Source organism: Hordeum vulgare, chromosome 5H, assembly GCF_904849725.1.
Source record: "Hordeum vulgare subsp. vulgare chromosome 5H, MorexV3_pseudomolecules_assembly, whole genome shotgun sequence".
Taxonomy (NCBI): Eukaryota; Viridiplantae; Streptophyta; class Magnoliopsida; order Poales; family Poaceae; genus Hordeum; species Hordeum vulgare.
In genome coordinates this window covers 558,385,017-558,457,105 of record NC_058522.1, presented here as the reverse complement: position 1 = coordinate 558,457,105, position 72,089 = coordinate 558,385,017, and the positions used below count along the sequence as shown (strand labels likewise).

Here is a 72,089-nt window from a genome sequence, read left to right as displayed (position 1 = left end):
AGATGAAATTGTGATTTCATGCTTGTGCCCTTGTCAAGAGGTATGAGACCTCCAACAAGATTCTTTGTCCACAAAGTAAAGGAGAACGGCTCAATCGTTGAGCGTGTGCTCAGATTGTCTGAGTACGACAATCACTTGAATCAAGTGGGAGTTAATCTTCCAGATGAGATAGTGATGGTTCTCCAAAGTCACTGCCACCAAGCTGTGAGAGCTTCGTGATGAACTATAACATATCAAGGATAGATACAATGATCCTTGAGCGATTCGCGATGTTTGACACTGCGAAAGTAGAAATCAAGAAGGAGCATCAATAGTTGATGGTTTGTAAAACCACTAAGTTTCAAGAAAGGCAAGGGCTAGAAGGGATACTTCGTGAAACGGCAAAACAGTTGTTGCACTAATGAAGAGACCCAAGATTAAACCCAAACCCGAGACTAAGTGCTTCTGTGATGAGGGGAACAGTCACTGAGGCGGAGCAACTCTAGATACTTGGTAGATAAGAAGGCTGGCAAAAGTCGAAAGAAGTATATTCGATATACATGATGTTGATGTGTACTTTACTAGTACTCCTAGTAGCATGAGGGTATTGGATACCGGTTCGGTTGCTAAGTGATTAGTAACACGAAATGAAAGCTACGGCATAAATGGAGACTAGCTAAAGGCGAGGTGACTATATGTGTTGGAAGTGTTTCCAAGGTTGATATGATCAAACGTCGCACGCTCCCTCTACCATCGGGATTGGTGTTAAACCTAAATAATTGTTATTTGGTGCTTGCGTTAAGCATGAACATGATTGGATCGTTTTTATTGCAATACAATTATTCATTTAAAAAATAATAATGGTTACTCTATTTTCTTGAATAATCACCTTCAATGGTTTATTGAATCTCGATCGTAGTGTTACACATGTTCATGATATTGGTGCCAAAAGACACGAGGTAATGATGATAGTACCACTTACTTGTGGCACTGCCGCTTGAGTCATGTTGGTATAAATTGCATGAAGAGGCTCCATGCTGATGGATCTTTGTACTCACCTGATTTCGAATCACTAGTGACATGCAAATCATACCACATGAGAAAGGCCTTGTTTTCATTGAGATGAAATAAGATAGTAACTTGTTGGAAGTGATACATTTTGATGTATGCAGTCCAATGGGTGCTGAGGCACGCAGTGGATATCATTATGTTCCTACTTCACTGACGATTTGAGTAGATACAGGAGTATTTACTTAATGAATCACAAAGTCTGAAATATTGAAAAGTTCAATTCTGTTTCAGAGTGAAGTTTGTCGTAACAAGAGGATAAACTGTCTACGATATGATCATAGAAATGAATATCTGAGTTACGAGTTTTGGTACGCAGTTAAGACAATGTGGAAATTGTTTCGCAGTTCATGCCACCTGGAACATCATAGTGTGATGATGTGTCTAGACGTCATAGCCACACACTATTTGGTATGGTGCATGCTATGATGTATCTTATTGAAATACCACTACCGTTTATGGGTTAAGCATTGGAGACAACCGCATTCACTTTAAATAGGGCACCACATATTTCCGTTGAGATGACACAGTATAGACTGAGGTTTAGAGAAATCTAAACTGTCGTTTCTTGAAAGTTTGGGGCTTCGATACTTATGTGAAAAGGTTTCACTCTGATAAGCTCGAACCCAAAGCGGATAAATGCATCTTCATAGGATATCCAAAACAGTTGGGTACATCTCCTATCTTAGATCCGAAAGCAAAGTGTTTGTTTCTAGAAACGGATCCTTTCTCGAGGAACGGTTTCTCTCGAAAGAATTGAGTGGGAGGGTGGTAGAACTTGATGAGGTTATTGAACCATCACTTCGACCAGTGTGTAGTAGGGCGCAGGAAGTTGTTCCTGTGGCGCCTACACCAATTGAAGTGAAAGCTGATGATGGTGATCATCGAGCATCGGATCAAGTTACCACAAGCCTCGTAGGTTGACAAGGTCGCGTACTACTACAGAGTGGTACGGTAACCCTGTCTTGGAGGTCATGTTGTTCAGCAACAGTGAACCTACGAGTTATGGAGAAAGCAATGGCGGGCCCAGATTCCGACAAATGGCTGGAAGCCAAGAAATCCGAGAAAGGATCCATGTATGAAAACAAAGTGTAGACTTTGGAAGAACTACTTGATGGTCATAGGACTATTGAGTAAGGATGGATCTTTAAAAGGAAGACAGACGATGATAGTGATAAGTCACTGTTAAGAAAAGCTCGACTTGTCGCAAAGATGTTTCCGACAAGATCAAACAGTTGACTATGATGAGACTTTCTCACTCGTAGCGATGCTGAAAGTCTGTTAGAATTATGTTAGTAGTTGCTGCATTATTTATGAAATATTGCATGTAGGATGTCAAAACACTGTTTCCTCGATGGTTTCCTTGAGCAAACATTGTATGAGATACAACCATAAGGTTTTGTCGATCCTAAAGATACTAGCAAGTATGCAAGCTCCAGCGATCCTTAAATGGACTGGTGCAAGCATCTCGGAGTTGGAATATACACTTTGATGAGATGATCAAGGATTTTGGGTTTGTACAAGGTTTATGAGAAACTTGTATTTCCAAAGAAGTGAGTGGGAGCACTATAGAATTTCTGATAAGTATATGTGGTTGACATATTGTGGATCAGAAGTAATGTAGAATTTTTGTAAAGCATACAAGGTTGTTTGAAAGGAGTTTTCAAAGGAATACCTGGATTGAGCTACTTGAACATTGAGCATCAAAGATCTATGGCGATAGATCGAAAGCGCTTGATGGAAGTTTCAACAAGATGCATGCGTTGACAAGTTTTTGAAGGAGTTCAAAATAGATCAGCAAAGAAGGAGTTCTTGGTTGCGTTGTGAGGTGTGAATTTGAGTAAGACTCAAAAACAGACCCCGGCAGAATAAAGAGAATAGACGAAGGTCGTCTTCTATGCCTTGGCCGTAGAATATGAAGTATGCCATGCTGGGTACCGCACCTAATGAGTGCCTTGACTCAAAGTCTGTTGAGAGGTACAGAGAGTGATCCATGATTGAATCACTAGCAGCGGTCAAAATTTATCCTTAGTAACTGATGGACTAAGGAATTTTTCTCGATTATGGAGGTGGTTAAAGAGTTCGTCGTAAAGGGTTATGTCAATGCAAGCTTTGACACTAATCCGAATAACTATGAGTAGTGAAACGGATTCGTATAGTAGAGTAGATATTTGGAGCATTTCCAAATAGCACGTAGTAGCAGCATCTATAAGATGACATAAAGATTTGTAAAGAACGCACGGATCTGAAAGTTTCAGAACCGTTGATTAAAACCTCTCTCACGAGCAAGACGTGATCAGACCCTAGAACTATATGGGTGTTGGATTCGTTGAAATCACATGGTGATGTGAACTAGATTATTGACTCTAGTGCAAGTGGGAGACTGTTGGAAATATGCCCTAGAGGCAATAATAAATTAGTTATTATTATATTTCTTTGTTCATGATAATCGTTTATTATCCATGCTATAATTGTATTGATTGGAAACACAGTGCATGTGTGGATACATAGACAAAACACTGTCCCTAGTAAGCCTCTTGTTGACTAGCTCGTTGATCAAAGATGGTCAAGGTTTCCTGACCATAGGCAAGTGTTATCACTTGATAACGGGATCACATCATTAGGAGAATCATGTGATGGACTAGACCCAAACTAATAGACGTAGCATATTAGCCTGTTGAACTGCTTGGGGATCCTCCCCCACCAAAGGGTGATCCTGTGTTCGAGCTTAAACAGTTTGCGTGATACTCTTAAGTATGCCTATCTTGATGAGAAGGAGATATATCCTGTCATTATTAGTGCTCTCCTCTCAGAGTGCGAAGAGAAGAAGTTACTAAAAACTCTGAGGAAGCACCACGCTGCTATTGGATATACTCTTGATGATCTTAAGGGTATTAGTCCTACTCTATGTCAGCACAAGATTAAAACCGATCCTAACTTTAAACCAGTTGCTGATTATCAAAGGATATTAAATCCTAAGATGAAAGTGGTCGTTAGAAAAGAAATATTAAAGTTTCTGGACGCAAGAATCATTTTTCCTATTGCTCATAGTGATTGGGTAAGTCCAGTACATTGCGTACCTAAGAAGGGAGGTATTGTTGGAAATATGCCCTAGAGGCAATAATAAATTAGTTATTATTATATTTCTTTGTTCATGATAATCGTTTATTATCCATGCTATAATTGTATTGATTGGAAACACAGTGCATGTGTGGATACATAGACAAAACACTGTCCCTAGTAAGCCTCTAGTTGACTAGCTCGTTGATCAAAGATGGTCAAGGTTTCCTGACCATAGGCAAGTGTTGTCACTTGATAACGGGATCACATCATTAGGAGAATCATGTGATGGACTAGACCCAAACTAATAGAGGTAGCATGTTGATCGTGTCATTTTGTTGCTACTGTTTTCTGCGTGTCAAGTATTTGTTCCTATGACCATGAGATCATATAACTCACTGACACCGGAGGAATGCTTTGTGTGTATCAAACGTCGCAACGTAACTGGGTGACTATAAATATGCTCTATAGGTCCGAAGGTGTTAGTTGAGTTAGTATGGATCGAGACTGGGATTTGTCACTCCGTGTGACGGAGAGGTATCTCGGGGCCCACTCGGTAATACAACATCACACACAAGCCTTGCAAGCAATGCGACTTAGTGTAAGTTGCGGGATCTTGTATTACGGAACGAGTAAAGAGACTTGCCAATAAACGAGATTGAAATAGGTATGCGGATACTGACGATCGAATCTTGGGCAAGTAACATACCGAAGGACAAAGGGAATGACATACGGGATTATATGAATCCTTGGCACTGAGGTTCAAATGATAAGATCTTCGTAGAATATGTAGGATCCAATATGGGCATCCAGGTCCCGCTATTGGATATTGACCGAGGAGTCTCTCGGGTCATGTCTACATAGTTCTCGAACCCGCAGGGTCTGCACACTTAAGGTTCTACGTTGTTTTATGCGTATTTGAGTTATATGGTTGGTTACCGAATGTTGTTCGGAGTCCCGGATGAGATCACGGACGTCACGAGGGTTTCCGGAATGGTCCGGAAACGAAGATTGATATATAGGATGACCTCATTTGATTACCGGAAGGTTTTCGGAGTTACCGGGAATGTACCGGGAATGACGAATGGGTTTCGGGAGTTCACCGGGGGGGCAACCCACCCCGGGGAAGCCCATAGGCCTTGGGGGTGGCACACCAGCCCTTAGTGGGCTGGTGGGACAGCCCAAGAAGGCCCTATGCGCCATAGGAAGAAAATCAAAGAGAAAAAAAAGGAGGAGGTGGGAAAGGGAAGAAGGACTCCACCTTCCAAACCAAGTAGGACTCGGTTTGGGAGGGGGAGACCTTCCCCCTTGGTTCGGCCGACCCCCTTGGGGATCCTTGAGCCCCAAGGCAAGGCTCCCCCTCTTCCACCTATATATACGGAGGTTTTAGGGCTGATTTGAGACGACTTTTCCATGGCAGCCCGACCACATACCTCCACGGTTTTTCCTCTAGATCGCGTTTCTGCGGAGCTCGGGCGGAGCCCTGCTGAGACAAGGTCATCACCAACCTCCGGAGCGCCGTCACGCTGCCGGAGAACTCTTCTACCTCTCCGTCTCTCTTGCTGGATCAAGAAGGCCGAGATCATCGTCGAGCTGTACGTGTGCTGAACGCGAAGGTGTCGTCCGTTCGGTACTAGATCGCGGGATTGTTTGCGGGGCGGATCGAGGGACGTGAGGACGTTCCACTACATCAACCGCGTTCACTAACGCTTCTGCTGTACGGTCTACAAGGGTACGTAGATCACTCATCCCCTCTCGTAGATGGACATCACCATGATAGGTCTTCGTGCGCGTAAGAAAATTTTTGTTTCCCATGCGACGTTCCCCAACAGGTATCACCGTCGTTCCTAATGATAAGGATGAACTAATCCCACAAAGGATTATTACTGGCTATAGAATGGTGATAGACTTCCGGAAACTGAACAAGGCAACCAGGAAAGATCATTATCCTTTGTCGTTCATCGACCAAATGCTAGAAAGGCTATCAAAACACACACACTTCTGCTTTCTAGACGGTTATTCAGGTTTCTCGCAGATACCTGTTGCACAATCTGATCAAGAGAAAACCACTTTCACCTGCCCTTTCGGTACCTTTGCCTATAGATGTATGCCTTTTGGCTTATGTAATGCACCTGCCACCTTCCAAAGATGTATGATGGCTATATTCTCTGACTTTTGTGAAACGATTGTCCAGGTTTTCATGGATGACTTCTCCGTTTACGGGTCTTCCTTTGATGATTGCCTCAGCAACCTTGATCGAGTCTTACAGAGATGCGAAGAAACCAACCTCGTCTTGAATTGGGAGAAGTGCCACTTTATGGTTAATGAAGGTATCGTCTTAGGACACAAAATCTCTGAAAGAGGCATTGAAGTTGATAAGGCTAAGGTTGATGCACTTGAGAAAATGCCTTGCCCCACAGATATCAGAGGTATACGAAGTTTCTTAGGTCATGCTGGTTTCTATAGAAGGTTCATTAAAGACTTCTCTAAGATTTCTAGGCCTCTTACCAACCTCTTGTAGAAGGATGTTCCTTTTGTTTTTGATGAGGATTGTGAGGAAGCCTTTGAAATACTTAAGAAGGCTTTGATAACCACACCTATTGTTCAACCACCTGACTGGAACTTGCCCTTTGAAATCATGTGTGACGCTAGTGATTATGCTGTTGGTGCTGTTCTAGGACAAAGAGTTGACAAGAAGTTGAATGTCATTCACTACGCTAGTAAAATTCTAGACATTGCCCAAAGAAACTATGCCACTACGGAGAAGGAATTTTTAGCAGTCGTGTTTGCATGTGAAAAGTTCAGATCTTACATAGTTGACTCCAAAGTCACTATTCACTCTGATCATGCTGCTATTAAATACCTCATGCAGAAGAAGGACGCTAAGCTTAGGCTGATCAGATGGGTTCTCCTGCTACGGGAATTTGATTTGCACTTCGTTGACCGAAAGGGTGCTGACAATCCTGTAGCAGATAACTTGTCTAGGCTAGAGAATGTCCTTGATGACCCACTACCAATTGATGACAGCTTTCCTGATGAGTAATTAAATGTCATCCGCACTTCACTTAGTGCACCGTGGTATGCCGATTATGCAAACTATGTCGTAGCCAAATACATACCACCCAGTTTCACCTATCAGCAAAAGAAGAAATTCTTCTTTGATTTGAGACACTACTTTTGGGATGATCCTCACCTTTATAAGGAAGGAGTAGATGGTGTTATTAGACGTTGTGTGCCTGAACATGAACAGGGACAGATCCTGCAGAAGTGTCATTCCGAATCCTACGGAGGACACCATGCTGGAGATAGAACTGCCCATAAGGTATTGCAATCAGGTTTCTATTGGCCCACTCTCTTCAAGGATGCACGTAAGTTTGTATTGTCTTGCGACGAATGCCAAAGGATAGGGAACATCAGTAAGCGTCAAGAGATGCCTATGAACTATTCACTTGTCATTAAACCATTTGATGTCTGGGGCTTTGATTATATGGGACCCTTCCCGAGTTCTAATGGGTACACTCACATCTTAGTTGCTGTGGATTACGTTACTAAGTGGGTAGAAGCTATCCCCACTAAAAATGCTGATCACCACACCTCTATTAAGATGCTTAAAGAAGTCATATTCCCAAGATTTGGAGTCCCTAGATACTTGATGACTGATGGCGGTTCACACTTCATTCATGGTGTTTTCCGCAAGATGCTAGCTAAGTATGATGTCAACCATAGAGTTGCATCTCCTTATCATCCTCAGTCCAGTGGTCAAGTTGAGTTGAGTAATAGGGAGATCAAGTTGATCCTACAAAAGACCGTCAATAGATCTCGAAAGAACTGGTCTAGGAAACTTGGCGATGCACTATGGGCTTATAGTACTACTTATAAGAATCCCATGGGCATGTCACCGTATAAAATCGTTTACGGTAAGGCCTGCCATTTACCTCTTGAGCTGGAACACAAAGCTTATTGGGCAATCAAAGAGCTCAACTTTGATTTCAAACTTGCCGGTGAGAAGCGGTTGTTTGATATCAGCTCGTTAGATGAATGGAGAGCCCAGGCATATGAGAATGCCAGGTTGTTCAAGGAAAAGGTTAAGAGATGGCACGACAAACGAATACAGAAACGAGAGTTCAATGTAGATGATTATGTCTTGCTATACAATTCTCGTTTTAGATTCTTTGCAGGCAAGCTTCTCTCTAAATGGGAAGGTCCCTATGTTGTCGAGGAAGTATATCATTCCGGTGCCATCAAAATCAAGACCACGGAAGGAAATTTTCCTAGAGTGGTAAATGGGCAAAGAATCAAGCATTACATCTCTAGTACTCCCATAAATGTTGAGACCACTATCATCAATGTCATAACTCCATAGGAGTACATAAGGGATGTTTATCAGCCTGTTTCACACCTTGAAAACGAAGATGTATCTATTTCAAGGAATTGGACTCCGATGCTTTTCCAATAGGAAATTTCCTCAGTTTTGGATTTTTTGGAAAGTTGGAAAAATAAAAAGTAGTCCGGAGAGCAAACGAGGCAGCCACAAGGGCCCACTCCGCCACCACCCCCCTAGTGGCGGTGGGCAAGCTTGTGGGCATCTCGTGTGCCTCCCGGACTCCGTTTTCTTGTGGAGGACTCCTTCTGGCCTAGAAAAAATCAATATATAGTCGCCCGAAGGTTTTGATCTCCGTATCGCGTAGTTTTCCTCTGTTTTCCTTTCGAGCTTGTTTCTGCCGCACATCTAGATCATCATGACTTGCCCAAACGCTCCTAAGGACAAGATCTTCGAGAAGGTCATCAATCCCTACCTCACGGAAGTGCTGAAACACCCTCAATCTATCAAGATGAGCGAGGGGATGTTGCACATCCGTGATGTTGAGGGGCCTAAGAAGACCGGAAGTGTGGAGACAAGGCTCGAAGCAATGGAGCAACAAGTCTTCAAGTGCCAAGGGATGGTTGAGCGTGGACTCAACACCAACCACACGATGATCACGGTGTTCACTAGCAATCACAAGATGGATGCCATTGATATTGGGAAACACCTCTCTAGGCTTTACGATAGGGTTGACCAACTTCAGGGCCAGATCTATGACTTGCAGAATCAAAACTGTGAGTATGAGTACAGATTTAAATCAATAAGGTTGGCTGCAGATTTGAGGATTCCGGCTACTCATTCATCATGCCATGATGGAGCACCTATGCCTTGGAAGACGGAGGATCAGACTACTCCAACAACACCACCATCACCACCAAAGGAAGACAACTAAGCATTGGTATGGGCAATCCCCTTGGCTTTTGCCAAGCTTGGGGGAGTTGCCCTGGTATCGTATCACCTTTATATCTTTTGCTTTTACCTTTGTTTCAGTTCTTTCCTTTTTAGTTTTTATTTCTTCTTTTAGAGGAATAAGTCTTTAGTTCTTAGTTTTAGTCTTTTACTTTTGTCTCTCCCCCGATGTATTCGATCTTACGAGCTATATAATAAAGAGTGTCTTAGTCAAGGGCTTTGCTTTGTGCCATGATCAAAAGTATGAAAAGAACGATAGCATGAAAGATCATGAGATGATCTTATGGAAAGTGATAACTTCACTTATGACAAGTATGATGATTGAAACTTGTTGAGAATAAATCAACATAGACCTCAGTCATTGTTGCAATTAATAAGAAGTAATAAGGAAAGAGAGGTTAACATATAAATATATCATCTTAGACACTTTTTACAATTGTGAGCACTCACCAAACTATTACATGCCTAGGAGTAGATGTTGGACAAGGAAGACAACATAATGAATTGTGTTTGCTTGGTTCCAAACAATGTTATATGATTAGAGATCCCTTAGCATGTGACGATTGCTTCCACCTCATATTAGCCAAAACTCTCGCACCAAGTAGAGATACTACTTGTGCATCCATAAACCTCCAACCCAGTTTTGCCATGAGAGTCCACCGTACCTACCTATGGATTGAATAAGATCCTTCAAGTAAGTTGTCATTGGTGCAAGCAATAAAAATTGCTCTCTAATATGTGTGATCTATTAGTGTGTGGAAAATAAGCTTTGTACGAACCTGTGGTGAGGAAGACATAAAAGCGACAGACTGCATAATAAAGTTATTTATCACAGGAGGCAATATAAAGTGACGTTCCTTCGCACTAAGAGGACACGCATCCAAACCTCAAAAGCGCGTGACAACCTCTGCTTCCCTCTGCGAAGGGCCTATCTTGTACCTTTACTTTTTACCCTTGTAAAGTCATGGTGATCTTCACCAATTCCCTTTTTGCTTTTGTCTTGGCTACCGTCACATGCTTGGGAAAGATCTATATTCATATATCAACTTGGAGTTGAGTACTCATGCTTTATTATTGTTGACTTTACCCTTGAGGTAAACCGTTGGGAGGCAAAACTATAAGCCCCTATCTTCCTCTGTGTCCAGCTGAAACTTTGACACCATGAGTACCATGTGAGTTGTAACAATTGTGGAAAATAAAAGAGATGATTGAGTATGTGGGTTTGCCTTAAAGCTCTTATTTGACTCTTTATGATGTTGTGATAAATTGCAATTGCTTCAATGACTATGGACTATTGTTGGTAACTTATCGGTAAGGTTTTTGCTTCATGCTTTGCTTTGTGAAGGAATTGTTACTTTCCCATAAGAATCTTTATGATGTATTGATGTTCTATGTGTGTTTATGATGCCCTCATGTCCGCATTATGTTTTATTGACACCTTCATCCCCAAACATGTGGACATGTTTATGGAACTTGGTTTTCGCTTGAGGACAAGCGAGGTCTAAGCTTGGGGGAGTTGATACGTCCATTTTGCATCATGCGTTCATGTTGATATTTATTGCTTTTTGGACTGTTATATTACTTGTGGTACCATATTTATGTCTTTTCTCTCTTTTTTTGCAAGGATTATTTGAAGAGGGAGAATTCAGGCAGCTGGAATTCTGGACTAGAAAAGGAGCAAATCCTAGTCCACTATTCTGCACATCTCCAAATGCCCTGAAAATTTACGTGGATTTTTTCTGGAATATATTAAAAATACTGGGCGAAAGAACTACCGGAGGGGGGCCACCAGGGCCCCACAAGCTTGCCCACCGCCACCACCCCCTGGTGGCGCACGGCAAGCTTGTGGGCTGCCTGACGGCCCACTAGCCCCCCTCTTTTGCTATATTAAGGGTTTTGGTCTGGAAAAAATCAATCGGGAGCTTTTTCGTGGTTTCGCCGCCGCCACGAGGTGGAACTTGAGCAGATCCAATCTAGAGCTCCGGCAGGACGATCATGCCGGGGAAACTTCCCTCCCGAAGGGGGAAATCGTCGCCATCGTCATCACCAACACTCCTCTCATCGGAGGGGAGGCATATTCATCAACATCTTCATCAGCACCATCTCCTCTCTAATCCCTAGTTCATCTCTTGTAATCAATCTCCGTCTCACGACTCTGATTGGTACTTGTAAGGTTGCTAGTAGTGTTGATTACTCTTTGTAGTTGATGCTAGTTGGATTATTTGGTGGAAGAGTTTATGTTCAGATCCTTGATGCTATTCATTACACCTCTGGTCATGATTATGATTATGTCTTGTGAGTAGTTACTTTTGTTCCTGAGGACATGGGATAAGTCATGTTAATAATAGTCATGTGAATTTGATATTCGTTCGGTATTTTGATATGATGTATGTTGTTTTTCCTCTAGTGGTGTTATGTGAACGTCGATTACATAACACTTCACCATATTTGGGCCTAGAGGAAGGCATTGGGAAGTAGTAAGTAGATGATGGGTTGCTGGAGTGACAGAAGCTTAAACCCCAGTCTATGCGTTGCTTCGTGAGGGGCTGATTTGGATCCACTAGTTTAATGCTATGGTTAGACTTTGTCTTAATTCTTCTTTTCTAGTTGCGGACGCTTGCGAGAGAGGTTAATCATAAGTGTGATGCTTGTCCAAGTAAGGGCAGTACCCAAGCGCCGTTCCACCAACATATCAAACTATCAAAGTAACGAACGCGAATCATATGAACATGATGAAACTAACATGACAGAAATTCCCGTGTGTCCTCGGGAGCGTTTTTCCTCCTATAAGACTTTGTTCAGGCTTGTCCCTTGCTACAAAAGGGATTGGGCCACTTGCTGCACCATTGCTACTACTTGTTACTTGTTACTCTTTGCTTGCTATGTTTCACCTCGCTACACAATCACCTGTTACCGCTACTTTCAGTGCTTGCAGTTATTACCTTGCTGAAATCTGTTTATCAAGCCTTCTGCTCCTCGTTGGGTTCGACACTGTTACTTATCGAAAGGACTATGATTGATCCCCTATACTTGTGGGTCATCACGCAACGCCTATAATAGCATATGGACGAAATTTATGAAGTGACGTCTTGAATATTTCGTCCACAGCCTTCATGCTCTCCTTATGGTGGCTTTAAAGTGCGAAAATCACCAATGAAAGCTCCATTGTTCTCTTCCACGTGTGCACCTTCCTCTCCATGCTTGATCCCGCTCCAACGGATATCCTTCTTGTCCATGCTAGGTCCTTCATTCATGAGCACAACAAAAGTATCTAACTTAGGCAGCATCATATGTTCATGAACATTAGAAGTATTCCCAAGAAACGAAAGTACCTGGTAATTCAATTGGCGTGTACGAGCTCTAATAACTGGTCCAGTATGTATAGCAGATGGGGCTGTGGGTGTAACAATGGTGTTGATGTCCTCATCATCCTCCCCTTCTTGAACTGAAGTCGTCCTCGACGAAAGCTCATCTTCCTCACCCAAATATGGCTTCAAATCTGCAATGTTAAAAGTGGGACTAACCCCAAAATCTGCAGGTAGCTCAAGCCTATATGCATTATCATTTATTTTCTCTAACACTTTGAAAGGACCATCATCACACGGCATTAGCTTTGACTTGCGCAAATCAGGAAACCTATCCTTACGCAAATGCAACCAAACAAGATCTCCAGGTGCAAAGACAATATGTTTTCTACCCTTATCTCGAGCAAGTTTATATTTAGCATCCATGCGCTCAATGTTTTCCTTAGTTAACTCATGCATCTTTAATATCAAATCAACACGTTCTTTAGCATCAAAATTAACCTTCTCTGAAGATGGAATAGATAACAAATCAATAGGTGCACGAGGTAGGAAACCATACACAACTTCAAAAGGACACATCTTTGTAGTAGAATGTAGCGAACGATTATAAGCAAATTCAATATGAGGCAAGCATTCTTCCCACAGTTTTCCTAATCACTTTTTTTTCTCGAACCGTTTTTGAGAGGCACAACCGTGTCTCTCGTGAAAGCAAAATCGTAGCTCCCGCAAAACGAAAACCAAATTATTATTTTTTTCGTTTTCGAGAGGCACGACCGTGTCTCTCACAAAAAACACGTTATTTTCATTTTCGAAAGGCACGACCATACCTCTCGCGAAAGCAAAACCACATCTCTCACGCCCCCCAAAAGGCATTTATTCATGCATTTTTTATTTTTCCTTCTAAAAGCTAAGAACGACCGATGAAAACCGAAATACCAAAAAACGAAAAAACCAATCTAAAAAGCCGAAAAAGCATGTGGAAAAAGTAAAAAAAAATTCAAAAAGACACTCAGAACGCGACACGTGACGGCGGCTGAAAACGTGCCAATTAACGACACGTGGGAATGACCGCTGGAAGGATTCCGAAGAAGTGCTTGCTAACTAGTTGCTCTCGGTCATTTGACTTTTTCCCCGAAAAATAGCAAAAGCGTGCGAAGAAAAAAGGCAGTACAAACGTTTCATTACCCGGCCCATGCAAGGGGCAAAATTGACAAAAATGACCCCTGGGGCGAAAGAACTCACGGATTGACCCCTCGGGGGAAATAATTCACCGGCTTTTTGTGTGGCGCCCGACACCTAGGCGCCACACTGTACTGTGTGACGCCTAGACGTTCGGCGCCACACCCCCGACCACGTGGCAGGGAGGGGCCCACCCCCCAGGCAGTGTGACGCCTAAGCCTCAGGCGTCACACATTGTAATGTGTGGCGCCTAACGCTTAGGCGCCACACATTGACTTATACAGCCACGGGCCAGCCCCCCTCCCCACCCCCTCCCCACCCCCTCCCTCATTCCCCTCCCCCAGCCCCTCTCCCAGCCACTGCCCCCTCCCTCAAATCCTTCTCTACATTAGCACATCTGAAGGTTTGGACCGGGCATTTGTTGTCCAATCACTCCCCTAAGGTAATCCCCACCTCTCCCCTCATTCTCATCCAAAGGAAAATCTTTTGTGTTCTTTTTTTTTGCAAATTTGAGGAAACCCTAGTTTTTCATGAAATGTGGGATGTATATGATATTGTTTTATTTGTTTGTATGTTAGGATAAGTGGTATGATGGGGTTAGGATTAGGGTTGTTTGGATGTGTGCATTTTAGGGTTAGGCTAGGGTTAGGTTATGGTTAGGCTAGGGTTAGGGATGTTTGGTTGTGTTAGGGTTATGATGGGGTTAGGGTTATTTGGAAGTTAGGCTATGGTTATTGTAATTGTATGATTGCTCATAAAAAAGGTTATATGTTTTGTTGTTTAGGTATGGGAAGAACATGTGTTTATGTTCATCACGTGGACAAGGATGCCTTTTTGAAAGGCAATATTGATCCGGACCCGGATGAGCTTGACATGGTGTTCGATTTGTGTCCTAGCTATGGTGAATTGTTGGAACAAGTCCGAAAGGATTTGAATTGGATGGACCCTAGTGATGTAGTTGAGTTTGATGGTAGGCATAATGTGGGATTCGGAATGCACATTTATTGGAAGACCATGCGTGTCAACTCCGAGCAACGTTGGCTTGCATACAAGGATACGGTGGCCGAATCACTAGACAAGGCTCTAGAGTTATTTGCCATAAAAACAAATGTTCCTAACTTTTTGGATTTGAACCAGGTTGCCTCTTCGATTGTTGAAGCTATTCCTGCAACCATCAACGAAGAGGCCAACATTGAACCTCTTTCTTGTGTCTATGAGGCTAACGAAGAGGTCAACATTGAACATGAACCATTGGTAGAGGCTAATTATGAGCACGATGATGATGGTAATGTTCTTCATGACAACAATCTTGGTGATTTGGACAAATATAATTTGCAAGAGACAATGGACCATTCCATTCCGTACTCACGTGGCTATGCCTCTGAGTCTGACGATGAGGGTCCCGATGAAGAAGTTGATGAAGAAGGGTCCACGGCAAAGGAGGCTGAAGCTTTCACGAATGTATTAAAGCGTGATCACCGGACACCATTGTTCGAGGATCTTAACCTTGCAGATGAAGCCGTGGTTGACGGAGGCGAAGGCATATTGTTTGGAGTTAGGCCACCTTCTCATCGAGACACACATGGGAAGAATATTATTTTGCCGGGGTCAAAGTTCGAAACATTCTTTGAACTGAAGATGTGGTTGGATGAATATTCTGTTACGCATTATAGGCCACACAAAGTTGTTCATTCAAACATGAAGCTGCGTTACACGGTTGCATGTGAGGATAGAGGTTGTCCTTGGATTGTCCGTGCAAGACCATGGAAAGGAGGGCCAGGATGGAACATTGTCAGTTGTATGCCTCACATGTGTCGAGGCAAGAGGGTTGATGGTGCCCTATCGTCGCAAAGCCATAGACAACTAACCTCCGAGTTCATCGCTTATAGGCTTTCCAACTCCATCTCCTCTCTTCCTACAATGAGCATAAAAAGCGTACAAGACCTTGTGAAAGCCCTCTTTCACTACGAGGTGAAATATGGTAAGGCATGGAAAGCAAAGCAAGCCGCATTCAAGATGTTGTATGGTGATTGGGAGGAAGCATACAACCGCATACCTAGGTTGTTGGGAGCTATTGCCCACACTAACCCGGGCATGGTTCATGTGGTCGAGCCGTATGGGAAGAAAACAAGGATTAAGAATGGAAATAGGGTTCGCGTATTTGGCCGTGCATTTTGGGCATTTGAGCAATGTGTGAGGGCTTTCCAGCACTGTCGTCCTGTCATCTCCATCGATGGCACGCATTTGACCGGACAATTCAAGGGCACTTTGTTGGTTGCAATAGCAAGTGATGCCAATAACCGGTTGATGCCTTTGGCTTTTGCTTTGGTTGAGGCAGAGAATAATGTTAACTGGGAATGGTTCTTGCATATTTTGAGAACCAAAGTATTACCGTTTGAGAGGGAAATATGTGTCATATCGGATCGTCATCAAGGCATACTTAACGCGGTTGACATTGTCATTCCCGGCCATGCTCCTTTGCATCATCGATGGTGCATGAGGCATTTCTGTGCATACTTCTACCGGGCATGTGGTAGCAAGGAGTTGGCGGATGATCTTCAAGATTGTTGTCAAGCATTTTCTGACAAACGATTTGCAAGATTGTACAATGCTTTGCTTGTAAACAAAAAACTTGATGCAGGTGGGCTTGAGTTTCTTAACAGGCACATTGAACTTCGGGCCAAGTGGGCATGAGCTTATGACGAAGATGGCCGAAGATATGGTCAAATGACCAGTAACATGGCAGAATGCTTCAACCGGGTGTTGAAGGGTGTCCGTGCGTTGCCGGTGACGACAATAGTTCAATACACATTCGACAAGTTGAGAGCATACTTTCTAAAGTACTCGCAAGAAATAGATGATCAGATTGCGGGAGAGAACAAGAAAAAGTATAAGTACCAGTTTCCACCAAAGGTTGACAAATGGATGGTATTTCAATCACGGAAGGCTGACTCTCAAACGGCTACCCTGTACAACAACGAGGATTGGACATACGAAGTGAATGAGCCTGGAGGAACGACAAACGATGGCCAGCAACACGGAAACAGGGCGTTCAAGGTTTCTTTATCCATGTGTGATTGCTCTTGTGGGAGGCCAAGGTTGCTTCATCTCGCATGCTCGCATTTGTACACGGCAGCTCGCAGTAGGAATGTGGACGTCAACCATCCACTAACCGTGAGGGAGTCCGAGTTCTTGATCATGACCATGAAGCATACATGGGCTCCTAGATTTGAACCATGCTTTGACCAATCACAATGGCCGGAGTATCATGGAGTACAACTATGGCCCGACCCAGAGTGGAAGGTTGTGAAACTGGGAAGACGAAATACAAAGCGTTTTAGAGGAGACATGGATGGATGGGGCCATGGTGGTGGCAGAGAAATGGGGAACAACCAATTCCAAGAGCCTACTGAGAGATCACAATGTGGAGATTGCGGTGTAACAGGGCACAACAGAAGAAGGTGTACGACGCGAAAGAAGAAGTCCAAAAACAATGATTCCAGGTCAAGCCAACCAAGTCCTAGCCAACCAAGTTCAAGCCAACAAGGGACGGGTCAAGGAAGCACGAGCCAACAAGGGACGGGTCAAGCAAGCACGACCCAACAAGTTCCTACTCAACATGTTCCTAGCCGACTTGGGCTTACTAGAGGACGTGGTGCTAGAGGAAGTGGTGGTGGTGGTAGAGGCAGGGGTGGGATAGGTCGTGGTGGTGCTAGAGCCAGGGGTGGGATAGGTGGTGGACTTACTAGGATTGGTATGCGTGGATACCTACGAGGACCATTTCTGTATGTCACATATTTCACTTATCTTTATCATGTTGTTTTTGATGCTCCTTTGTGTGTTATTTTACTAATTATGAGCTTTGATGCCTATTTTGTAGGTATGGCCGCTTCTCAACCGAACAAGGCAAAAGCGGAGTGGGGGGAGGAGAAGGATGCAGCTAGCGAGGAGCAGCTGTTGATGAAGAGGGCTGCAAAGAAGTTGAGAGAGAAGGATGCAGCGGAAGCGCGAAAGAAGAAGGATGAGGAGCATAAGGCAAAGATGGATGAGGACTAGCAAATGTTCCTTGAGCATAAGCGATATGAGGCTAGGATAAAGGAGAATGACAGGAAGACGCTATAGAAACGTAAAAAAGAATATGAAGCTAACTTTAAGAAGATGTGGGCAGAGGCCGCAGCAAAGAGAGAGCGGGAGCATCAACGCTTCACGGAGAGGGTTAAGGAAGAGGCTTCAAAAATGCGCAAAAGGGAAGAGGAAGAGGAAGAAGAGAGGAAGAAGAAGAAGGGTAAGGGGCCTTGCTCGACCCAATAGAGCCGGATGCTTCTATTCTATGTGTTGTTGAACCTTGTTTGGTTCCGCGCTTTATTACTATGAAACTCCACTATGTATGCACTTTTGGACGTATGTTACTCCAAGAACCGTATGTATGTTTGAACTCCACCACCACTACTATGCGCTTTGTGTTGTATGTTTTAAGTATGTATGTTTGAACTCCTCCACCACTACTATGTGTTGTATATTTGTGATGTATATTTGAACTCCTCCACCACTACTATGCAGTTTTCAGCATGACAGAATGTGTGGCGCCTAAGCCTTAGGCACCACACATGTGAGGTGTGGCGCCCTTAGGCTTAGGCGCCACACATGTGAAATAGAGCAACAGAAAGTGTGCATTTTCGAGCCTTAGGGCGCCACACCTCTTAGGCGCCACACAATGGAAAACCTACTGGCATCGAAAATGCACACTTTCTGTTGCTCTATTTCACATGTGTGGCGCCTAAGCCTAGGGGCGCCACACCTCACATGTGTGGTGCCTAAGGCTTAGGCGTCACACATGTGAAACAGAGTAACCTGGCTAGTCTTAGTTTCACTTTGTTCTAATTTTTCTCTTAGTTTCACTATGTTGGTATTAGCTTCACTAAGTTGGTCTTAGTTTCACTATGTTGGTCTTAGTTTCACTATGTTGGTCTTAGTTTCACTTTGTTCTAATTTTTCTCTTAGTTTCACTATGTTGGTATTAGTTTCACTAAGTTGGTCTTAGTTTCACTATCTTGGTCTTAGTTTCACTTTGTTCTCATTTTTCTCTTAGTTTCACTTTGTTCTCTGTTTCATCAAGACTCTGTTTCATCAAGACTCTGTTTCATTATCCTTGCTGAAATTAAGATACAACTTGTTGAAATTAAGATACAACTTCGTGAAATCTACTGAGTCCAACGTGGATGTTTTCCTTGTCCATCACTGGCTTCTTCTGCTGCCTTGGCCGCACGAGCTCTTTCTCTCTTTCTCTCCCTCTCAGCTTCACGGGCTTGTTCCCGCTGTCTGTAAACCTCCTCCAGCCGTAGTTTCTCTTCTTGGTTTTTCCTTATCATCTCATCAAGAAAAGCCCTCTGCTCCACACAGTACTCTTGCCACTCTTTCTTCTGCGCTGCTTTCTCCTCTGCTTCAGCCTTCTCGCGGCGCTCTTCCAAGTCCCAGCTAGCCCATGCATGGCGACCTCTTTCACGAATCTCGGTCACCGCCTAGTCCGGCATTTCCGTGTCAATCCAACGATAGTACATGCAGAGAGGAGGAGGATCATATTCAAGTAAACAAAAATATCACATAAACAATAATCTGGATGACTTGAGCATACCGGAGGCCTGATGTACGCAGAAATACATTCGGGTGGATCAGATTCATAATTGGCGCACATGAAAAACTTCATGCCCAACCAATCTGAAAAATCCTCCACCTCCTTCACCTTGCAGAGATCACCGCACCAACATCAAACTGCTTCCACACCCCGAGGTAAACTCGCACTCTTCATTTTCTTAGGCCTGATGCTTTGATCCGAGCAAGGCAAACTCATATTAACTAAAGCGGTGGTAGTGTTCTCAAGCTAGGGTGGATGACGAAGGAAGGCAGTCCAATGCCTGCTTTTATAGACCGGACGAGGGAAAGGTGACGGGAACGGAGGAGGGAAAGGTGGCGGGAAAGGAAACGTGGAAATTTAGGCGGGAACGGAGGAGGGAAAGGTGGCGGGAAAGGAAACATGGAAATTTTGGTGGGAACGGAGGAGCCGAAGGTGGCGGGAAAGAAGACGTGGAAATTTTGGCGGGAACGGAGGAGGGAAATGTGGCGGGAAATAGTGGGCTTTGAGATTCCAGCAGGTTTTCACATGTGTGGCGCCTAAGCCTCGGGCGTTGCACATGTGTGGCGCCTAAGGCTTAGGCGCCACACATGTGAAAACCTGCTGGAATCTGAATTTAGACAACAATACAGCAATTTTGACAGGATCAAGTGCAACAACATCATCATATATGTACACTACATTTCTGACAGCATCAAGTGCAACAAGTGAAATCATCATATATCAAGGAATCATCAAGTGCAACAATTATGACATCATCATCATAGCCAACAACTAAATGGTTCACAACAAGTGCAACAATAACTAAATGGTTCACAACTCGAAATAGTTCACAACAAAAGTAAATAGTGCACAACACAAGTGCAACACCAACTCCAAATCACTTGGGGCCTCGTCCCCTCTTGGATACTAGCTTCTTCCTTCTCGCAACCACAAATTGCTCCGGGTCATCCGACTCATCGTCATCGTCATCCTCAACCTCATCGTCCATGCTTCTCATCCTTGACAAACGAGAGCCCCCGGCCACCGGATTCTTTCCTTTCGCATAATCATCCGGTGAGTACCGCTTAAATTCCTTCCTGGGCTTCAACATGTAAGCGGAGCGTTGGAAAGCCTTCAACGTCATGTCGTCCGCAGCCTAATACATATGAAGGTTGAAAGTTCAAATTTGAAGGTTCAAAGCTGAAGGTTGAAAGTGCAAATTGTATGGCTATGTCATACCTCAGGAGTGTCAACATCATCCTCTATAGTATTTCTTTGGGTATTAGCCGCCGAGGTAATGTCACCATCATCCATACGAGCGCCCGAAGAAGCTGAATCGTCAAGAGAATTTCTTTCGGATGAACCGGATCTCGAAGGTGAAACATATTCAGGGTCACGACAACCTAAAATGTTGGATAGGCGCCGTAACTTCCGGCCCTGTTCCTGTTAGATTCAAATATGAATGACATATATTAGGTAACCTATAATGTTGCATTCGTGGGCAAAATAATAATAATGACACATCACCTTTATGAATAGACGAAGTGCAGATTCTCCCTTTTTTCCTCCAGCAGTGTTATCTAGAATATCTTCGGACTCATCAGCTTGTATCTTGACCTCTTTGCGCTATGATCACAAGACAATGACAACAAATAAGTGCAAGTGAATAGGTCCACTAGAATTCATAATTTACATAGGGGAGCACACTTACCACAAAGTTCAGGACAGGGGCGAAGGAAGTTTGGTACCCTTCGCGAATCAACTTGTTGTAACGGCCTTGGGCAAGTGCATCGTACTCAGTGGGTTCTTCCAATATGTCCTCCTCGTAAGCCGGCGGACAAATCTTGACACGAGTACTCTTCTGAAACCATCTTAAGTAGTTGCTGAACGCAAGAGGACAATGATGGCAGTACTGGGTTCGTCGTATGCTCGAAGCTGCCTGCACACTTTGCTCGAACATAACGAGATAGCTCTTATGATGCTTCTGCCAATCCTTGATTTTTCGCTGCCTCCTCCTATCCAACCTGCTTTTAACAAAAGACATCAGTAGCTCGCTCAACACTAAGAACAAAACTAATCAGTACTTATTTTTTGTTACCTGTGAAGCTGTGTGTCCGTGTCCACCCACTCCGGCGGGTGTGGCTGAAAGTACCCAAATTGACGCATCACACGATGCGGGAGATGAAACTCAACCGCCCAATTGCATATTAGGGGACAACACATTAGCCAAAGATGTCTTTCCTGCAGGCATAGTGGATTCAGGTCGAACGTGTGTGCATCACCAAAGTTTTGCCCGACACCATATGGCTCCCATTCAACCTACAACACAAGATGAAAAGCACAATTCATTTTACTCACAACATAGAAGCTGTAAGTCAACTCTGAAACAATCTTACCTGCTCGGGGGTAAGCGAATCCATATCGTTGGTGTATTGCTTGTACAATAGGTTAACTTCGCTTGCCACCTCCGATACCAAGTCCCACTTGTAAGCCCATGTAGGTTGCCGTGGTCATCCCAGGTATTCCACTGTGAGCTTTTAGGGCATCCAACAGGTAGGCGTTCCCAGCTCCATACTGAAAGTAGGAGCATACAACCACCAACTCCACCGTCCTTTGTCGTCCTGCGACAAGCATCGTCCAACTACAAGTAACAACAAACATGCATCAGTTTAGCAGAAAAAGATAACAGAGAGTACTTAATACTAACAATTTATTACCTGCCGATACAAGTAAGCCAGTGCGGCCGAGCCCCAGCTGAACTTGTTGTCGAAAATAGTCAACGCCTTCAGCCACATCCATGGAGCATTCTTGCCTGTGCCTTCAGCAAAGATAGTCCTAGAGATGACGTACCACATGTAGATGCGAGCATACCTCTGGATCACCTCGTCATCTGCGTCCTCAGGACAATGATCAAAGTTGGCGGCAATCCAAGTGAAAGTGGCGCCGGCAGGGACTCTATCTTTCTTCCCTCCATCTTCTACCTTCGGCTCCTGCGGCGACATACCAATAAGAGCCTCCATTTGTTGTCGCCATCCCTCAGAATCAGTGCTCATACATAGTGGCTTCCCCTCGATCGGAAGAGCGGTGATCATGGAAACATCTTGAAGAGTAACTGTCATCTCTCCGGTCCGGAGGTGAAAACTATGTGTCTCCGGCCTCCAACGATCAATGAGTGCTGTGACTGCCGCAGCGTTCAGATTGGGAGTTGACCGACTCACAAGCTGCACGAATGGAAGGAGTCCCGTCATCTCGATGTACGGGGTGTACCGCTCATCATAGTGCATTACAGAGGATGCCTCATGAGACCGGATCTTCAAGGGCGTAAGCTCCTGCAAACATATAGGAGAAGAAGATATCAAGTGCTTATTACATTTTCAAAAAATTACTCATCTACTAATCATTTTCTACTTACCATCTTCTTCTCCGAAATGAAATAGGCCCGGTGTTCAACGTCATAAACATTATTCAGAAGCCACACCATCCTACAAATCACAAAAAATTACTCATATACTAACTAATATTCAAATAAGACTCATATTCAAAAAATTACACCATCCTACAATCCTAAGAACTACTACTAATACTAACTATACTCATACTCATATGAACTACTACTAATACTAACTATTATGAACTACTACTAATACTCATATTCAAATAAGACTCATATACTCATATGAACTACTACTACTCATATACTCAACCAAAACCAAAACCTAATACAATTCCTATACCTACTACTACTACTACTTACTACTACTACTACTAACTACTAACTACTCATATACTCAACCAAATCCTAACTAGTCAAATCCTAAGAACCTACTCAAATCAATCTACTAAAATCAATCTACTCAACCAAAATCTAATACAATTGGATAGAAGGATGGGAAAGGGAAGGGATGGGGGATGACATTACCTTGGGGGATCAATCCAAGGAAGAAATCCCCAGATCTGAAGGAGATGGGGGAGGGGATTAGGGAGGGGATGAGAGCCAGCCGCCGCCGCAGTGGCAGTTTCTGTTTGAATGAGGGAGGGGGAGGGGGGCTGGCCCGTGGCTGTATAAGTCAATGTGTGGCGTCTAATCGTTAGGCGCCACACATTACAATGTGTGATGCCTGAGGCTTAGTCGTCACACTGCCTGGGGGGTGGGCCCCTCCCTGCCACGTGGTCGGGGGTGTGGCGCCGAACTTCTAGGCGTCACACAGTACAGTATGACGCCTAGGTGTCGGGCCCACACAAAAGGGTCAGGCCGGTGAATTATTTCCCCCGAAGGGTCAATCGTGAGTTCTTTCGCATCAGGGGTCATTTTTGTCAATTTTGCCCATGCAAGGCCCAGCCTCGCATCATTCACGAGCCCTCCTCGCAGGCCCGAAGAAGCCAGCAAGCACGCACGACGCCTCTGTGTTCTCAAAAAAAAGAAAAAGAAAAAAAAAGAAAACAAAAAAACGCACGACGCCTCTGTCTCTGTGTGTCATCCGGTCGCTGGTTCCATCCATGGCCTTTTCTTTTTCTTTCTTTGCGTCTCCTCCAAGCCGAAGCAAGCAAGGACCAACCAACCAGATCGATCCTTCCGTCCGCCATAAGACCGAACCGGCCACCACCCCTTCCGGCCCCACACCCTGACACTCCACGCCACACAGCCGCAGCCGCAGCCGCGCCCAAATCCCCCAAAACCCTAGCCCCGAGGAGGAGGAGGAGGAGGCGGCGGCGGCGACCATGGCTGCCGCAGCAGCGAACCTGGCGGGCCGCCCGGGCGTGCGCGTCGTCGTCATCGGCGACCCCGGCACCGGCAAGTCCAGCCTCGTCGTCGCCGTCGCCACCGAGCAGTTCCCCGAGAACGTCCCCAAGGTCATGCCCCACACCCGCCTCCCCGCCGACTACTTCCCCGACCGCGTCCCCATCACCATCGTCGACACCTCCTCCAGGTCCCCTCCCCCCTATCCCATTCCGCCCCTTCCCGTCCCGTCCCGCCCCGCCTCAGATTTGACGATTCCGTCGCCGATTGATTCCGTGTCCCCCCCGCCGGTGTTGACCCCGTCCTCCTCCTCTCTCTCTCTGTGTGTGTGCGTGTGCGTGTGTGTGCTGCAGCCCCGAGCAGAAGCCGAAGCTGATCGCCGAGTGCCAGGCGGCGGACGCGGTGGTGCTCACCTACGCCTGCGACAGGCTCTCCACGCTCGACCGGCTCAGCTCCTACTGGCTCCCGGAGCTCAGGCGCATCCAGGTAATCTCGCGCTCCACGGCGTGGTTCGTGGTCAGCGCAGGGCTGCGCTCGCCATGGTTGGTGATTTTACACTGGGTTGCCCGTGTTGATCTCCGCCGTCCAATGTTTCCGTGATTGTGCAGTTGAAGGCGCCTGTCATCGTGGTGGGTTGTAAGCTGGACCTGAGGGACGACCAGCAGAACAGCCTTGAGCAGACGATGGCGCCCATCATGCAGTCGTTCCGCGAGATCGAGACCTGCATCGAGTGCTCCGCGCTTCGCCAGATCCAGGTGAAAAAGACCCCCCTTGTCTCAGTTTATACAGAATGTTGGTAATGCTTCTATTACGTCAAATGGTTGATTGTTCACATTGAATGCAACTAGAATGCTCAAAATGCTGATGCCAGCAGCTGCTCAGCCGCATTTTTCTAAATAATTTGATTGTGTACTAATTCAACTATGCAGTTGATAATTTTGATTGTCACGTTAGAATTCTATGTAGATACTATGCTCGAGTAGGTTTATTAAACGGATCGTTTATGAACCGCAGGTGCCTGAGGTCTTCTACTATGCCCAGAAGGCAGTGCTTCACCCCACAGCTCCTCTATTCGATCAAGAGGCGCAATCTCTAAAGCCACGCTGTGTGAGGGCTTTGAAGCGGATATTCATTCTTTGTGACCACGACAGGGATGGAGCTCTCAGTGATGTGGAGCTCAACGACTTTCAGGTTTGTATTCACTGAGGCCACCATTCTTCCTTTATATTAACATGAGGCTGACTAGTGTTTTGTATTGACATTCTTCTATGTATGGTGATGCTAAAATTCTCTTTCCATTGCTTTGCAGGTCAGATGTTTTAGCGCGCCTCTCCAGCCTACGGAAATTTCAGGCGTGAAGAGAGTTGTTCAAGAGAAGATGCCTGAAGGCGTAAATGATAGCGGCCTTACATTGACTGGGTTCCTTTTCCTTCATGCTCTTTTTATTGAGAAAGGTCGTTTGGAAACTACATGGACAGTATTGAGGAAATTTGGTTATGATAATGAAATCAAGCTTAGAGATGACTTCATTCCAACGTCAGTCAAGCGAGCTCCCGATCAAGTAATGTTCTGTTGATTACTATCAGCTATCCACATTTTGTTGTCAGTTGAAGCTAGACCAATTTTTTAGTGCACATACATCTTAGTGTCAAGTTGTTCTTATAATGGCTTGTGTATGTTGATAGTTGATTTCAATTGTATGCTGGGTATCTGCAATCCTGGCTTCACTAGCCATTTACCTATATGTTTAATATTTGCCATACTTTTGGTCTATAATATTTCTTTGGTACTAAATTCATATCACTATCTTTGTTACAGACGGTGGAATTGACAAATGAAGTGATTGATTACTTGAAAGGAATTTTCAACATGTTTGACATAGATAATGTAAGTCTAATGTATTGATTGTCTCACTTGTTTATGTGTTGAAGGAAATCCTGAAAGTGTGTTTATGACTTTATATATCAAATCCAGGACGAAGCTTTGCTACCTTCTGAGTTGGATGATCTTTTTTCAACTGCACCTGAAAAGTAAGTTGTTACTAAAAGAAAGGGTAATTTTAATCTTAGTTTTACACTATTGGAGACAATTGGTTGTGATTTACATGCTTTACTCATATTGTTTGTAAACCCTGTATTAGTTTGTCTTTGCTTTGATGGAATCTGTTGAACTTTCATTAAATGGTTCTCAAGTTTAGTCTATTTACTCATTTGTCTCTTCATACCATTCACATATCATTATTTTAGCCCATGGACTTCTGATCTATATAAAGACTGCGCTGAAAGGAATGTCTTGGGTGGGCTATCACTTGAAGGATTTCTTTCTAAGGTATTCTCTCACTCCTAGTGTGCTGAAAACTAACACTGCTAATGTATAATAATTTTTAACGCTGTCCGTTGGTTGATTAAGCTGTTTTGTTGGTTGGATTCAATGGCCTAATGCTCTATCCGGAACTCATATCTTTTTATTCATTATTCTGTCTGTCTTGTACTCCCTCCATCCCAAAATAACTGTCTCAACTTTGTACTAGCTCTAATACTAAATTGTACTAAGCTTGAGCCACTTATTTTGGTACGGAGGGAGTACCATTCAATGAGCTCGATTAATCTCTCTGAGAAAGTCCAATAGTTTGTTCTAACTATGTATGAATACTGCACCCTATTATGAGTTTATCATTCTAAATGAATCCACATAAGAGATTATATATACTGTATCGAACACATAAGAAACTTAAAACCAACTAAAAATGGGATAGAAATCTTTTAGTAGTGTTGTGCTTGTTATGATTAAGATGCATCATATTTAGTGGCATGCCTTGAAAAGCATGTGGAATGTTTCCAGGTAAGAAAACCTTTTCGTATTATTAGTGTAGTATTTTTATGTTTACATGCATATCTACACCAGTTTAATCTTGTGGACATGTGCTTAGAAACCTGTAGGCAAAACACCAGTGGGCTCTTATGACACTTCTAGATCCAGCAAATAGTTTACCGGTAGATTTTCATTGCTGACTAGTTTACCGGTAGATTTTCATTGCTGACTAGTCTGCTGAGTCACTTATGGTGATATGCTCTTTTACTAGATTACCGGTAGATTTTCATTGCTGACTAGTATCTCCTACAATTGCAGTGGGCTCTTATGACACTTCTAGATCCAGCAAATAGTTTCGCGAACCTTGTATATGTCGGCTATTCGGGCGATTTTAATTCAGCATTCACAATCACGAGGAAAAGACGAGTGGACCGTAAAAAGCAGCAGACTCAAAGAAATGTGTTCCAGTGCTATGTTTTTGGTCCCAAAGGTGCCGGAAAGACTGCATTGCTACAATCATTCCTCGGAAGGTATTTGATGCATTTCCCTGTATTTACTCCCATGTGCTCCCTCCGTGCCAAAATAAGTGACTCAGCTTTGTACTAAAGGTAAAAGTTGAGTCGCTTATTTTGGGACGGAGGAAGTATTTTAATACCACCTTTGTTCCTTTTGATAACTCCATTTCACTTGTTGTCTTCATTGCAGGCAACCATCTGATGCTCTGCCAACTAACAGCGACCGGTTTGCGGCAAATACTGTTGAGCTATCTGATGTAAGTAGTCAAAAGTGATTTCAGTATTTTGCTTGCACTATAAGCAAACATTCTGATAAATGACAATTCTATTCTTGATGATGCAAGACTTCACGCGAGTATACTGACAGAAATTAAGACAATCCAAATTTTCTCTGCCAATGGCATGTGCAGTAGTTCAATCTTGCCCTTTCCCTCTTGCCATCTTCATTTTTGGTGGACATGGAAGAGGGAGAGAGAGCCTTCCATAAATCATAAGTGATGGTCTAGTGGAGATGATAGGGTGATATTAATTTCAGCAGTTTCTAATTTGACTGCGAGTGCAGCTTTGAGATTTATCATTTTCTAATCCTTGGTGATCTGTAAAGATGCTTCTACTCTGCAATGTTCATATCTGATTCATTATATCTTTGTTTTATTGAAGGGGACTAGAAAAACACTTGTGCTGCGAGAGATTCCTGAAGGTGATGTCAGATCATTGCTAAACAACAAGGAATCCTTGGCACCCTGTGACGCGGCAGTCTTTGTTTATGATAGGTATGCACTCTGCCGAGCTATTTTCTTGTTTATTGTACTGTTTTCTGTTTTGTGGGCAATTTTTGAATTGTTCTCAATGGTTTTGATGGCCCATCTTGGCAAGGAAATTAGGTTTACCATTCAATGCTATTTGCAAAATTTCACGTACTTAGTTCATTCATGTGATTTCTGTTACACAATAGCTTACTGGCCATATCAAATATATCAGTGTAAAGTGATAATTGGTCAGTGAGAAATGAATCTCTTTGATCCTTAATTACCTTTAATTGGTTCAACTATTCATCACTGGTTATGTAAACGGTACAGATGACAGTTGAAAATCTTGCTTATCCCCGTATATCTCACTCTGTGATGTATTAATCAATGTTACATAAATTTCCTTATGTGACACCTGCGAAATGGCAGCTGTGATGAATTTTCTTGGCAAAGAGCAAGAGATTTGCTTGTGCAAGTTGCTTCACATGGAGAAAACACTGGCTATGAAGTCCCTTGTCTGATAGTTGCTGCTAAGGACGATCTTGATCAATCTCCAGTGGCTCTACAGGAATCAACCAGAGTAAGCTCTGATACAATTTCGTTTGACATTTTTAAATTTACAATTGTAGTTGGTGAATGGACAAACATATATTTCAATGGATTAGAAAATGTTCATCCTTGTTTCTAAACTTGTGCACGTGATGTTTTTGCAAGTGGTTCCTGTACTTATTGACCACAGTTCTGTTATTAATACATGTGGCAGACATAGCTGTACATGCATGGATTGTCTAGTTGTTTGTGTTTGTTACAGAGTAATCATAAGTTTATCTAATTTCAGGTGAGCCAAGACATGGGAATTGAAACACCAATTCCCATCAGCGTGAAGTTGAAAGACTTGAACAGCATTTTCTGCAGAATAGTTCATGCGGCACAGCGGCCCCATTTGAGCATTCCAGAGACCGAAGCTGGTAAAACACGCAGGCAATACCGTCAACTTCTCAACCGTTCCCTCATGGTTGTTTCAGGCAAGTCAACTATCTTGTCACAAATATTTTCTTTACTTTTTTGACCTGAAACCTTGTCTTGCTAATCAGTAGCTAAATACGCATTTAAGCAAATATCATCTAGATAAAATACTATCCCGAACGGAAGGAGTAACAAGTCCATAAAAATGTGAATTAATTGGTCGATGTAGAGATACGGTGGGTTCCCTCCGTAGGGAGCTGAGTCAACGGGCAGGATAGCTTGCATTCGACAAAATGCTGCTACTAAATTATGATTTTCATACGCCTTTAGATCTCAACTGTTGAGCATGATATGTGGAACAAAGCCCGTCAAGTACTAACTTATTCTAATACTCTGCAGTTGGAGCTGCTATAGGTGTTGTGGGGGTAGCCGCCTACAGGGTTTATGCGGCTAGGAGGAACTCGTCGTCATGAAGGCCCCCCACCTGGGCAGTCGGGAAATAACGTGCAACAGGCAGGTCCATGGTCGATGAAGTGGATCGTCTAGCTTGATGTTTATGTACAGTTGCTGTCATCATCAAAGATAATTTGTACTACTGCGTGTTTCAGGTACGGATGGTATAATGTACGACAGTCATCAGGCAACGTTAGATTCTTTAGCTGATATAAGACTGTCATGACTTGATTTGCTCTGTTAGAATTTCACCACTGTCCTAAATTTTTGCCCACATTTTTCTTTTTCGTTACCTCTGAATTTATTTATTTTGGTGTTGAGGATGCTGTTGGAACTTCTTGTTTTGTTCCTTTTCATTCATTGTTTTGTATGCTTAGTTATAGTTAACTCTTTCAGAGTGCCAAACTCAATACGGTCTCAAATGGTTCAAGATGCTAACAGTAAAAAGAACACCAAACGCTGACAAATTCTTTTTACTGAAATCCTGGTCGGTCGTTTGTCTCTATATATACGAGTTGGAATAAATAGACGAGTTGTGTGGTTACATTCCTCCCATTCTCCATCGATCGTGGTCTCGCTCGACTAGCCTAGCACGTCGAAAGAAACCCCTAACGCACGGTGGCCGTCACCGTCGGTATCGTCTGGACTCCGGTAAGCGCCAGCCGGATCCGGGCAGCGCCTAGCCATGCTTGATGTCTACAGCCACGCCCTCGTGTCGACGCCAGACAAGGCTCATCTAGTTCGTTTATGCCCGTCGGTCAATCACAGCCACGGGGTCGCTCTCGCCATCCAGAACGATAGATAGAATAAAATGATGATTCCTTCCACTAACTGAACCGGCCCTGTCACGAGGGAAATGGAAATGGCGAATGCGGTGACGTGCGGCGCAGGTTCCTCATCGGTCACCATGATGCGTGTTCGACGGGCACACACACAGTGCCCAGCTCTCGAGTTATCACCATTATTTTTTGTGGCCAAAAGTGCCACCTCGAGTTCACACAACGCAAGCCACGATTTTGGAAGACTAATAGTAACAAAGTCGCTGCAAAACCAAGTAATCCAAGATTGCCTTTCAAAAAAACAAAAAAGAAATCAAGATTGGACACAGCGCACTTCGTTATTGACGGGCAGCAGGTTGTCTACCGCTGATAAACTAATGCCGTTTCGTTGGGATCACATAAGGGTGTTTTTTTTTTTTGAAAAGAAGGATAACCCCGACCTCTGCATTAAGATATGCATACAACCATCACACAAGGGTGGGTTATGTTATCTTATATTCTTATTGCCCGATCCTTGGTGTGCAAGGGTAGGTAACAATCGTCTCCATCAGCCATTGATGCAACTCCTCGGCTCTCTCTTGAATCTTGATAGGCATTAAAAGGGCCACGATGGCTTTCAGCTATACATATAGGAGTAGTACATACAGAACCGAAGAACGTTAAGGATCCACACCGGCGGTGTTACATATGAACAATTGCTCTGAATGTTTGCAGGTTTGTAGCAAACACAAACACGCTATTCGTTCCACACCAGTTTTTCTTCTTGCGCATATACAAGCCAAACAAAAAAAAAAAAGCGCCACCCGGTGCGTGGTCGCCGCGCGCCGGCAAAGTTTCAAATCCTTTTTTACAATTAGGTTCCCGATCGACCGGATGCAGCAGCACACGCCTTACTTACTTACTTACGTACTACCCATTACCCATAGGCAAAAACACATAGGGATTCCATTCCAGAGCTGAGGAGGGAGGGCATGCATGAGGCTGGTGGCTAGAAGAACGAGCGCTTGGTGGGCACCCTGCCGACGGCCTTCATGAAGTTGGCCAGCTCCAGCACCTTGGCCAGCTTCAGCCCCCGCTTGGCCTCCGCCGACGCCCGCTTCTCCTCCGCCTTGTGCCGCGCCTTGGCCACGTCGTTCTGCGTCTTCTCCACCGCCTTGGCGCGCTGCTCGTCCAGCTTCCTCTGCATTTTTTCGTCATTCCGTCCATCCATCACCGGTTAGACATGGATTAGACGCCAATAGCACTTACTCTTGTTCATATCATGATCGAGACGGGCATTCAGATACATGCATGCATGATTTGCAACGTGTGAAAAGGTAAAGGAAACTCTGTCTGAAACGATGGTGCTTCTCCCGGACAAAGACCGCCACTCTCCTAGCCCTATCACCTTGAAATGAACGTGCTAACGGTCCATGATAATCTCACACGTAAACAGTCTTCTTTATGTGCAGAAAGCTGCATGATTGAGCTGAGAAATTCAGAAAGCCGCTCTGATGTAACACCTCTGATTAATTATCTTGGATATTGGTTTGTTTCGTAAACCTTTTCTCATAGCTAGAATAGATAACTATACTAGTACTACTATTCTACTCAAAAGGAGTACTGTATTAGTGTTGCTACGCCTAGAAACTTCCTTTTTCTTTTGGGGAGAAAAAATAAATCAGATTGCTAATCACAAACCATATGTGCTGATTGCACCAACCATCGATGATTTATCTACTCAGTCCCGGAACCGTTCTAATTTGTGCAAGACAAAATTGTTTTGGGCAATTTAGTTGCTGGATTAATTTGTCATGCCCTGTTCTTTTCTGTCTTGAATTGACAGGACTGTCAAGCAAGGAAAGATGATGCCAGACTAGATAGCAGGCAGTCATGAGGAGGCGCAAATTATGCTCAAAGCAAGCAGGATCCCAAAGTGGATTTTTTTCCATACGAAAAAGAAGTGAGTGCAAAAGGAATCTGAAGAATTTTGTTGGTCTTGTAGTAGTAGCAGTGATGATGATTACCTCAATCTTCTTGAGCCAGGCGGATGCCTTGTCGACCTGCTCCGTCTCCCAGCCGTTGATGACCACCTCCTCCCGCTTGAACCGGTTGTTGATCTTGGCGATCTCCGCCGTCTGCCACGCCGACACCTTGGTTTCCACCTCCTCCTTCTTCACCTGGCTCGCCTCCACGGGCGGGCCGGCGGCGGGCACCACCTCAAGGTCGAGCCGCGCTGCCCGGCCGCTGCTGCCGCCGCTCCTGCTGGGCGGCGTGGCGAAGGGGTGGCCGCTGTCCGGCACGATGGCCAGCGGGTTGTGCTCCTCCAGCTCGTCCTCGCCGATGCTGGTCAGCTGGTCGGGGCCGCCGTCGTAGGGCCCGCCGGGGTTGTGGTTGCTGTTATTGGGGTTGTTGTTGTTGTTGTTGTTGGTCGCCCCGGCGCCGGCGCCGGCGGCGACCATGGCGGTGAACTCGCGGCTCATCGTCATGAACTGCTCCTCGGAGGTGACGGAGCGGTGGCTGCTGGCGCTGTCCCAGGCGGTGGAGGCCGCGGAGACGGTGCGCGTGGGCGGGGTGAAGGGCGGGTGCGGCGGCGACAGCGGGTGGACCTCGCGCACCTCGATGACCTCGTCGACGTCGTGGAAGTCGGTGTTGGTGGTGCTGGCGGCGGTGGTGGTCACCAGAGTCAGAGCGCCCTCCTCGTCGTTGTTGGCCCCTGGGGCATCGTCCTCGTCGTCGGACGCGGAGGGTGGTGCGTGCCGCTCATGCAACATGTGCGGCGACTAGCGTCGTCGTCGTCGGCGCCGGCCGGCGGGGACGGGGCACCATGCGCGGGCAGAGGAGGACCAGCAGTGCACGCCTCGCCCTCTTGACTGACCGATCTCGCTGCGTCAGTGCGCGGTGTGGTGGTGCGTGTGTGGGTGTGTGGGTGATGAGGGTGTGGTTATATCAATCTCTTCATCCGTCCATCTGTCCCGGGTGTGGGTGAGGCGACGGCGATGGCAGGTGGGGGCTGCCTTGTCTCCCGTGGCGCGTACCGTGGGATGACACGCAGGTGTCGTGGGGGCAGCGGCGAGTGTTTGTTTAACCCTTGCTTTTTCTAATGGTTAGGTTTCTTTTATATACTGTATAATATAAAAAATGCTAAAGACGATATATTCATGGATTCAGCTATAAATCGAATATCAGATTTTTAAGCGTGGCAAATCAATACATGTTCACTTTTTTGTCAGGAATTGTCATGCTCGCTAAGGGCTTATTCGGTTAATCACATCGAGGAGGGGATTGAGGAGGATTGAAAGAGATTGAGACGGAATTTGACTTGTAGGGGATTTAATCCCTTCCAATCCCCTCCAAACCCTTTTAATTTTGAAGGAATCGAACAAGGCCTAAAGAAAATTGTCGTCCCAGCGACAATTTAATTTGCTATAGAATCATAGTATTTGCTCTGCTTAAAAATCTGACATCAGATTTTTAGCATCTCGATCTACTATCAAGTATCACAAACACTTCTAAAATGCTCTTATAGATTTTTTTTAAATACATTGAAACTTTTTAAACATATACTCCCTCCGTCCGGAAATACTTGTCGAAGGAATGAATGTATCTAGATGTATTTTATTTCTAGATACATCCATTATTATTCATTTTTGTGACAAGTAATTTCGGACGGAGGGAGTATTTGGCTGCGTGCATGTAGCCTAGTGAGGACCTATGGATGCAATTTTGATTTGTTTGAATGCGTACCCTACATTCAAATCTTAGCCCACGTGAAACTTAAAGCATTAGAATTTGCTATGTAGAAACGCTTGAATTGACTCTATGCAACATAGCGTACGTGGTTGCAGGAGGCTGCACGGGTGGGGACACATGGAAGACACCGTGTTGTTTCCTGAAGCGATGCCATAGAACACCTCACCCATTTCTCATCGCTCATTCCCTCTCCTCTCACCACTCTCTCGCGAGGAGTGGCGAGCGCCATAGAGGCAAGATCTAGAGGGCGAGCACCGTTGGCGACTGTTGACTTCATCACCCCTCCACCACCCCTTCGTCAATGGTGGTAAGCCGTCTATCCCCGATTTAGGGATTGTTCTAGGCATCGATTTACACGTTGATTAACTTCCTCTTTGTGTTAGGCACATGATTTGGGATCATATTGGCTTCGATTTAGGACATGTTTGGTTACTCCCTTCTCCAATGCAACCAAAGAAGGCGTTACAATGTCGGTTATGGTGTTGACTGGGGGAGGGTTTGAAGGGGACCGAGGAGGATTTTGACTTACAAGGGGTTTAAACCCTCATAATCTCCTTCAGATCTAATGCAATCGAACAAGGCATTACAGTTGTCAGTTAAGGGGTTGATTTGGGGGTTCATAAAAATCGGTTTAGGGTGTCCATTTATGTGTTGATTAAGAGCATGATTTGGATGTCAATTAAGAGCATGATTTTGGGTACTCGATATAGGGTGGTAGTATGGTACCTCCATTGATCTTCTTAATTTTTTCAATGCACTGCAATGCCAAGAAGCTTGTCCTTGGCAATGCTGCTTGGCGCAACTACCTAAAGGGCAAGGAGGTGGCGTAGGGATCCTGCTCGAAGGGCAAGGAGGTGGACGACGACAATGCCTTCAAAAGGCCCCGGGCCCTTAGTTGAGGAATTACGACTATTCCCATAAGGACACATGCCCATCAGGCTTCTCCAAGGTAATTCTAGCACCTAAGTTGGAGTGCAAGCTCGTCCCAGTGACTTTCGCGAGCACATGCACACCGTCTCACCCGAAATAGTTGTTAAGACAAACACCGACTACACGTGAAGAACCATGATCCGGGTGGTCAACGGTAGCATCACCCTTGATAAAAGGGTGGGACAGATTCACCGTAGCTCAACAACTATAGATTGGGTACCTCCTCACCTTCAAGACGCACTAGTGGAGGAATGGCTAGCCATAAAATTTATTGGTGCCGCGTCATTTTCACACAACGCGAGCACTATTTTTTAAAATAGTGTTGGCCTCGGCAAAATTGATACGCCAACTGTACATGGTTAGTGCTCGCGTGGTTATTTTTGGACACGTTACAAATCTGTTGCCCCCCGGGTGTACTTACTGTTTGGAAGACAATGGTGGTGTTCAACTTCTATGCATGCCATAGTTTATCAATTAGTGTTGGTGTGCCAAGTTATGTTAGGTCAGAAATATTTTTTTACTTAAACTAGTATTTTAAGCATTTAAAGATTATACTAGTTAAAAATAGTAAACATATTATATTATATTTTGGATGTCATTATATCTATGAGTTCTAATTTTGAATATTTAACTATGTCAAGTCTTTCATTAATCTTTTTTTTTAATTTGGGTTGTTATTAGATATGGCGTTGCATTTTAGGCCCATGCGAGCAACGACCCATGTGAGTCAATGCCCACGCCTTAGTAAAAGACCTAAATCGCCACCCTTTCATTTGAACTCCCCTCAACCAGCCGCCTCCCGTCGCCTCCCATCGCCTTCCTCCGCCTTCCAATATTGGATCCTCGACCAGGATCCAATATTGGGCATGACCCTATATTTGCACACTAGATGGCAAGTTCTTTTTTGCTCATTTAGATAAGTTCGAAAAAAATGCTTAGAAATAGGGCTGTTTACCCGCTTTGGAGCTCATTTGTAGCACATTTTTCATGAATATGAGTTCTACTTTACAAAAGTGCTCAGATTGATCACCTTACGTGCATAAAACTTAAGAATGCACTAGAACATCAATACCCATACAAGTGCAAATGTCAAATGTGCGTCAAATTTTAAATTTGGCTCAAATTTGAAATCTGGCTCAAATTTGGATCATGTCACATAGTTCTCAAAATACATCACACATAAAAATACAAGTAGCATTACATCACACAAAATAAGACTCATAGACTAATATTTTTCAGTTCTTCACAACATAAAGCTCACTAATGGTCTTGGTTTTCTTCACCGTATTAGCTTCAATCTGCAATGTTTCAGCAACTAGGGGCTGGCCTGCACGCTTCCTCTTGACATACAAAGCATTTCATTTGGTTAGCAATAAAAAATAGCAACCAAATAAAAAACATCACAAACAAGAAAAATACTTTGGCCTTTCAGGTGTGTAACAACATTTTGGAGATCCTTTTCTGTGTCCAAGTTCCTGGCACAACTTGCATCTATTTTTGTTACCCTTGTGCGACCTCTTAGTATTTGCATCTCCCCCTTCTTACTACTCTCAGATTTCTCAAACGATCCCTTGAATGTACTCTCCTTAGGCCTGCCAACCTTTCTTTTCGTTAAGGGAGGACATATGGAAAACTCGATTTCCACTCCAGGCCACTCGGATTGATCTTTAAGTGCTGGAATTGGAGCTGCATACGCAACCTTGAATCTTGCTACCGAGTAATATTCTTGGAAATATTGGTGCATGTTTATATTCGGACGAGAGGCCAAGAGAAGGATCACATGCTCACATGGTTTCCGAGTGTGTTTCCACTCGAGTCAAGTGCAATCATGCATTTCAGTGTTAATAACATGTCGCTTCCGAGTCTTGGTATCTCTAACTTCAGCAGGACACATTGTAGATTTTTCAACAGAAAAATGTGTAACATTTTTGCTCTTGTTGGCCACCTGTTGTACCACTTCAGGTAGCTTATTCTCTTGTTGGCCAATCCTTCTTCTCAATTCCCATAAATGCATGATCATGATCCTTATTTGGTCAACCATGTCATGCACAAGCAAGTTTACAAACAAGTTCACCTTATTGTTAAAACACTTTGTCAAGTTGTTGTTGATGTAATCACACTTGATGGTAGTGTTAAATCCTAACTTGTACATAATAGAGAATGATAGGTGTTCACTCATGGACCAAACTCACTACATGCTGCCATTATTTTTTTACCATGATGATATGAATGTGTCTGATTAGTGTAAGATTTTGTTGCTGGCCACATGTGCTCAAATTCCTCCCCACTGAATTTTTTGATCAAATTCATCCACATATGGCCGAAGCATCCCCTCTGCTCAGCATAGGGAAAAGCATTCTTGACAGCAATTTCTAGCTCTTTATATGCATCTATATGGAATGCCAAAGGTGACACTGGCCCTATGCATCTTTTCAGCTGCATGATGAACCATATTCATGAAACCTCTGTCTCTCACTAAAAGAAGCCAATAGCAACATGGATTATCCAACTGTGGCCATCTAGAGCATTGCATGCTGCAAATTGACAATTTCACTTCCCACTCAATAAAGAAGAGTCTATGCTCAAATATGGACGACACCCTGCTTTGAAGCCATTGATGCAAGGCTTTAAAGCCATAAAGAACTTAGAGAAAATGACTTTGCCATCTTCTGTTACCTCAGTATCTATCTCAACAACACCGCCAAGTGACCTCTTCTCCACCTCTGCTTTGAAGTTATAAAGCATCCTAAAGGTATTTGCCCAATCACCATATAATTGTTTCATTGCCCTCTGTTTTGCCTTCCACACTGTGGTATATTTTAGCTTAATGGGGTACTGATTTTCTAGGTCTATTGGAAGTTTCTTTGTAGTAGTGTTTGGTATCTTGGTTAAAATATGAGTAATCTGTTGTGCAACCAAAACATGTGATGTCATTGTTAATACTTTCTATGAACTTGCAATACAAGTATGTTGATGTGGAAATTGATTAACCTTAATGGTACTGCTGTCAGGTTGACGTCTAGCAGATATATACCAATTGCAAGGCTTGGCGTTTTCATCAAAACCTCTGCACATTGCATAAAACTTCTTTCTATCAGTTCACTTAGTCTTGGCATCAAACTCATGCTTGATAACATAAGTCCTGAAACACATTCTAAACTCACCCATCTTTGGCCACAACGACCCCACTTCAATAACATGGTTTTCTTTGTCATAGACATTCACTAGTTCATCATCGTGTGCATCATCAACATCATCAACACCATCTTTCATGAAGTGTCCGTCCACATCTTCAGATGAATCTCTGTTAGCATCAAGAGACAAACTAAATTAACCCCCTCCTCATTATCTCTATCATCTAGTGGAATACCAATAAAATTCGGCATCTTAGTGTGTGCCATTGGTGAATTGAACAGATCAGTAGGGTCATGTAATTCTATCGAATTTCAATCAACAGAAGCAACCCTTGAAGCACCCCCGTGTTTGTGAGTGCCAGCTCCATCTCGTCCAGCCCACCCGCACCCCCACACAATCTAGACTCCAAATCCGCCGAAAAACAAAGGCGGCACGGTCTGATCTAAATCGACACGGAGTAGGGTTTTGAATTCACTCACGTCATCCGTGACGCAGCCGAGAACGATAGCTCCGCCACCCGCGGCCTGCCGCCGAGAACGAAGAGGGGAGCAGGGAGGGTTCAGTCCGACACGGGGCCACATCTCATTTGATGCACTGCTAAATTAAGTTGGACCCACCCGCCTTAACATAAGGTCATTTCGTTGATGGCCGTTTTATCGTTCGGTTGGACCTTGGTTTTTTCTACCTTAAAGCGTCGCAGAACGAGTTTTTATGTTAACAACTGCATCGCCGTCCTTTGATTATGCATTTTAAAACATCGCGCGGGGGAGGTATATTGAAATAATTGTCCAAGATACTGGATACCCCCTCCCTCCTTTTTTTCCATTGATTGAAAAACCAGTTGTGCTTGCGTGGCTGCATGGGGCTTTGGGTGCGCTTTGCGCGTGCGCCGGTGCGCTCTGGAGATTGGCGATATGGCGAGTGGGTTTTTGTTTAATTTGAATCGAGATTGCATGGACACTCAAATGTTTCTTGATGCATGCATGGATCCTGGGGTTGACTCACTGTGCACCCCTATGGCTATGGGTGATTAACAAGGGAAGTACGGAGTATTTGAGTAGTAGCTAAGCGTGGACTGTAAATTTGTGAAGTAATCCCTTTGTAAATAAACTAATATAAAATCATTTAAATGACTATAAGTAGTGATCTAAATGCTTTTATATCAGTACTATTATTAGTTTTGTTACCTGATGGATACTATTCTTTCCGTCACGGTTTAGAAAATGTGCATGAAAATTTTCTAAAACCTACTCTCTCCGTTCTTAAATATAAGTCTTTCTAGAGGTTTCACTAATAGACTACATACGAATGTATATAGACATATTTTAAAGTATAGATTCATTCATTTTGCTTCGTATGTAGACACTTAGTGAAATATCTTAAAAAACTTATATTTAGGTACTGAGCGAGTAGGATAGATAACCACCAGGCCAGTACTAGGTGAGTCAAGTCGATGGAGGACTCAAGATATTTCTAGCCCAGGTTGTTGTCGTGTAGCCCCAGCATGGTCCGAAAGATGCCGCGGTTCTGGATATGTTGGGTAGGCTCCGGTGTCATGTACATTCGCGTCCCGCTCCGTGCTGCGCGACGTGGGGCCATATTTTTGGCGAAGCTTCGTCACATTTTTATGCGAGAAACAGAGCAAGGAGGATGCGGGTAAGCAACAAGCTTGAATTTCGTACGTGTGCATCACACTGCTTATTATATCTTGGGTAGGATTATTCCTAACAGAGCTGGTGCTAAGGCAGTGTGCGAATTGATCACGGTTGTTAGCTTTGATCCAAGACCACATAACTTTAAACTAAGCGATAAACTAAGGTGATCCGTCTTGTCATGGCCCGATTTTTTCCTTCTTTTTGACGTACGCGATGCCTGTCTGTCCGTCCGTCCGTCCCTAACTAAAATCTTGATCAACCGAGCGGAACTAGGCACGGAACAATCATCGCAACGCAAAGTCGACGTGATTATCAGCCAACTAACGCTAAAATAAGCAGCGGCGCGCACTGTGGCATGATCACCGTGCAGGCATCGGCATCGGCATGGCCCCGTCCTGCTCGACGTGGGAGATGCGGCGACCGGCGCGCCGTCGCTTTCCTCCGGATAAGAGCCACCACCCAAAGCTCTACTGGTGCTCGGGTCGGCCGGGGGGCATGCATGCAGCTGCAGCTGCTCCGCGGCCGCTTTCGCGAGGACGAACGGACGCGCCGGCCGTAGCTAGCGGTACGCGGTGTGTGCGTCCAGCGTCCTGGGTGTTTCTGCCGTGCGCGCGCGGCTCGGGCCGGGTCGCGCTCCGGCTGCCCACCGGGCGCGCGCGGGTCGTGCCGGGTCGCGCTCTGGCTGTCCACCGGGCGCGCGCGGGTCGTGCCGGGTCGCGCTCTGGCTGCCCACCGGGCGCGCGCGGGTCGTGCCGGGTCGCGCTCTGTCTGCCCACAGGGCGCGCGGGGCTCGGGCCGGGTCGCGCTCTGGCTGCCCACCGGGCGCGCGGGGCTCGGGCCGGGTCGCGCTCTGGCTGTCCACCGGGCGCGCGGCACGTGGGCCGGGCGACGTCTACGCGGCGTCTGATGCACGGCTGACTTACCTCCATGGCTACGTACCGGCTGTCGACGTCGGCCTCAGGGTCAGGGATGGCTTCGTCTGCTGGAAAGCTTGAGCACCGGTTAAAAACGGAGGAAAATGGGCGGGGAAGTGGAGTCCCAGCGGCTTGTTTAGCAGAGACGTTGCGGTCGACGGGAGTCGCCGTCGGTGACCAGCTGGGTTCACCCGGGTTAACAGCTAGCCGGACAGCGATCGAGGTTAACTAGTCTTCTCTACTTAGACCAGTAGGCTATGTACCATAGCCCGCGTGCGTCGAGTCCAGAGGTTATTGTCTTTTTGGCGACGTGCGTGCGTGGCCTCACGAATCGGTCAGCGACGATACGAAGCACATACTGCCATGCCGTGTACGAGTCACGAATCCACGACATGACATCGAGATGGAGCTACCGCCTTTTCCACGCACAGGACACGGTATACATACATGTACGTCAATCTCCAACGAGTTTTCTTTCTTTTTGGAAGACAATCTCCAACGGATTATAGAGGAGTAGCCGGTCGGCCAAACGAATCGGGCCTTGGTGCAAAGTGTGCAAGTGAGCCAGACCGGCCGGCTCACTTTTAATTAATCATGTCAGGCAGCTGCAAACACTACTCATCTTTAAGTAGAACACAACCAATTATTGTACTACGTACCCACCCTTTTTTTGCGATGAATTATTGTATACCGACCGCCCTGATACTTATGCTCTCGAATTGGTTATTGCTTAGTTAACCGGTGGTATTGTTCTAGAAGAAGCTGGAACACACGCGTACGTCGGATGATTGAGCATCATGCATTTTTTGGCTACTAATGAGGAATAGTGCCGGATCGATCAGGCTGGTTGTAATGAGTAGTATCATATATACTAGTATCATGTATATGATACTACTCTATGATACCATATCCGTAAGGGCATCTCCAACAGTTTGTTGGTTAGGTTGTTGGTAAAATATGCCATGTCATCAACCAACACCTTAACATACAACTACTCCAATGGATTGTATCTAGTTTGCCCAATAAGATGTGATGTAATAAATAAGGTGCTCTCTCATTCTACATTGGAGCTTGTGCAAGGGTGTTGGTTAATTTACATACAACCTTGCTCTCTTTCCTCATTTATTGCATGACACATCATCAAAAATCCTATGTGTCAAAATTACCAACAACTATCTTACAACCATTGGAGATGCCCTAATGCATAGTATCATATGTATAGTATCATATGATAGTTCATTTATTGCCATACAAGACACATAGTAGCACAACATTTAATATGATACTTAATCATCTCTTTCTTCATTTAATTCTATGCCATCTTATTAAAATTGTCTAGTTGACACGCATGATACTACCTATGATACTCTCATTACAGACGCCTCAGGAAGGAGCACGGAGAGGGCTATTAATTAAAGAGCAAAATATGAAGATGATCAACGAGATGCGATCGATCGATGTGCCCCATCGACCTCATTGTATCGGGCTAGTGAGTGCCATGCAGGCTGCTGGCACTTTGCTTTGTGGCTTTCCCCATCTTTTATAGAAAGGATAAACAATCCTCTGTACCTACTAAAAGCAATACCAGTTCGTTGAGCACGGCACGATTAAAATCGATCGCTGGCCGTGGTGATCGATGTGAGAGTGGATATGATGGATGCTTGCAATTTCCAAAGCCAGCACATAAAAGTGCATTATCTCACCATCAATCCAACAACGGATTATTGTTGTATTGTACAGTCATAGAAGCAAAAGTGCATTATCTTCCGACTTTCCCTTGTTCTATTTTCTAATCCGATCCTCTTCGTTCTTCCCATCACCTTTTTTTTTACTCTGAAAAGCTTTTACAACCTTTTGGCTCATGAGGAGAAAGATGGAGGATTGGATGGTGTTCGCATGAGCGTGTGTGCATGCGGGCATGTGCGTGTGCGGGTGTGCAGTGACGAATCTACGACGAAAATAAAATACATGCTCAACTTTAGTACAAGGGCTGGAACTGAAAAGCAACATGCAAGACCATAGACAACGGGTTGAGATAGTCCGGGAACTAGTAAGTATTTTTTGCAGTAATGCTACACATATATAAGTTTACAGGGATTTTACAGACAAATGGATTTTAATTAGAGATTAAGGGTATAGGGTCCACCCATCTTGAAAATCAGGGGGAAGAGGTTAGTTAGGAAGAAAAAATCATAGTCAGCGTGTAATCTTTTGTAAGTCGTTGTATGTTTAGCATTTTTGTATTTTTTGTCTTTTAGTTTTAGAGGGTATGCTTGAGCATGTCGAAGCATGTCCAATAGAATCGTCATTCTGTATGTGTAGGAAAGCAGATGATTCATTGTCCAGAATCTTTTATTTTCTATTTTTTATTTGCAGATGATTCATTAATCTTGAGAAAAGCAGATTCTCACAATGCAAGTACCTTGAAAAAGATCTTGAACACATATTGTAGTTGTTCTAGACAGCTTGTGAGTAATGCGAAATCGAGAGTTTTCTTCGGTCCTAATATGCATGTGAGTATACGAGAGAATGTGTGTGGAGAATTGAAAATTGTAACAAGAGCTTTATCAGGAGTATTTAACCAAAAACTACCACATTTCATGGAAACATGTTCAGAAACTATCACTTTACGATTTTGTGCGAAAAACTACCATTTTTTCCTAATCCGTCGCAATAAACTACCAAGTCGTGGAACCGTCCGCTTCGCCCACTCTAAGCCCGGTTGGGCCCACTAACCAGGTGCCACCGCGGCCAACCGTGCACTATCACGCGTTAACGGCGCGTTTGCGGTCGAGTCAGGTCAAGATCTGAGCCAGTCCCCTCTATCTTCACTCTCTCCCTCCTCTCCCTCTCCCCGACCTAGGTGGCTGCCGTCATGGCGTCGGTGATTCCGGACGGAGGCGGCGGCGATATGGGCAGCGACGACGACGGCAGCGACGACGGCGGCGGTGGCACAAGTTTGGACTGTGTAGGCTCTTTCTCTGAAGTCGAAAACTGGTTGGGGAGCACTAGTTACGCGACGCAGGCAGGCTTGCAGCAGAAGGAGGCATCGCCCGTCCAGTCATCGCCGGTGCCTGGATGTTCTATGGGTTGCAGGTATGGAAATATCATGTGCTTAAATGAACATGTTTTCTTCAATTTGGCAAATTAGTAAGATGTGTTTGTAGGAGCATATTTTCTTCAATCCTAGATTTGCCATTAAAGTAGGATGTTTTTGTTTGTTGAACATGTGTAGTAAACTGTATTGCACTTGTAGCTGTCTCTATTTCAATTCAATTCGCGAGCACTTATTTATGCAGTTTGACTGACCAGAAGTGGGACATATGGTTCCATTTCAAAGGAAGAAACCTTCTAAAAAGCGGTATATATGAGATACATATTTCTTTTCTTACTCTACAATCACTCATTGCTAGTGAAGGGTATGGGGAGAGTGATTACATGTACTATGTGAAGGAGGGGGAAGCTGGATCTGAAAGATTAAAGTATTTAGGTAATGAAGCTAGTGTTCATGAAATGTTGGAGGTTTATCATCATGTGAAGGTTGTGAACATAAAGGTTGTGAGAGATGTTCAACCTGCTAGTAGTACACAGGCTAATGAGAATTACATGAACACTCAAGAGAGTGTTGGGTAATGTAGTAATAATTCAAAAAAAAATCCTACGTCACCAAGATCAAACTAGGAGAAACCAACAACGAGAGTGGGAGAACATCTTCATACCGTTGAAGATTGCTAAGTGGAAGCGTTACTATGAACGCGGTTGATGGAGTCGTACTCACGATGATCCGATCCAAGCACCGAACGAACGGTGCCTCCGCGTTCAACACACCTACAGCCCGGGGACGTCTCCTCCTGTTGATCCAGCAAGGGTGAAGGACAAGTTCAGGGACAGCTCCAGCAACACGACGGCGTGGTGGCGGTGGAGCTTGTGGTTCTTCGGCAGGGCTTCGCCAAGCGCTGCTGTAACGCCCCAGATGCGATCATATCCTCAATTTGGCACGAGGGCCTTGTCAGGGATAGACGCGCATCTCGTCGTTTCGGAAGAATGGATATCGTTACAAGTACATGTACTGAAAAAAGAGATATATAGAATTGGCTTACACTCGCCACAAGCTACATCAGAGTCACATCAGTACAATACATATTCACCAGGAAGAAGAGCAGGGTCCGACTACGGACGAAAACAAACGAGAAAAGAAGAACGACGTCCACCCTTGCTATCCCAGGCTGCCGGCCTGGAACCCATCCTAGATCGATGAAGAATAGGAAGAAGAAGCAACTCCAAATAAACAATCAACGCGCTCGCGTCAAGTGACCTTTACCTGTACCTACAACTGGTGTTGTAGTAATCCGTGAGCCACAGGAGACTCAGCAATCTCATTTCCAAAGGTATCAAGACTAGCAAAGCGTAATGGGTGAGGTATGGTTAAGTGGTGAGGCTGCAGCAAGCGGCTAAGCATTTATTTGGTGGCTAACTTACGAGTACAAGAATAAAGAGGGGATGATCTACGCATAGCGGACGTGATCTACTGATGATCAAATGAATGATCCGGAACACATACTTACGTGAAACATAACCCCACCGTGTCCTCGATCGGAGAAGGAACTCACGAAAGAGACAGTCACGGTTACGCACTCAGTTGTCATATTTTAATTAAGTTAACTTCAAGTTATCTAGAACTAGTGTTAAACAATGTTTCCACGTTGCCACATAATCGCGGGCATGGCTTTCCGAAAAGATTTAACCCTGCAGGGGTGCTCCAAATTACCACAAGCCGCATAGAAATCCTCGATCACGAAGCTCGTAATCTCGTCAGACTCCTTAGTGGAAATCCTCAACTCTGAGATTACCCAAAGCATCACCGGAATCCCGATGCATCAGATATTTCGTCAAAGGTAAAACTAATCCAGCAAGGCCGCCCGACGTGTCGACGAACCCGATAGGAGCCGTGTATCTCGTTCTCAGGACATGACGGATGGGTCACGCTAGGAGAAACCAAACCTCGGGTTGCCCCACGGTGGCCCCGTAGTCTGCCAATTTGGACCAACACTCGTGCGGAGCACTCGCCCGGGGGTTGATTAATTATCCTCGGGGTCCGAAAAGTCCCTATGCAATTTTATTAGGTGATTAGGAAAATGTAGTACCAAAGTTGGGCCTTGCCAGACCAGTCTTAATCTAAAACGAATTATCAAGGGGGTCCCCATTACAACCCCGATCGTGTTAGGAGCGCTCAATTATGGAACATAACACCGGCGGCCGAAACTAAGGGGGCAAAGGTGGAACAAAACACCATGCTAGAAAGGCCGAGCCTTCCACCTTTAACCAAGTATATATGTGCATTAAATTAAATAACATTTAATAGGGTGATATAACAAGGAACCCATGTTTTCACATGGAAGCAACAACACCTGCAACTAGCACGCTAACACATGGTTAAGCAAGCGGTAACATAGCCAATCCGTGGTTTGCTAGGTTGTGAACATGTTGAAGGTTTTCATGACATTGTTGAGAGGCTGATATTTAACATGTGGTAGGCAACGAGAAATAGCGACAGAAACGATAATACTAGCATGGCAATGATAGTAATGGTATCTGGGGAAATGGTCATCTTGCCTAAGATGCCGGTTGGAAGAAGAATGACTCCGTGAAGCAGACGAACCAACGTAGTCGAACGGGTCCTCACAATCCGACACGCTTGCGGAACTTTATCGAGACGAAGCAAACCGGAAACAAGAATCAACACACGATATTCACCACGGCACATGCACGACAAGATACAAACCACATATGATGCATGATCAGCTGAAATATATGCAAGACATGGCATGTCAATTCACAACAATCAAACACTATACATTAAGTGAAGTTCAATATGCAACGAGTTGCATATTGACGGAACTCCACATACGAATTAATTAGTTCTATCCCGATTAGGTACACGGCAATATTAAATGTGGTTAAACATGGCAAGAGGTGAAGCTTAATTAAACTACCTATCTAGGCATTTTAAATGAGGTCGGAGATGACATATAGTATCTCTGAGACGATCTCACATGTTAATTTATAATTCTGTCCAGATCTGAACTAACATGTTTCAATATTTGTTAAACAGCAAAATAAATAGGTTCACGTGATTCTACGCGTCGTTACAAGCAATTTACACATAGAGAACATCTCCAACGGAGCTACGGTTCAAAGGATACGAACACCGCAAGATATGATGACAAGAATGCAAAATGTGTGCAACGACAGTCACAAGCATTCCAAGACATACAACCAGCAAGATAATATGAAACTACACGAGATTCTAAGCAAGTTTCATATAGGACACGATCAAAACGGAGCAACGGTTCAACAACTACGAGCTAAACAAGAAATGACTACAATCTGCCAAAATTAGCCACATAACATTTTCTACACCCCACAACTACGAGCTACACAAAACCAAAATACCCAACCAAGGCATGAGACGATAGAAGGCAAGATGCACTACCACATACAACTAACAACATCTAGCATGGAGACATGGATCACTAGGAAAAGAGCTCACAAAATAGCATCTCACGCATAGTTTCAGACTTAGAGAAAAACACAGTTTATGAAAGTGCAGTTTTCGATCTGAAGGCATATTGACAGCAGAAAAACCATAAGCTAGAGGACTCCAAATGTCATGAAAATTCACAGCATGCTAGAGAATCCTAAAGTCTACAACTAACTCCATTGCACCAACCTCAAAAGAGCTGCAGGTCACCACATAAACTCATGCAAAGACAGCAACAAAAAATAACAGACTTCAGACTTAGAAATATTTCAGCATCTCTAAAACAACACTATTTCCTAGCAAGTAGAGAACAAGCAAACCACACCTAAAAATGGATTTCTATTGCAACCAAAATTACCAGAGGCTAGCCTACACATCCAAAGGCATATCTCTAGTTGACAACTCCTTCAAATCACGCACAGATTAAATCCTACAAAATAGACAAGAGCGCAACATGGCAAAATATCACGCGCACTAACTTGCCCAAAAGCTAAAACTAAATGCACAGGTAAATTCTAGGGATTTTTATACCCCGAAAACATATATAATATGAGGGGTTGCAAAATAAAAACAACGTCACACGTATATGCGGGAATAGTCCTAAACACGGTATAGCAAACTAGCTACGGAGGGAGGAGGCGGCCTGGGACTTCGGGCGCTGAGAGAGGCCCAGCTGGGCCGAGGCATCTCAAGAGGGAGGCGAGGCCGGCCTGGGCGGCGCGCTGGGCCTGGCCCACGCAGGTTGCCGAGTGGGAGGCGCAAGCGTTGGGTCGTGCTCTCGTGCGGGATCCATGACGGCGGCGCGCAAACTCTGGCGAGGGAACGTCGGGAGCGCGAGTCGACGGGGTTCCGGTCACAGATCTAGACGGATCCGGGCGTTAGGGACCCATTCCCAGCGTCGGGCGGCGGCGCGGAGCTTCGGTGGTCACCTGCCATGGTGCTAGACATGAGGGAGAGAGGAAGAAGTTACAGGAGAGAAAGAGAGAGAGATACACGAGAGCAGGGGAGAAGGCGACGCGAGGTGACCTGGACAGAGCGCAGTGCAACCGGCGGCGGGGTGACGGCGCGACGATACGGTAGCCGGGCACTACGGGCTGGTGCGGATCGGGGCTGCAGGAGCTCCACGAGGAGCTGGCGGCGGGTGCGGCACATGGGCACGGGAGCTCGAGGCTCTCCCGCGTGTTGGGTGACGTAGCATAAATTCAAAATTTTCCTACGCATATTCAGATCTTCCTATGGAGAGACCAGCAACGAGAGAGGGGTAAGAGCATCTTCATACCTTTGAAGATCGCTAAGCGGAAGCGTTGCTAGAACGCAGTTGATGGAGTCGTACTCGCAGCGATTCCGATCTAGTGCCGAACTACGACACCTTCGCGTTCAACACACGTGCAGCCCGGTGACGTCTCCCGCACCTTGATCCAGCAAGGAGGAGGGAGAGCTTGGGGAAGAACTCCAGCAGCACGACGGCGTGGTGTCGATGGAGAGACGAGGTCTCCCGGCAGGGCTTTGCCAAGCACCGGCACAGAGGAGGAGGAAGAAGGGCAGGGCTGCGCCGAGGGAGAGGGAGAAGTCTATCTCCCAAGGGCCAAAACCCCTCTCTATTTATAGGAGGAGGGGGAGGGGGGTGCGCCACCCCTAGGGTTCCCCCCTAGGTGGTGCGGCAGCCACCAGATGGGAAAGGGGGGCGGCGGCTAGGGTGGGAGGGGGTGGCGCACCACCTGGTGGGCCTAAGGCCCACCTGTGCTTAGGGTTGCCCCCTCTCCCCACCACTTGCGCATTGGGCTGGGTGTGGGAGGCGCACCAGCCCACCTAGGGGCTGGTTCCCTGCCGCACTAGGCCCATCTAGCCTTTTGGGGTCGTTGCCCCCCTTCGGTGGACCCCCGGGGCCACCTCCGGCGGTCCCGGTGGTCCCGGTACGTTACCGGTGACGTCCAAAACACTTCCGGTGTCCAAAACCATCCGTCCTATATATCAATCTTTACATCCGGACCATTCCGGAGCTCCTCGTGACGTCCGGGATCTCATTCGGGACTCCGAACAACTTTCGGTAACCTCGTATAACAATTCCCTATAACCCTAGCGTCATCGAACCTTAAGTGTGTAGACCCTACGGGTTCGGGAGACATGCATACATGACCGAGACGCCTCTCCGGCCAATAGCCATCAGCGGTGTGTGGATACCCATGGTGGCTCCCACTTGCTCCACGATGATCTCATCGGATGAACCACGATGTCAAGGATTCAATCAATCCCATATACGATTCCCTTTGTCTGTCGATATAGAACTTGCCCGAGATTCGATCGTCGGTATACCTATACCTTGTTCAATCTCATTACCGGTAAGTCTCTTTACTCGTTCCGTAGCACGTCATCGTGTGAATAACTCCTTAGTCACATTGAGCTCATGATGATGTTCTACCGAGTGGGCCCAGAGATACCTCTCCGTCACACGGAGTGACAAATCCCGATCTCGATTCGTACCAACCCAACAGACACTTTTAGAGATACCCGTAGTGCACCTTTATAGTCACCCAGTTACGTTGTGACGTTTGATACACCCAAAGCACTCCTACGGTATCCGGGAGTTGCACAATCTCGCGGTCAAAGGAAAAGACACTTGACATTAGAAAAGCTTTAGCATACGAACAATACGATCTAGTGCTATGCTTAGGATTGGGTCTTGTCCATCACATCATTCTCCAATGATGTGATCCTGTCATCAATGACATCTAATGCCCATGATCAAGAAACCATGATCATCTATTGACTAACGAGCTAGCTAACTAGAGGCTTGCTAGGGACACATTGTGATCTATTTATTCACACATGTATTACTGTTTCCTGTTAATACAATTATAGCATGAACAATAGACGATTATTATGAATAAGGAAATATGATAATAACCATTTTATTATTGCCTCTAGGGCATATTTCCAACAGTCTCCCACTTGCACTAGAGTTAATAATCTAGTTACATTGTGATGTATCGAACACCCATAGCAGTATGCTGTTGATCCTGTTTTGCTCGTGGAAGAGGTTTAGTCAACGGGTTTGCAATATTCAGATCCGTGTGTACTTTACAAATATCTATTACTCCACTCTGGACATGGTCCTGGATGGAGTTGTAGCGGCGTTTGATGTGCTTCGTCTTCCGGTAAAACCTAGGCTCCTTGGCTATGGCAATGGCCCCAGTGTTATCACAGAAGAGTGTCATTGGACCCGACGCGCTTGGAACCACTCCAAGGTCGGGGATGAGCTCCTTCATCCAAATTCCTTCACGAGCCGCTTCTGAAGCAGCTATGTACTCTGCTTCACATGTAGATGCTGCCACGACTTCTTGCTTGCTGCTGCACGAGTTCACTGCCCCACCATTCAAAACATATACATATCCGGTCTGTGACTTAGAGTCATCCGGATCTGTGTCGAAGCTAGCGTCGGCGTAACCCTTTACGACGAGCTCTTCGTCACCTCCATAAACGAGAAACATTTCCTTAGTCCTTTTCAGGTACTTAAGGATATTCTTGACCGCTGTCCAGTGTTCCATACCGGGATCACTTTGGTACCTCCCTACCAAACTTATGGCAAGGTTTATATCAGGTCTGGTACACAGCATGGCATACATTAGAGAGCCTATGGCTGAAGCGTAGGGGACAAAACTCATCTTCTCTCTATCTGCTGTCGTGGTCGGCGACTGAGTCTTACTCAATCTCATACCTTGCAAAACTGGCAAGAACCCTTTCTTTGAGTTTTCCATATTGAACTTCTTCAATATCTTGTCAAGGTATGTACTTTGCGAAAGACCTATGAGGTGTCTTGATCTATCTCTATAGATCTTGATGCCTAATATGTATGCAGCTTCTCCAAGGTCCTTTATTGAAAAACTCTTGTTCAAATAGGCCTTTATGCTCTCCAACATCTCTATATTATTCCCTATCAATAATATGTCATCGACATACAGTATGATGAACGCTACAGAGCTCCCACTCACTTTCTTGTACAGACAAGCTTCTCCGTAAACCTGTATGAACCCAAACGCTTTAATCACCTCATTAAAGCGAATGTTCCAACTCCGAGATGCTTGCACCAGCCCATAGATGGAGCACTGGAGCTTGCACACTTGGTTAGCACCCTTAGGGTCGAAAAAACCTTCTGGTTGCATCATATACAACTCTTCCTTAAGGTTCCCGTTAAGGAACGCTGTTTTGACATCCATTTGCCAAATTTCATAATCATAAAAGGCGACAATTGCTAACATGATGCAGACTGATTTCAGCTTCGCTACGGGAGAGGAAGTCTCTTCGTAGTCAACTCCTTGAATTTGTCGAAAACCCTTTGCGACAAGTCGAGCTTTATAAACGGTTACATTACCGTTTGCATCAGTCTTCTTCTTGAAGATCCATTTATTTTCTATGGCTCGCCGGTCATCGGGTAAGTCCAGCAAAGTCCATACTTTGTTCTCATACATGGATCCTATCTCGGTTTTTATAGCTTCAAGCCATTTGTTGGAATCCGAGCCCGCCATCGCTTCTTCATAGTTCGAAGGTTCACCGTTGTCTAACAACATGATTTCCATCACAGGGTTGCCGTACCACTCTGGTGTGGAGCGTGCCCTCGTGGACCTTCGCGGTCCAGTAGTAACTTGATCCAAAGCTTCATGATCATTATCAATAACTTCCTCTTCAGTTGGTGTAGGCGCCACAGGAATAACTTCCCGCGCCGCGCTACTATCCTGTTCGAGAGGGGGTGTAATTACCTCATCAAGTTCTACCTTCCTCCACTTACTTCTTTCGAGAGAAACTCTTTCTCTAGAAAGGATCCGTTCTTGGCAACAAAGATTTTACCTTCGGATCTAAGATAGAAGGTATACCCAATAGTTTCCTTAGGGTATCCTATGAATACGCATTTCTCCGCTTTGGGTTCGAGCTTTTCTGGTTGAAGTTTCTTCACATAAGCATCGCAGCCCCAAACTTTAAGAAACGACAACTTAGGTTTCTTGCCAAACCATAGTTCATACGGTGTCGTCTCAACGGATTTAGACGGTGCACTATTTAAAGTGAATGCTGCAGTTTCTAATGCGTATCCCCAAAATGATAGCCGTAAGTCGGTAAGAGACATCATAGATCGTACCATATCTAATAAAGTGCGATTACGACGTTCAGACACTCCGTTGCGTTGCGGTGTGCCAGGCGGCGTCAGTTGTGAAACGATTCCACACTTCCTTAGGTGTGTGCCAAACTCGTGACTCAAATATTCTCCTCCACGATCAGATCGTAGACACTTGATTTTTCTGTCACGTTGATTCTTGACCTCACTCTGAAATTCCTTGACTTTTCAAATGTCTCAGATTTGTGCTTCATCAAGTAGATATACCCATACCTACTCAAATCATCGGTGAGAGTGAGAACATAACGATAGCCACCGCGAGCTTCAACGTTCATTGGACCACACACATCAGTATGTATTATTTCCAATAAGTCGGTTGCTCTCTCCATTATTCCTGAGAATGGAGTCTTAGTCATCTTGCCCATGAGGCACGGTTCGCTTGTGTCAAATGATTCAAAGTCAAGAGACTCTAATAGTCCATCAGTATGGAGCTTCTTCATGCGCTTAACGCTGATATGACCAAGGCGGCAGTGGCACAAGTATGTGGGACTATCATTATCAACTTTACATCTTTGGTACTCACACTATGAATATGTGTAACATCCCGATCGAGATTCATCAAGAATAAACCATTCACCAGCGGAGCATGACCATAAAACATATCACTCATATAAATAGAACAACCATTATTCTCCGACTTAAATGTGTAGCCGTCTCGCATTAAGCAAGACCCTGATACAATGTTCATGCTTAAAGCTGGTACTAAATAACAATTATTAAGGTTTAAGACTAATCCCGACGGTAGATGTAGAGGTAGCGTGCCGACGGCGATCACATCGACCTTTGAACCATTCCCGACGCGCATCGCCACCTCGTCCTTGGCCAGTCTCCACTTATTCCGCAGTTCCTGCTTTGAGTTGCAAATGTGAGCAACAGCACCGGTATCAAATACCCAGGAGCTACTACGAGCACTGGTAAGGTACACATCAATAACATGTATATCACATATACCTTTAATGTTGCGGGCCTTCTTGTCCGCTAAGTATTTGGGGCAGTTCCGCTTCCAGTGAGCCTTTCCCTTGCAATAGACGCACTCAGTATCAGGCTTGGGTCCATTCTTTTCTTCTTCCCGGCATCTGGCCTACCGGGCACGGCAACAACTTTGCCGTCTTTCTTGAAGTTCTTCTTACCCTTGCCCTTCTTGAAACTAGTGGTCTTGTTGACCATAAACACTTGATGCTCTTTCTTGATTTCTACTTCTGCAGACTTGAGCATCGAGTACAACTCGGGAATGGTCTTCTCCATCCCTTGCATGTTGTAGTTAAGCACAAAACCTTTGTAGCTTTGTGGGAGAGACTGGAGGATTCTGTCAATTATAGCATCATCCGGAAGTTCGACTCCAAGTGAAGTCAGACGATCGTGTAACCCAGACATTTTGAGTATGTGCTCACTGACAGAACTGTTCTCCTCCATCTTACAGCTAAAGAACTTGTCGGAGTCTTCATATCTCTCAACACGGGCATGAGCTTGAAAAACTAGCTTCAGCTCTTGGAACATCTCATATGCTCCGTGTTGCTCAAAACGCCTTTGGAGCCCCGTTTCTAAACTGTATAACATGCCACACCTAACCAGAGAGTAGTCATCACTCAGCGTTTGCCAGACGTTCAGAATGTCCTGGGCTGCTGCAGGAGCGGGAGGGTCACCTAGCGGCGCATCAAGGACATAAGCCTTTTTAGCTGCTTCAAGGATGAGCTTCAAGTTGCGAACCCAGTCCGCATAGTTGCTACCATCATCTTTCAGCTTGTTTTTCTCTAGGAATGCGTTGAAATTGAGGTTGACGTTGGCCATCTACAATATTTATAAATACAAACCTTTTAGACTAAGTTCATGACAATTAAGTTCATCTAATCATATTAAGTATGAACTCCCACTTAAATCGACATCCCTCTAGTCATCTAAGTGATACATGATCCATGTTGACTAACCCGTGTCCGATCATCACGTGAGACAGACTAGTCACCATGGTGAGCAACTTCATGCTGATCGTATTCAACCATACGACTCATGTTTGACCTTTCAGTCTCTTGTATTCGAGGTCATGTCTGTACATGCTAAGCTCGTCGAGTCAACCTAGGTGTTTCGCGTGTGTAAATCTGGCTTACACCCGTTGTATGCGAACGTTAGAATCTATCACACCCGATCATCACGTGGTGCTTCGAGACAACGAACCTTCGCAATGGTGCACACTTAGGGGAATACGTTCTCGAAATTTTAAGAGGGATCATCTTATTATGCTACCGTCGTTCTAAGCAATAAGATGAAAAACATGATAAACATCACAATGCAATCATATAGTGACATGATATGGCCATTATCATCTTCGTCCTTTCGATCTCCATCTTCAGGCATCGCATGATCATCATCGTCACCGGCGTGACACCATGATCTCCATCATCATGATCTCCATCATTGTGTCTCCGTGAAGTCGTCACGCCAACTACTACTATCACTACTACTATAGCTAACCGTTAGCAATGAAGTAAAAGTAGTAAGCACATGGCGTTGCATCTCATACAATAAATTAAGACAACTCCTATGGCTCCTGCCGGTTGTCATACTCATCGACATGCAAGTCGTGAAACCTATTACAATAACATGATCATCTCATACATCATACATGCAACATCACAACTTTGGCCATATCACATCACATGTCAAACCCTGCAAAAACAAGTTAGACGTCCTCTAATTGTTGTTGCATGTTTTACGTGGCTGATTTGGGTTCCTAGCAAGAACGCCTTCTTACCTACGTGACAGCCACAACGATGATATGCCAAAGCTATTTACCCTTCATAAGGACCCTTTTCATCAAATCCAATCCGACTAGAGTAGGAGAGACAGACACCCGCTAGCCACCTTTATGCACGATGTGCATGTCTGTCGGTGGAACCAGTCTCACGTAAGCGTACGTGTAAAGTTGGTCCGGGACGCTTCATCCCACAATACCGCCCGAAAAGAATAAGACTAGTAGCGGCAAGCAAATTGACAAATCATTGCCCACAACTTTTGTGTTCTACTCGTGCATAGAATCTACGCATAGAAAACCTGGCTCGAATACCACTGTTGGGTGACGTAGCATAAATTCAAAATTTTCCTACGCATATTCAGATCTTCCTATGGAGAGACAAGCAACGAGAGAGGGGTAAGAGCATCTTCATACCTTTGAAGATCGCTAAGCGGAAGCGCTGCTAGAACGCGGTTGATGGAGTCGTACTCGCAGCGATTCCGATCTAGTGCCAAACTACGACACCTCCGCGTTCAACACACGTGCAGCCCGGTGACGTCTCCCGCACCTTGATCCAGCAAGGAAGAGGGAGAGGTTGGGGAAGAACTCCAGCAGCACGACGGCATGGTGTCGATGGAGAGACGAGGTCTCCCGGCAGGGCTTCGCCAAGCACCGGCACAGAGGAGGAGGAACAAGGGCAGGGCTGCGCCGAGGGAGAGGGAGAAGTCTATCTCCCAAGGGCCAAAACCACTCTCTATTTATAGGAGGAGGGGGAGGGGGGGGTGCACCACCCCTAGGGTTCCCCCCTAGGTGGTGCGGCAGCCACCAGATGGGAAAGGGGGTGGCGGCTAGGGTGGGAGGGGGTGGCGCACCACCTGGTGGGCCTAAGGCCCACCTGTGCCTAGGGTTACCCCCTTTCCCCACCACTTGCGCATTGGGCTGGGTGTGGGAGGCGCACCAGCCCACTTAGGGGCTGGTTCCCTCCCGCACTAGGCCCATCTAGCCTTTTGGGGTCGTTTCCCCCCTTCGGTGGACCCCCGGGGCCACCTCCGTTGGTCCCGGTGGTCCCGGTACGTTACCGGTGACGCTCAAAACACTTCCGATGTCCAAAACCATCCGTCCTATATATCAATCTTTACCTTCGGACCATTCCAGAGCTCCTCGTGACGTCCGGGATCTCATACGGGACTCCGAACAACTTTCGGTAACCTCGTATAACAATTCCCTATAACCGTAGCGTCATCGAACCTTAAGTGTGTAGACCCTACGGGTTCGGGAGACAGGCAGACATGACCGAGACGCCTCTCCGGCCAATAACCATCAGCGGGGTCTGGATACCCATGGTGGCTCCCACTTGCTCCACGATGATCTCATTGGATGAACCACGATGTCAAGGATTCAATCAATCCAATATACGATTCCCTTTGTCTGTCGGTATAGAACTTGCGTGAGATTCGATCGTCGGTATACCTATACCTTGTTCAATCTCGTTACCGGTAAGCCTCTTTACTCGTTCCGTACCACGTCATCATGTGACTAACTCCTTAGTCACATTGAGCTCATGATGATGTTCTACCGAGTGGGCCCAGAGATACCTCTCCGTCACACGGAGTGACAAATCCCGATCTCGATTCGTACCAACCCAACATACACTTTCAGAGATACCCGTAGTGCACCTTTATAGTCACCCAGTTACGTTGTGACGTTTGATACACCCAAAGCACTCCTACGGTATCCGGGAGTTGCACAATCTCGCGGTCAAAGGAAAAGACACTTGACATTAGAAAAGCTTTAGCATACGAACAATACGATCTAGTGCTATGCTTAGGATTGGGTCTTGTCCATCAGATCATTCTCCAATGATCTGATCCCGTCATCAATGACATCTAATGCCCATGATCAGGAAACCATGATCATCTATTGACTAACGAGCTAGCTAACTAGAGGCTTGCTAGGGACACATTGTGATCTATTTATTCACACATGTATTACCGTTTCCTGTTAATACAATTATAGCATGAACAATAGACGATTATCATGAACAAGGAAATATGATAATAACCATTTTATTATTGTCTCTAGGGCATATTTCCAACACCGCGAGCACAGCTCGAGCGGCGGCTGGATCTCGGCTCGGCGGGCCTCGGATGGGCTCGGGCGGGCCCGCGGCAGCTGGGGAGGAGGAGAGGCTGTGAGTGGATGCAGGTTGCGCGGATTTCGAGGAGGGGCTAGGGTTTTCGTTAGGGGCAGGTTAGGGGTGCTTAAATAGGCAAATGGGGGCTAGGTTAAGCAGTTTTTGCCTCGGTTTCAACCGCGCGATCGGAATTGAACGGTTTCGCACGCGGGGACGGGTAAGTGGGTGTGTAGAGTAGGTTAGCCGGAGACGAGAGGGAAAACGGGCGACCCGGCAGCGAGATTTAAAATACCGAAAGATGTGCGACGATAGGCCGAATACGGTGCCGCTACGGTTGACCGTTTGGGTACCAGACGGACTCCGATTGCGACGAAAATTGGCAGGCGGTCTACCTATAATAAAACACGACCGCATGCCAAGTTTCAACCCAATTAGAGAAAGTTTTATACACACTTTTAAAAACAGGTTTTGACGATGCCGCGGGCGCGTGCGTGTGTGGTCGGGCTCAGAACGGACAACGACGAGAACCGGCAACTAACAACGGATGCAAGTTTGAAAACTGGCGGAACGGAATGCCGATGCAATGCTGATGATGCGAATGATGCGATGATGATGCGACAAATAGAAATAATCACACGACGAAAACGGAAAAAAGGGGAATCTTCTTTAACGTCGGTCTCGGGCTGTCACAACTCTCCTACACTACAAGAGGATCTCGACCCGAGATCCAAGAATGAAAGGGGAAGAGGACGAGAAAGCAAGAGGTAAAACTTAGTTGCTTTTTGACAAACGAGTGAAACCAACAATCCTTGAAGGTTGCAAAGAGATGAATAACGACATGAGAAACAAGCAAGAATTCATGGAAAATTTCGGCAACACTACGGTAGGAAAAGGGGACAAAAATTCTATAAGATGGGAGAATTAGACAAGATTCATAACAAACAACTAAATAGAACAAGGGAACACCATGATCTTGATAAAACAACATGATTGACCCAAAAGAGCAACATCACAATGCCTCCGGAACAAGAGAATAAAACTCGATAATTGGGATCAAAGAATGAAGAAGAAAAATGAGAACTACTACCACCAGAATCTTGAAGAACATCTTGAGACAAAGAATTGATATCATGAGCCACTCCAGAAGAAGAATTCAGATCACTATGAACAAGAATAAGAATTATGTTATGCTTATCCTTCATCAAGTTTAATTGATGACAAGCAACAGGTTTAGCATACCACTTATTCTTCTTGAAATGATTGAGGAGAGATATGAACACAAACTTGAAGAAGTCTTGAAGGAGACACCGGTGAGAATTGAAACGAATGAGGTAACCATGCATGAATGGAGATACATGAGAATGAAGAGATCATGAGCCACCTAACATAAAACTTGAATGAGGCACCGGAATAATTGAGAGACGAATGAAGAGACAACAATTGAGAAGAATTGAGGATGAAATCCGAAAGCTAAGAACGAAGAATCTTCTAAAATGATGTCCTTCGGAGGATCGAGAACTGAAAACAACTCACAAAAGCACCGGATAGCAAGAAAGAGATTACTCATGATTGGAACAACTCAAGATGGTGCCACAAAGCTGAAAGATGAATCTCCAAGAGAATGGACCAAGATTTGAGAGAAACACTCCTTCGGTCTTGAAGATAAAAATGATGAGGAGAACACCACCAAGAATAACTGAGACACTCCGGAATAAAGAAGAATGAAAGGTTGAGCCAAAGACGAGAAACAATTCAAATTGAACTTGAAGAAGGAATATGACTGATTAGATTCATACTTACGTCATAGTTGAAAAGAACAAGAGATCTCTGGAAAAACATTACAAGAGCCAGATAAGATCCTGGGAAAACCTGTGGGTTATGGGCCCACTCAAAGAAATCACCGTTGAAAGATTGCTAAGGAAGAGATATTGCACCGGTAAAGACAACTTGATGAGGTTAGTACCTCGAAATAACTGAAGGATTGAAAATCAGGACTTCTGACATATCTTCAACACTCCGGATAGAAAAGTGATGAATGAATAAACAAAATAGGCTGATAAGAATTTCCAACACATGAAAGAATTACAAGGACGAAAAGGACATGATGAACACGGATAGATGAATTGAATTCACCGGAAAAGACCACAAGAATGAATAAATATGACACGATGCTCGTGAGAATCTTCACAATGAATCACCGGCTACGAAAGTAAGAAGAGATAGCAGAAGCATCACTGAATATAAAAGCACTTGGATGATGACTGAAACATTGACGAAAAGGGTGGGAGGGCGGGAAAAACAAAGATAACATGGGACAGATGAGATGAACTCCAGAAAGAAAAGAGAGATTGATCTTGCAAAATTGGAAAAGATAGAATCACTTGAAAAGAAGCACACTGGTTGGAAAGAATTGACAAGACAACTCCGGTTGACAAGAAATGATAAGATAAACTGATTTGAGCAAAATAATTAATTAGCAGTCCCATAGAAATATGAGAACCGCTCTTGGAAAGATATGAAATCACCGTTTGACATCGAAGCAACTCAAATTACCATATTCTAACAAAACAAAGGATGAGGCTTACGAAACAAGCCAGAACAAATTCATGAGGGAGATTTCCGTTCGATATTTTCTGGACAGGATCGCACGGGCTTGATCCTTACAATAGCCATCCTGTGCAAGGCAATGCACACGACATACGAAGCGTCCGCGAGTCGTAGCAAGCTACAAGGACTCTTTAAGACACAACAAGAACCGCTGTAAGTCGACCGTGAACAAACGAATCCACTAGATGTCGAACCCCAACCTAACATCATGTATTTGTTGGAAGATTGTCCTATAAGTAACTAATTGAATTCCCACCTAAGAACTCCCGAAATACCTGGTCATGCAATCTGGTCCACGGATACAAGGAGTAATATATCACTCAACTCCTATACTAACCCGTACAGTGTATCACATCCGTCAATACATAACCAGAATCTCGGAACCTTATCTATTTCATACACTCATAATCACAACGATACAAAGTATGGCAATACATCTGGAACTCTCTGCACCAGTACTGGGGAAGCCGGACTCCTCTCGCCACTACTAGTATTGAAGCAATTTCGAACATCCTTCGTTCTGAGATACTAAGAAATTTGAATGATAGCGATGTGCTCAAGAATCCCCTAGAGCTCAACTCCCCGGAAGAAATCAAGTCAGACAGGAGGCACCAAGACAGAACTCCGTCACATCGACATCATATAGATTCCAAAAATATCCGCGTGATCCTATTTTTTTTGAGTGAGAACAGGAGTGATACGTGCATTTTGCATCATGTTTTCATGTTGATATTTATCGCTTCTTGAGCTATTATTGTTGGAATTATGCCCTAGAGGCAATAATAAATATAGTTATTATTATAATTCCTGTATCAAGATAATCGTTTATGATCCATGCTATAATTGTATTGAATGAAGACTCATTTACATGTGTGGATACATAGACAAAACACTGTCCCTAGCAAGCCTCTAGTTGGATAGCCAGTTGATCAAAGATAGTCAGTGTCTTCTGATTATGAACAAGGCATTGTTGCTTGATGACTGGATCACATCATTAGGAGAATCACGTGATGGACTAGACCCAAACTAATAGACGTAGCATGTTGATCGTGTCATTTTGTTGCTACTGTTTTCTGCGTGTCAAGTATTTGTTCCTATGACCATGAGATCATATAACTCACTAACACCGGAGGAATACTTTGTGTGTATCAAACGTCGCAACGTAACTGGGTGACTATAAAGATGCTCTACAGGTATCTCCGAAGGTGTTCGTTGAGTTAGTATGGATCAAGACTGGGATTTGTCACTCCGTGTGACGGAGAGGTATCTCGGGGCCCACTCGGTAATACAACATCACACACAAGCCTTGCAAGCAATGTAACTTAGTGTAAGTTCCGGGATCTTGTATTACGGAACGAGTAAAGAGACTTGCCGGTGAACGAGATTGAAATAGGTATGCGGATACTGACGATCGAATCTCGGGCAAGTAACATACCGAAGGACAAAGGGAATGACATACGGGATTATATGAATCCTTGGCACTGAGGTTCAAACGATAAGATCTTCATAGAATATGTAGGATCCAATATGGGCATCCAGGTCCCGCTATTGGATATTGACCGAGGAGTCTCTCGGGTCATGTCTACATAGTTCTCGAACCCGCAGGGTCTGCACACTTAAGGTTCGACGTTGTTTTATGCGTATTTGAGTTATATGGTTGGTTACCGAATGTTGTTCGGAGTCCCGGATGAGATCACAAACGTCATGAGGGTTTCCGGAATGGTCCGGAAACGAAGATTGATATATAGGATGACCTCATTTGATTACCGGAAGGTTCTCAGAGTTACCGGGAATGTACCGGGAATGACGAATGGGTTCCGGGAGTTCACTGGGGCGGGGGGGGGGGGGGGGGCAACCCATCCCGGGGAAGCCCATAGGCCTTGAGGGTGGCGCACCAGCCCTTAGTGGGCTGGTGGGACAGCCCAAAAGGGCCCTATGCGCATTGGAAGAAAAATCAAAGAGAAAAGAAAAAAAGGAGGAGGTGGGAAAGGAAAGAAGGACTCCACCCACCAAACCAAGTAGGACTCGGTTTGGGGGGGGGAGTCTTTCCCCCCTTTGGCTCGGCCGACCCCCTTGGGGCTCCTTGAGCCCCTAGGCAAGGTCCCCCCTCTCCCACCTATATATACGTAGGTTTTAGGGCTGATTTGAGACGACTTTTCCACGGCAGCCCGACCATATACCTCCACGGTTTTTCCTCTAGATCGCGTTTCTGCGGAGCTCGGGCGGAGCCCTGTTGAGACGAGATCATCACCAACCTCTGGAGCGCCATCACGCTGCCGGAGAACTCTTCTACCTCTCCGTCTCTCTTGCTGGATCTAGAAGGCCGAGATCATCGTCGAGCTGTACGTGTGCTGAACGCGGAGGTGCCGTCCGTTCGGCACTAGATCGTGGGACTGATCGCGGGATTGTTCGCGGGGCGGATCGAGGGACCTGAGGACGTTCCACTACATCAAACGCGTTCACTAACGCTTCTGCTGTACGGTCTAGAAGGGTACGTAGATCACTCATCCCCTCTCGTAGATGGACATCACCATGATAGGTCTTCGTGCGCGTAGGAAATGTTTTGTTTCCCATGCGACGTTCCCCAACAATTATTTCACTTCACGGTACAATACTTATGCCTTTTCTCTCTTATTTTGCAAGGTTTACATGAAGAGGGAGAATGTCGGCAGCTGGAATTCTGGCCTGAAATTGGAGCAAGTTTGAGATACCTATTCTGCGCAACTCCAAACGCCGTAAAAATCAACGAGGATTTTTTTCTGGATTTATAAAAAATACTGGACCGAAGAAGCGCCAGAGGGGCGCCAGCAGGTGGTCACAAGCCTGCTAGGCGCGGCCACCCCTGGCCGCGCCTAGGGGGCTTGTGGGCATCCTGCTTGTCCACTGCCCCCCTCTTCTGCTATATGAAGGGTTTCGTCCAGAAAAAAAATCAAGGAGGAGATTTTTCGTGGATTCGCCGCCGCCACGAGGTGGAACTTGAGCAGAACCAATCTAGAGCTCCGGCAGGACGATCCTGCCGGGGAAACTTCCCTCCCGGAGGGGGAAATCGTTGCCATCGTCATCACCAACACTCATTTCATCGGAGGGGACTCGTCACCATCAATATCTTCATCAGCACCATCTCATCTCCAAACCCTAGTTCAACACTTGTAACTAATCTCCGTCTCACGACTCCGATTGGTACTTGTAAGGTTGCTAGTAGTGTTGATTACTCTTTGTAGTTGATGCTAGTTGGATTATTTGGTGGAAGAGTTTATGTTCAGATCCTTGATGCTACTCATTACCTCTCTGGTCATGAATATGATTATGCTTTGTGATTAGTTACTTTGGTTCCTGAGGACATGGGATAAGTCATGCTAATAGTAGTCATGTGAATTTGGTATTCGTTCGGTAATTTGATATGTTGTATGTTGTTTTTCCTCTAGTGGTGTTATGTGAACGTGGACTACATAACACTTCACCATTATTTGGGCCTAGAGGAAGGCATTGGGAAGTAGTAAGTAGATGATGGGTTGCTAGAGTGACATAAGCTTAAACCCTAGTTTATGTGTTGCTTCGTAAGGGGCTGATTTGGATCCACTAGTTTAATGCTATGGTTATATTTTGTCTTAATTTGTCTTTCGTAGTTGCGGATGCTTGCGAGAGGGGTTAATCATAAGTGGGATGCTTGTCCAAGTAAGGGCAGTACCCAAGCGCCGGTCCACCCACATATCAAACTATCAAAGTAACGAACGCGAATCATATGAACATGATGAAAACTAGCATGACAGAAATTCCCGTGTGTCCTCGGAAGCGTTTTTCCTCCTATAAGACTTTGTCCAGTATTTTCCCTTGCTACAAAAGGGATTGGGTCACTTTGCTGCATCGTTGCTACTTTTGTTACTTGTTGCTTACTACGAATCATCTCACCACACAATCACTTGTTACCGACAATTTCAGTGCTTGCAGATTTTACCTTGCTGAAAACCACTTGTGAGATCCTTCTGCTCCTCGTTTGGTTTGACACTCTTACTTATCGAAAGGACTACGATTGACCCCCTATACTTGTAGGTCATCAAGACTCTTTTCTGGCGTTGTTGCCGGGGAGTGAAGCGCCTTTGGTAAGTGGAACTTGGTAAGGAAACATTCATATAGTGTGGTGAAATTTATTGTCACTTGTCACTATGGAAACTAATCCTTTGAGCGGCTTGTTCGGGGTATCTTCACCTCGAACGGAAGCACAAAGAGTTTCTCCTCAACCTGCTGCACCTACTAAAAATATTTGCTTTGAATTTCCTTCGGGTATGCTTGATAAACTGCTGGCTAATCCTTTTACAGGACATGGAACATCACATCGAGACTTGCATCTAATCTATGCACATGAAGTTTGTGGTTTATTTAAGCTTGCAGGTTTGCCCGAGGATGAGGTCAGGAAGAATGTCTTTCCTTTATCTTTGAAGGATATGGTGTTGACATGGTATAGGCTATGTGATGATACAGGATCATGGGACTACAATCGGTTGAAATTGGAATTTCATCAAAAGTTTTATTCTATGCATTTAGTACATCGTGATCGGAATTATATTTATAATTTTTGGCCTCGTGACAGAGAAAGCATCGCTCAAGCTTGGGGGAGGCTTAAATCAATGCTATATTCATGCCCCAATCATGAGCTCTCGAGAGAAATTATCATTCAGAACTTCTTTGCTCGGCTTTCTCATTTTGATCACACCATGCTTGACACATCTTGTACCGGTTCTTTTATGAAGAGAGATATTGACTTCAGATGGAATTTATTGGAGATAATTAAACACAACTCTGAAGATTGGGAGCTTGAAGAAGGTAAGGAGTCAGGTATGAATTTCAAGTTTTATTGCGTTAAATCCTTTGTTGAAAAAAATACTTTTTGTGACTTTAGCGCTAAGTATGGAGTTGACTCTGAGATAGTAGCTTCACTGTGTGAATCCTTTGCTGCTCATATTGATCTCCCCAAAGTGAAGTGGTTTAAATATCATCCTCCTTTAGAAGTCAATGTAGTTAAACCCACTCCAGTTGAAGAGAGAGTCATTGTCTATAATGATTCTGTGGTTCCTAGTGCTTACATTGAGAAACCACCTTTCCCTGTTAGGATAAAGGATCATTCTAAAGCTTCAACTATGATACGTAGAGGCTAAATTAGAACACCTACACCCCATGAGAAAATTAGAGTTGAACCTAGCATTGCTATTATCAAAGATCTTCTGTCCGACGATGTTGAGGGACATAATATTCACTTCTGTGAAGATGCTGCTAGAATAGCTAAACCTCACGCTAGAGACAAACATAGGCCTGTTCTTGCACGCCTGTTGTTTCTGTTAAGATAGGAGATCATTGTTATCATGGTTTATGTGACGTGGGTGCTAGTGTTAGTGCAATACCTCAATCCTTATACGATGAAATTAAAGACGAGATTGCACCTGTTGAGATAGAACCCATTGATGTCACTATTTAGCTTGCCAATAGAGATACTATCTGCCCTGTGGGAATTGTTAGGGATGTTGAAGTCTTGTGTGGTAAAACGAAGTATCCTGCTGATTTCCTCGTTCTTGCCACCGCTCAAGATAGCTTTTGTCCCATCATATTTGGCAGACCCTTCCTCAATACCGTCAATGCTCATATTGACTGTGAGAAGCAAACTGCCACTGTTGGCTTTGAAGGTGTGTCACATGAGTTCAATTTCTCCAAGTTTGGTAGACAACCTCATGAAAAAGAGTTGCCCAGTAAGGATGAAACTATTGCCTTAGCTTGTATTGCTGTGCCTCCTACTGATCCCTTAGAGCAATACTTGCTTGAGCATGAAAATGATATGCATATGGATGAAAGGGATGAGATAGATAGAGTTGTCTTAGAACAATATCCTATCCTTAAGAATAATTTGCCTGTTGAACTGCTTGGGGATCCACCTCCACCAAAGGGTGATCCCGTGTTCGAGCTTAAATAGTTGCTAGATACTCTTAAGTATGCTTATCTTGATGAAAATGAGATATATCCTATCATTATTAGTGCTAGCCTGTCGGAGCATGAAGAAAAGAAGTTATTAAAAACTCTGAGGAAGCACCGTGCTGCTATTGGATATACTCTTGATGATCTTAAGGGCATTAGTCCCACTCTATGCCAGCACAAGATTAAAACTGATCCTGACTTCAAACCAGTTGTTGATCATCAAAGGAGATTAAATCCTAAGATGAAAGAGGTAGTAAGAAAATAAATACTAAAGCTCCTGGAAGCAGGTATTATCTATTCTGTTGCTCATAGCGATTGGGTGAGTCCGCTGCATTGCGTCCCTAAGAAGGGAGGCATTACCATTGTCCCTAATGATAAGGATGAATTGATCCCACAGAGGACTATTACTGGCTATAGGATGGTGATCGATTTTAGGAAATTGAATAAAGCCACTAGGAAAGATCATTACCCTTTGCCTTTTATCGACCAAATGCTAGAAAGACTGTCTAAACACACACACTTCTGCTTTCTAGACGGTTATGCTGGTTTCTCCCAAATACCAGTTGCACAATCTGATCAGGAGAAAACCACTTTCACCTGCCCTTTCGGTACCTTTGCTTATAGACGTATGCCTTTTGGCTTATGTAATGCACCTGCCACCTTTCAAAGATGTATGATGGCGATATTCTCTGACTTTTGTGAAAAGATTGTTGAGGTTTTCATGGATGACTTCTCTGTTTACGGGTCTTCTTTTGGTGATTGCCTCAACAACCTTGATCGAGTCTTGCAGAGATGTAAAGACACCAATCTTGTCTTGAATTGGGAGAAGTGTCACTTTATGGTTAATGAAGGCATCATCTTAGGACATAAAATTTCTGAAAGAGGTATTGAACTCGATAAGGGTAAGGTTGATGCAATCGAGAAAATGCCATACCCCACAGATATCAAAGGTATAAGAAGTTTCCTTGGTCATGCTGGTTTCTATAGAAGGTTCATTAAAGACTTCTCTTAGATTTCTAGGCCTCTTACCAATCTCTTGCAAAAGGATATTCCTTTTGTTTTCGACGATGATTGTGAGGAAGCCTTCGAAATACTTAAGAGGGCTTTGATAACTGCACCTATTGTTCAACCACCTGATTGGAACTTGCCTTTTGAAATCATGTGTGATGCTAGTGATTATGCTGTTGGTGCTGTCCTAGGGCAAAGAGTTGATAAGAAGTTGAATGTTATTCACTATGCTAGTAAAACTCTAGACAGTGCCCAAAGAAACTATGCTACTACGAAAATGAATTTTTAGCAGTTGTGTTTGCATGTGAAAAGTTCAGGTCTTACATAGTTGATTCCAAAGTCACTATTCAAACGGATCATGCTGCTATTAAGTACCTCATGGAGAAGAAGGACGCTAAACCTAGACTTATCAGATGGGTTCTCTTGCTACAAGAATTTGATTTGCATGTTGTCGACATAAAGGGTGCTGATAACCCAGTAGCAGATAATTTGTCTAGGTTGGAGAACGTTCTTGATGACCCACAACCTATAGATGATAGCTTTCCTGATGAGCAATTGAATGTCATCAATGCTTCACGTAGTGCACCGTGGTATGCTGATTATGCAAACTATATCATTGCCAAATATATACCACCTAGTTTCACATACCAGCAAAAGAAGAAATTCTTCTTTGACTTGAGACATTACTTCTGGGATGATCCTCACCTTTATAAGGAAGGAGTAGATGGTGTTATTAGACGTTGTGTACCTGAACATGAACAAGGATAGATCCTACAGAAGTGTCACTCCGAGGCCTATGGAGGACACAATGCGGGAGATAGAACTGCACACAAGGTATTGCAATCAGGTTTCTATTGGCCCACTCTCTTCAAGGATGCGCGTAAGTTTGTCTTGTCTTGTGACGAATGTCAAAGAATAGGTAATATTAGCAAACGTCAGGAAATGCCTATGAACTATTCACTTGTCATTGGACCATTTGATATTTGGGGCTTTGATTATATGGGACCTTTTCCAAAATCCAACGGGTATACTCACATCCTAGTTGCTGTTGATTACGTCACTAAGTGGGTAGAAGCTATCCCCACTAGCAATGCTGATCACAACACCTCTATCAGGATGCTTAAAGAAGTTATTTCCCCCATATTTGGAGTCCCTAGATATCTAATGACCGACGATGGTTCACATTTCATTCATGGTGCTTTCCGTAAAATGCTTGCTAAGTACGATGTCAACCATAGAATTGCGTCTCCCTATCACCCTCAGTCCAGTGGTCAAGTAGAGCTAAGCAACAAAGAGATTAAACTAATTCTGCGAAAGACTGTCAACAGGTCTAGAAAGAATTGGTCTAAGAAGCTCGATGATGCACTGTGGGCTTATAGAACTGCCTATAACAATTCCATGGGCATGTCTCCGTACAAAATGGTGTACAACAAAGCATGTCATTTACCTCTTGAGCTAGATCATAAAGCTTATTGGGCAATCAAAGAGCTCAACTTTGATTTCAAACTTGCCTATGAGAAGAGGTTATTTGATATTAGCTCGCTTGATGAATGGAGAACTCAAGCATATGAAAATGCCAAGCTGTTCAAAGAAAAGGTTAAGAGGTGGCATGATAAGAGGATACAAAAGCGTGAGTTCAATGTAGGTGATTGTGTCTTGCTATATAACTCTCGTTTAAGATTCTTTGCAGGCAAGCTGCTCTCTAAATGGGAAGGTCCCTATGTTGTTGAGGAACTATATCGTTCCGGTGCTATCAAGATCAACAACACGGAAGGTAATTGTCCGAGAGTGGTAAATGGGCAGAGAATCAAGCATTATATCTCAGGTACTCCCATAAATGTTGAAAGCAATATTATCAATACCATAACTCCGGAAGAATACCTAAGGGATATTTATCAGCCTGTTTCAGACTTCGAAAACGAAGAGGTATGTGATTCGGTAAGAAAACAGAGTCCAAAACTTTTCGAGTAGGAATTTTTCTCCATTTTGGAATATTTGAAAAAATACAAAAAATGGAACTAGTCCGGAAAGTGCGCGAGGAGGCGACAAGCCTGCCAGGCGCGGGCCCACCCCCTGGCCGCGCCTGGGGGGCTTGTGGCCACCTCGTGCGCCTCCCGGACTCTGTTTTCGTGCGGAGTACTCCTTTTGGTCTGGACACAATCATTATATATTCTTCCGTTTGGTCTGGCCCTCATATCACGCAGATTTCTTCTGTTTTTCGTTTCGAGCCTGTTTTCTGCTGCAGATTCAGGGCAAGATATCTTCCCAAGACTCAGAGGGGGAGAGCTATGTGGAAGATTACCTTTTTTAACCCCAAGGTCTATGGGGACTTGGATCCTTATGTTGGAATTATGCCCTAAAGGCAATAATAAATATAGTTATTATTATAATTCCTGTATCAAGATAATCGTTTATTATCCATGCTATAATTGTATTGAATGAAGATTCATTTACATGTGTGGATACATAGAAAAAACACTGTCCCTAGCAAGCCTCTAGTTGGCTAGCCAGTTGATCAAAGATAGTCAGTGTCTTCTGATTATGAACAAGGTGTTGTTGCTTTATAACTAGATCACGTCATTAGGAGAATCACGTGATGGACTAGACACAAACTAATAGACGTAGCATGTTGATCGTGTCATTTTGTTGCTACTGTTTTCTGCGTGTCAAGTATTTGTTCCTATGACCATGAGATCATATAACTCACTAACACCGGAGGAATACTTTGTGTGTATCAAACGTCGCAACGTAGCTGGGTGACTATAAAGATGCTCTACAGGTATCTCCGAAGGTGTTCGTTGAGTTAGTATGGATCAAGACTGGGATTTGTCACTCCGTGTGACGGAGAGGTATCTCGGGGCCCACTCGGTAATACAACATCACACACAAGCCTTGCAAGCAATGTAACTTAGTGTAAGTTGCGGGATCTTGTATTACGGAACGAGTAAAGAGACTTGCCGGTAAACGAGATTGAAATAGGTATGCGGATACTGACGATCGAATCTCGGCTAAGTAACATACCGAAGGACAAAGGGAATGACATACGGGATTATATGAATCCTTGGCACTGAGATTCAAACGATAAGATCTTCGTAGAATATGTAGGATCCAATATGGGCATCCAGGTCCCGCTATTGGATATTGACCGAGGAGTCTCTCGGGTCATGTCTACATAGTTCTCGAACCCGCAGGGTCTGCACACTTAAGGTTCGACGTTGTTTTATGCGTATTTGAGTTATATGGTTGGTTACTGAATGTTGTTCGGAGTCTCGGATGAGATCACGGACGTCACGAGGGTTTCTGGAATGGTCCGGAAACGAAGATTGATATATAGGATGACCTCATTTGATTACCGGAAGGTTTTCGGAGTTACCGGGAATGTACTGGGAATGACGAATGGGTTCCGGGAGTTCACCGGGGGGGCAACCCACCCCGTGAAAGCCCATAGGCCTTGAGGGTGGCGCACCAGCCCTTAGTGGGCTGGTGGGACAGCCCAAAAGGGCCCTATACGCATTGGAAGAAAAATCAAAGAGAAAAGAAAAAAAAGGAGGAGGTGGGAAAGGAAAGAGGGACTCCACCCACCAAATCAAGTAGGACTCGGTTTGGGGGGGAGTCCTTCCCCCCTTTGGCTCGGTCGACCCCCTTGGGGCTCCTTGAGCCCCAAGGCAAGGTCCCCTCTCTCCCACCTATATATACAGAGGTTTTAGGGCTGATTTGAGACGATTTTCCATGGCAGCCCGACCACATACCTCCACGGTTTTTCCTCTAGATCGCGTTTCTGCGGAGCTCGGGCGGAGCCCTGCTGAGAAGAGATCATCACCAACCTCCGGAGCGCCGTCACGCTGCTGGAGAACTCTTCTACCTCTCCGTCTCTCTTGCTGGATCAAGAAGGCCGAGATCATCGTCGAGCTGTACGTGTGCTGAACGCGGAGGTGCCGTCCGTTCGGTACTAGATCGTGGGACTGATCGCGGGATTGTTCGCGGGGCGGATCGAGGGGCGTGAGGACGTTCCACTACATCAACCGCATTCACTAACGCTTCTGCTGTACAGTCTACAAGGGTACGTAGATCACTCATCCCCTCTCGTAGATGGACATCACCATGATAGGTCTTCGTGCGCGTAGGAAAATTTTTGTTTCCCATGCGACGTTCCCCAACAGTGGCATCATGAGCTAGGTTCATGCGTAGATGTGTTCTCGAGTAGAACACAAAAGTTTTTGTGGACGGTGATGTGCGTTTTGCTGCCCTCCTTAGTCTTTTCTTGATTCCGCGGTACTGTTGGATTGAAGCGGCTTGGACCGACATTACTCGTACGCTTACGAGAGACTGGTTTCATCGCTACGTGTAACCCCGTTGCTCAAAGATGACTGGCAAGTGTCAGTTTCTCCAACTTTAGTTGAATCGGATTTGACCGAGGAGGTCCTTGGATGAGGTTAAATAGCAACTCATATATATCCGTTGTGGTGTTTGCGTAAGTAAGATGCGATCCTACTAGATACCCATGGTCACCACGTAAAACATGCAACAACAAAATTAGAGAACGTCTAACTTGTTTTTGCAGGGTATGCTTGTGATGTGATATGGCCAACGATGTGATGTGATATATTGGATGTATGCGATGATCATGTTGTAATAGATAATATCGACTTGCACGTCGATGGTACGGCAACCGGCAGGAGCCATAGGGTTGTCTTTATACTAACGTTTGTGCTTGCAGATGCGTTTACTATTTTGCTAGGATGTAGCTTTAGTAGTAATAGCATGAGTAGCACGACAACCCCGATGGCGACGCGTTGATGGAGATCATGGTGTGGCGCCGGTGACAAGAAGATCGTGTCGGTGGTTTGGTGATGGAGATCAAGAAGCACGTGATGATGGCCATATCATGTCACTTATGAATTGCATGTGATGTTAATCCTTTTCTGCACCTTATTTTGCTTAGAACGACGGTAGCATTCTGAGGTGATCTCTCACTAAAATTTCAAGACGAAATTGTGTTCTCCCCGACTGTGCACCGTTGCTACAGTTCGTCGTTTCGAGACACCACGTGATGATCGGGTGTGATAGACTCAACGTTCACATACAACGGGTGGAAAAC

General features: G+C 44.8%; 2 protein-coding genes across 2 annotated transcripts; one reads left to right on the top strand and one right to left on the bottom strand.

Moving 5' to 3' along the window:
- Positions 1-23,950: 23,950 nt before the first annotated feature.
- LOC123452928 (mitochondrial Rho GTPase 1) lies at positions 23,951-29,970 on the top strand. Its single transcript, XM_045129669.1, has 14 exons — positions 23,951-24,402; positions 24,566-24,698; positions 24,821-24,967; positions 25,227-25,403; positions 25,522-25,773; positions 26,031-26,099; positions 26,187-26,242; positions 26,459-26,540; positions 27,342-27,553; positions 27,729-27,795; positions 28,199-28,311; positions 28,717-28,867; positions 29,126-29,312; positions 29,653-29,970. The coding sequence occupies exons 1-14, from the start codon at positions 24,194-24,196 to the stop codon at positions 29,724-29,726; spliced, it is 1,929 nt and encodes a 642-aa protein (XP_044985604.1). The 5' UTR covers positions 23,951-24,193; the 3' UTR covers positions 29,727-29,970.
- A 1,196-nt stretch (positions 29,971-31,166) lies between these two features.
- On the bottom strand, positions 31,167-33,398 carry LOC123452929 (remorin 4.1-like). The gene is made up of 2 exons (XM_045129670.1): positions 32,492-33,398; positions 31,167-31,665 (listed from the first exon to the last, which is right to left on the bottom strand). Exons 1-2 carry the CDS (start codon positions 33,236-33,238, stop codon positions 31,474-31,476), a joined length of 939 nt encoding a protein of 312 aa, XP_044985605.1. The 5' UTR covers positions 33,239-33,398; the 3' UTR covers positions 31,167-31,473.
- Between the last annotated feature and the right edge of the window lie 38,691 nt (positions 33,399-72,089).

What these genes read in the sequence shown, in the direction of transcription:
- LOC123452928 (XM_045129669.1), top strand. Translation starts at nt 24,194, where the DNA reads ATGGCTGCCGCAGCAGCGAACCTGGCGGGCCGCCCGGGCGTGCGCGTC. An exon ending in ATCGTCGACACCTCCTCCAG is followed by an intron (nt 24,403 to 24,565) that starts GTCCCCTCCCCC and finishes TGTGTGCTGCAG; the next exon opens with CCCCGAGCAGAAGCCGAAGC. An exon ending in CTACAATCATTCCTCGGAAG is followed by an intron (nt 27,554 to 27,728) that starts GTATTTGATGCA and finishes TCTTCATTGCAG; the next exon opens with GCAACCATCTGATGCTCTGC.
- LOC123452929 (XM_045129670.1), bottom strand. Translation starts at nt 33,238, where the DNA reads ATGTTGCATGAGCGGCACGCACCACCCTCCGCGTCCGACGACGAGGAC. An exon ending in CCTGGCTCAAGAAGATTGAG is followed by an intron (nt 31,666 to 32,491) that starts GTAATCATCATC and finishes GAAAAAATGCAG; the next exon opens with AGGAAGCTGGACGAGCAGCG.